This window comes from Bos indicus x Bos taurus, chromosome 1 (assembly GCF_003369695.1).
Source record: "Bos indicus x Bos taurus breed Angus x Brahman F1 hybrid chromosome 1, Bos_hybrid_MaternalHap_v2.0, whole genome shotgun sequence".
In the NCBI taxonomy this organism is placed as follows: Eukaryota; Metazoa; Chordata; class Mammalia; order Artiodactyla; family Bovidae; genus Bos; species Bos indicus x Bos taurus.
Window position 1 is genome coordinate 20082249 of NC_040076.1, and position 72089 is coordinate 20154337.

At 38.7% G+C, this 72089-nt stretch overlaps 2 long non-coding RNA genes across 3 annotated transcripts; both read right to left on the reverse strand.

The window, feature by feature from the left end:
* Positions 1 to 6797: 6797 nt before the first annotated feature.
* LOC113895518 lies at positions 6798 to 22683 on the reverse strand. 2 transcript variants are annotated; one of them, XR_003511871.1, is made up of 2 exons: positions 22543 to 22683; positions 6798 to 7280 (listed from the first exon to the last, which is right to left on the reverse strand). It is a non-coding gene; the product is annotated as an uncharacterized LOC113895518 (long non-coding RNA). The 2 variants fall into 2 exon arrangements; XR_003511868.1 differs by lacking the exon at positions 22543 to 22683 and adding an exon at positions 11399 to 11437.
* Positions 22684 to 25706: 3023 nt separating this feature from the next.
* LOC113895475 lies at positions 25707 to 53224 on the reverse strand. Its single transcript, XR_003511851.1, has 3 exons — positions 51107 to 53224; positions 50882 to 50951; positions 25707 to 26018 (listed from the first exon to the last, which is right to left on the reverse strand). It is a non-coding gene; the product is annotated as an uncharacterized LOC113895475 (long non-coding RNA).
* Positions 53225 to 72089: the final 18865 nt, after the last annotated feature.

A 72089-nucleotide genomic window follows, 5' to 3' on the forward strand; every position in this document is an offset into this window, starting at 1 on the left:
ACAACATGCCTGGGTAAAAACCAAAAAACTTTTTGTCCCATTATACATTCTTGCAGCCTGCACGTATATACCACAACAAGCTCCTTATTTTGATAGGTTAACCTGAGAGGAGAATTGCTCAGACTGGCATTGATTTCTTTTAATCTTCATCTTCACCATTCTTTGACTGCATCTCAAATGAAAATTTGAAAGAAATTATGTCTGCTCTCACTCATAAATTATAAAACTCCCTGAGGCACTAAAATAGCTTTTCTGCTCAGCCAAATATTTATTGCTCTTAGCCCTATGCTAGCACTGTGAGATAGACAGCAGGATACAAGACATGGGTTTGGGGCTTCCCTTGTATTTCAGTCGGTAAAGAATCTGCCTGCAGTGCAGGAGACCCGGGTTCGATCCCTGGGTTGGGAAGATCCCCTGGAGAAGCAAATGGCAACCCACTCCAGTATCCTTGCCTGGATCATGGACAGAGGATCCTGGTGGGCTGCAGTCCATGGGGTTGCAAGAGTCGGGCACGACTGAGCTACTAACACTAACTAAACTACCCAAGTATTTATAATCCATTCAAAGATAACATTTTAATAGTACATAAACAGCAATCATTAAGTAATGGTAATTTGCATCCTGCTGATTGTAAGTGTAGTAGATCAAAGACAGCTCAGTGGGCAGATTGAAAGGATAAAGCTTTGATATGAGCATTTAGATAAAAGAAAGCTAAGAAAAATTTCTAGAAGGAGTCAAGCAGTTGGTGAAAACTGGAGAAAGTGTAATATGTTTAGGAAACAGAGAAAAACATCTCACTGAATGGAAAGTAAGTTAAGTAGATAAGTAAAGGTGAGTGTGATTATCCTGAAATCCCAGCTGATGCCCTCAGTTCTAGCACAGATCCTTGCAGGGTGACAATCTCAGGAATCTAAATAGCCAATCTCACTAGGCAGATTGAGAGTAGGAGGATCAACTGATGGTACAGAAATGACAAGCTTAATTCCTTGATGAGGTGGTTGTGGACAGAATGGCTGAGAAGCTGTGATTCCAAAAGAGATTTCGGAAAATAAATAGGCAACTTTGGTGATTTAAAAAAAAAAAAATAGGAAAAAGGAAAAGGTTCTCCAGGATTTCTCACATTTAAGCAATGGAATGAAAGCAGTGTTGTTTATATATTTGTAACTTTTGAGAAATTTGTAAATGATGAGTTCTAGGTTGCATAAGTTATATTGGAGGTCATAAAGGGAAGGAAGTGAAGTCACTCAGTTGTGTCCGACTATGGGATATTCATATATTGAGTTTCCTGTGAATTTTAGATAAGGATTGCTCTGACTTTATTTAGAGTTAAAAAGAAATAATTTCTGTTATCAAAAACAGTAAAACTTTGTTGGAAACAAAAAGTCCTAGCAACAAATCTGGCTCCAGAAAATAACAGAATGGAAGGACACGGTACAGTCAAACTGCATTGCTTCTTTTTGGTGATACAGTATATCTTTTTTCCAAACATGTTTAGAGGTTTGGATTAATCTGGGAGTCCCTCAAATCTTCTAAATTATAGCTAAGTGTGAGCATTAGTGAGTAGTGTTTATGTTCATCACTATTTAATCAGGTAAGTGATGGAGGTCATTGAACTTTGTGTATTAAGTAATTTTTACTAACTTTTATTACAAAAGATCTACTTGTTTACTACTAAAAAACAAAACAAGAACATACACAGAGCAGAAGAAAAGATTAAAAACCCAGCTTATTTTGCTTACTTGTTTAATTGATTGAGTTTTCCTAGTAGCATCTGTTTAAGCACAGGATGCACAAATAATTCTAATAACTCAATTCTCAGAGATCACATAATGTAACATATTTCTTCAGAGAACTTTCTGCAAAGCATCGTAAAGATAAGTAAAATAACAGCAGCACACAATTTTAAGAGTTAAGAATACTGTGTAAGTTTTGTAATAGTTTTACTACCAAGGCTTGATTTTATTCCAGGTACTAGCTCTATTGGGTTTCCCAAGTGCTACTAGTGGTAAAGAACCTGCTTGCCAACGCAGGAGACATAAGAGATGCAGCTTTGATCCCTGGATGGAGGAGGTCATGGCAACTCACTCCAGGATTCTTTCCTGGAGAATTCCATGGACTGAGGAGTCTGGCGAACAACAGTCCATAGGGTTGCAAAGAATAGGACACGACTGAAGTGACTTAGCATGCATGTACTAGTGCTATTAATATTACTTGGATTTTAATAAAAAATATATCTTGACTCTCCTTACCTCACAAACCTGCTTAAGTTCACAGGTTCAAACATATTTCAGAAGCAGTTCTTACCCTCTATTTTCAACTCTAAATTCTTCATAGAAGACATTTCTAATTAATGTTTTTGCTCCAAATTTCTCCTAGATGGTGATTTGAGCTTTTGAGTTCTAGGATTTTATTTTTACTTTGCACTCAAGTTGGAAAAAAAATCATACTGGAGACAATTTATGTTGCACTGGCACTTTGCAACAGGCTCAACACATAATCTAAGGTGATTTCTACAGTAACTAAAAAAAAAATATGGTTCTTATGATGAATGGTTGTGTCATTACGAATATAACTATTATTATATTACATTTAATGAAAAGCAGTTTTCTTCTGAAAAGTGAAAGGTGCTTAATAAAGTCATATGTAATTTGCCACCATCATTCAAAAGAGAGCACGCTGAGAAGCAAACTCTGAAACCACCCACTGGCTGTGGCTGGAAAGACCTCCTGACTCTCCATCTGCTAACGTTTATGAAAATAGAAATGCCAATGCCCCCCTTGTCTCTTTCTATTCAATACTAATTTCAGATCATATTGTTGACTCGTGACCACAATAAGGGATGACAGGAGAGGTTTGGCACTCTCTATGTAGTGCCAGAAAAAGAAGCAGCTAAAGAGAAGAGCATATTGAGGTGTTTCCCATGTATTTTTATCTAAATGCAATCACATTTAACAAAAAGTATGGTCAAAAAGGACAGTTCATAAATTAATGAAACTATTTGTTAAGAATATTCAACATACTTTTATTTTTTAATGAACATTTATTCTGGAATAATTTTAGGTTTACACAAAATTTGCAAAGATCATGCAGAGTGTTTTCCTGTATATCCCCTCAACCAATATCCCCAGTGGCCCAGTGGTTAACATTTTGCGTTATTATTGTACATTTGTCAAAACTAAGACACTGACATTGGCACATGACTGTTTACTTCTTAACTAAACTCTAGAGTTTATTTGGATTTCACCAGCATTTAGTTGCCAAGTCTTCTTAATCTCTCTCTGGTCTATGACTGTTTCTCCATTTTTTTTTTTTTCCATGAACTTTTTGAGAAGTATTCACCAGGTATCCCACACAATGTCCTCTCAACTGAGGTGCTTTTATGTTTTTCTCATGATTAGACTAGTGTTCTGTTTCTTTTTAATTGAAATATGATTGCTTTATAATGTTGTGTTTGTTTCTGCTGTACAATGACCTGAATCAGTATACACAAACTCCCTCCCCCTTGAGCCTCCCTCCCACCCTTTCATTCCACCCCTCTAGGCCATGACAGAGTCAGTTACATAGCGGCTTCCTACTAGCTGTCTATTTCACACATGATCATGCCTATATGTGAATGCTACTCTCTCAATTCATCTTCCCCTCTTTGGTCCCCCATCCCATGTGTCCACAAGCCCACAACTTTGCCTCTATTACTGCCCTGAAAATAGGCTCTATTTTTTTTTTTTTCAATGCCAACTAGGTGAGGTGTAAGCACCCTTACATGATATCCACATGAAATCACTAACAATGTTAACTTTCATCACTTGGTTAAGGTACCATTTGCCAGGTTTCTGCACTGAAAAATAGTTATTCTTCCCATTCCCTACTCTATGTTTTGGAGGTAAGTGATTAAATCTAGCCTACCCTGAAGTGTAGGAAGTAGGATGGGAATACAGTTCAACCACATGTAAGAGAAAGAACCTACATAAATTCTTTGGATATATTCTTCAAGAAAGATTTGATTCTTCTCCCTGTTTACTTATCAGTCATTTATTTATATCAATATGGAGTCATGACTGTTTATTTTATACTTTGGTTTATAATCCAATACCTCATTACCTGGGCTTCCCCCCATGGCTCAGTGGTAAAGAATCCACAGGAGATGCAGGAGACTTGGGTTTGGTCCCTGGGCATGGCAACCCACTTCAGTATCCTTGCCTGGAGTATCCCATGGACAGAGAAGACTGGTGGGCTACAGTCCATAGGGTTGCAAAGAGTTGGATACAACTGAAGCAACTGAGCATACAGGCCCACACTACATTATCTATTTTATTGCTTACATTTTTTGTTGCTTTGACTACTGGGATTTTTCAAGTTGCTCCTTTGTCCTTTTGGCAATTATCCACCTCCCCCTTTTGGGGAGCTCTTTTTTTACTTTTTATAACCACAAGGCACTCCAGGCTCATCTTGTATTTCCCAGACTCAATCCAAGAATCAGCTTAAGAATTCTGATGTATTTAGCAGACAATAGTATGTAGAAACCAAGGTCTGGGTACTCAGTGAGCTTGTTGCCACTGGGATATCATTGCATAAAGCTTCTCTCAGCAAAGAATTAGGTAATATATTTATGTATGACCAATGAATACACAGGCAATTAAGTACCTTCTTAGATGACTGTCACAATCAATGTTCATCTCCCATTTTAAATTAACATATGGACATTTTACTTTGTTAATTTGATCTGCTTTTGGTTTATAAGTTCCCAGATGGCTTCCTATGAAGAGGAGGGTGCTACGATGGCCACTTGGTGGACACCGGGTAAGACATGCTCAAGCTGCTCAGCGATCCTATTGCCTTGCCATGCCTCTCAGTCTTTCTCTTTGGCTCCTGTGGTGCTGCTCTTTCCCACCCTAGCAGAGATACCCTGTGAAGAGACCAGCCCCCCAGCCTCCCAGACACCCAATCACTGCCCACCAGGTTCCCACTAGACTCCACATATCGTTTCTTCCATTGACCAGGCACTATTCCAGCCCTCCAATCTCTTCAGGGGTTCTGGCATGGGTCCTCCTTCCTAGCATACACTTTTACAAAGCCCTTAGGACTCTCTTAGACACTTAATGGGGCCTAGAGACTCTGTTACAGTCTCCTGTGAACTGACCCTATCACAGTTTCTCAGACCCACTTATGGCCACCCCCTAACCCATCGCGACCCCCAGTTCCAGGGCAGAATCATTATGTCTGCCATTCTCAGCAGAGCTCCTCACTGCCCCCTTCTCTCCTGCCCTCCAACCATGACTCACTCTCCACCTAGCCTACTAGCTCTTCCCTTAGCCAACTCGGTTTTCACAGAATCTATTTCATGATGTTCTTCTCAAGAGATCTAGGGCCAGCCCTTCCTTAGCCACCATCAACAGCGGACTCTCCTCCTACTCCCACAGTAGCCTCTTCCACGATGTCCTCTCCTTAGGCTGACCTTATTATCTTTCTCCTCACTCATGATCCTACTTTGTTTGGGCCAACTTTGCCATGAAATCCTAAAGGAATGTTTGCCTAATATGTTCCCTCTGGTGGGTCTTAAGGGAACCAACCATAGCCTTGTTTGGAGGGTTCACTTTGGTGGTTATAGAGGGTGAGGGAAGAGCATGGACGCCCAGGGCAGGAAATGTGTGCTATTGTTAGGTTACACAGCCTGCTTCTCATCTCCTCTCTTCTGGAGAAGGTGTGAGGTAGTCTCGATCATGAAACTTTAGGGACTTCCATAAGGATTAAATCACATAACAGCACTGAATATTTAAAAAAGAAAGAAAGAAAGAATCAGTTCTCAGACTTTATTATAGTCTGGACCATGGACTTGTATTTCAGTCCTCTTCTCCAAATTTCTCCTTCTAATGCTACATTAGATATTAGCAGACTTCTCTGGTGGCTCAGACAGTAAAGCGTCTGCCTACAATGCGAGAGACCCCAGTTCATTCCCTGGGTCAGGAAGATCTCCTGGAGAAGGAAATGGCAACCCACTCCAGTGTTCTTGCCTGGAAAATCCCATGGACGGAGAAGCCTGGTAGGCTACAATCCACGGGGTCGCAAAGAGTCGGACACGACTAAGCGACTTCACTTTTCACTTATCCAATATAGCCAGATGGATTCTTTTTTGAAATCACAAGCTAATGGAACATCTCCAAGGCCAATTTACTCAACTACATCTAAGAGGACATTGGTCTCAATGATCTCTGAGCAATCTCAGAGTTAATTTTCTATGACTAGTTCTATGTAAGCCATTTATCAAACTAAACAGCACTCATTAGCTATAATAACATCTTACCTTATTTCAGTCACTTCTGAATGTGAGCAATGAAATATTGCTCAGCTTAAGTTAAGAAAAAATGGAATTTTGTTATGAACATGGCAGGGAAGAATAATGAAATAGCTAAAAATAAAATCAAGAACTAAAAACTAGAGGTCAGAATTGGGCAACAAATAGCATAAGCTCCCTCTCAACCCTTTCAGAGAAACTATCTCCATAAATCAGAAACAAAACCTTGTATGGCTTGACTTCTACACATTAAAGACTTTCAATCCAAGACACATTAAAAGCTACCATCATTCATGTTTTGTCTAGAAAATTTCAGAAACTGTCTCTGGACTGACCATGCCTATCTTTTAAACTCAAAATGACTATGCTGTTTCTAATTTTGAATGAGCCAGTTTACATAAAATCTTGTGGCATTTGTTCAGGACCTTGCTGAAGGAAAGGATTTAAATATACTCTGAGAATTCTGATATTTCCCAGTAAGCCTCAGTAAGCACATGAAACTCAAAGATTTGACAGGTGACTTTTCAATCTGCTGCTTGTGGTGTAACAAAGGCTGCCAATTTCCATCCTGGGATGGTGGAATCATCCTTGTAACTCAGTCCACCTCAACTTCAGCCAGTTTTCCCTTTTAGGGTCTTCTTTTTCCCACATAACTTCCAGTATTAATTTTGATCTCAGCTTTCTTTTGGTTGTAGATAACAGAAATTCTTCTCAAATTTCTTTAAATACAAAGAGTTTTATTTGTATATGTAGCTGAGGGAGACAGTAGAATAGGTTAGAACTGAGAAAATAAATGTCTTTCTTTTCTCCTGTGTTTCTCTCTCACCATCTGTCTGTCTCCTTCTCTGTTCTTTGACTTCTTTATATGTGTCTGTAAATCTTCTCATCTGTACTGGTTTCCCTTGTTCTCACTGTTTCCTTCTGCCAAGTGGATTTTTCCATGTCGGTAAATATGGATGCAGATTACTCCAGAATTATACAATTTAAGCTCCTAAAAGAAAAGAAAAGAAAAGAAAAGAAGCTACACCTCTGTAAAGAATGAAGGCAATTCAAATAAGGAATTTCAATTACTTTAGTTTGAGTTGCTTAGTGACACTTGTACTAAACATGATGTTTATGGAAATAGATGATTATTTCAGGTTAGGTCATACCTGCTTTACTATTGACAGCCACCTGAGAACCACATGAAAACAAGTAAAAATTTCCCACAAACTAGTAAGATATAGTCAGAATAAAGTGATGGAAATGTTTCCAAATATGTTAAACAGAAAGCCTCTTTTCGTTTATAACACAACTTGTGTAAGTTTATTAATTCATTTATTACCTATATGAGGATCATATTTGTGAATGAAAAATCAGCCTTGGAATAATACATCTTGAAAACTTAAGACTTTATTTTTACTTCGTAATTTCTCTCATAATGAAATAATATATAAATTTTTAAACAAAGAAAATATTGCAATAGGTAAATATAATCCCTAATTCCATGATAAAATGTTTCTTTGGGTTTTGTGGATTTTTTGTTGTTTTGTTTTTGGTTGCTTTGTTTTTCTGAAATAATTACACAACTGTGAAAATGATTCACTTAAACCCTGATTAGATGCTGAGGACACATACATTAAAATATATTTTAAACAAGATTGCTTTCTGTTTTTAAATTTTAAAATATGCATGGAAAAGGAGTATGTAGATAATCAGAAAAATAATTTTTAAAAAGCCATTTGCTTACTTTCAAAATGTCTCTGGAAATATTTCTGTTTAAATATTAGCATGTTTTCTATACATCTGAAACTAGTATAATATTGTAAATTAACCATACATTAATTAAAAATAGCATATTTTTACACATTTTTCCAGTAGTCATGTACAAATGTGAGAGGTGGATCTTAAAAAAGGCTGGACACTGAAGAACTGATGCTTTTGAATTTGATGTTGGAGAAGACTCTTGTCCCTTGTACTGCAAAGAGATAAAACCAGCCAATCCTAAAAGAAATCAACCCTGAATATTAATTGGAAGGACTGATGCTGAAGCTGAAGCTCCAGTAATTTGTCTACCTGATGTGATGAGCCAAATAACTGAAAAAGCCCCTGATGTAGGGAAAGATTGAGGGCAGGAGGAGAGGGGGTGACAGAGGATGAGATAGTTGGGTGGCATCACTAACTCACTGAACATGAGTTTGAGCAGACTCTGGGAGAGAGTGAAGGATAGGGAAGCCTGGCATGCTGCAGTCCAGGGGGTTGCAGAGAGTCGAATACAACTGACTGAATGAACAACAACAAAAAATATTGATGTAAACCTGTGTAAACTCAAAGCCTTCAGTTATGTAGAGATTAGTTTCTAAATTTGGGCAGTGACCATATAATAGGAAGTTTTCTTATTCCTACATCTGTATAAGGTTATTCTCAGTTATACATATATGAAACATGATATGAATAGACAGATTGTCATCATATATGGATTATAAATTGATACTATTTTAGTATGTACAACAAGGGACAAAAAGAAGAAAAGTGGAGTATAGAATCTCACAGAATTATAGATCATGTCCTCTTTGCTCAAGATTGTCCGATGGCTTCTAGTTATAATCTAATACTTTCTAAGGACTGACGTCCCTGGCTCCCTATTAACTCTGTAATGTCTTCCTTGCTCTGCCTTCACACCCTTCACTCAGAACCTTTGCACTTGCTTCCCAGAATGCTCTTCTCTCAGACATACTAAAATTTTATGCCTGAACTTTCATATTCACACACACACACACACACATACACACACTTATTTTCCTACTTATTATCTGCTTCCCACTAGTATGCAAGCTTTCAGTTCAGTTCTGTCACTCAGTCATGTCCAATTCTTTGTGACCCCATGAACCACACCATGCCAGACTTCCCTGTCCATCACCAACTCATGTTTACCCAAACTCATGTTCATTGAGTCGGTGATGCTATCAAACCATCTCATCCTCTGTCATCCCCTTCTCCTTCTGCCATCAATCTTTCCCAGTATCAGAATCTTTTCAAATGAGTCAGCTCTTAGCATCAGGTGGCCAAAGTATTGGAGTTTCAGCTTCAATATCAGTCCTTCCAATGAATACTCAAGACTGATCTCCTTCAGAATGGACTGGTTGGATCTCCTTGCAGTCCAAGGGACTCTCAAGAGTCTTCCCCAACACCACAGGTCAAAAGCATCAATTATTCAGTGTTCAGCTTTCTATATAGTCCAACTCTGACATCCATACATGACTACTAGAAACACTTTATGAAATCTGAAACTTCTGTGAGTTCTGTTCTCTATCTACATTTGTCCTGCATACAGTAGGTGTTCAATAAACACTTTTTGGACTGAATTAATTAAAGAGAGATCTATCTTAAGCAGCATATGTACAAGAGTACTAGACTTTATGAGAAAAGGGCATGACAACCCACTCCAGTATTCTTGCCTAGAGAATCCCATAGAAGAGGAGCCTGGCAGGCTATAGTCCATAGAGTTGCAAAGAGCTGAACATGACTGAAGTGACTAAGCATGCACACACACAGACTCTATGGATTTTCTTGACACATAGGGATTCATTTAGACATGGCATCACATCATCTTGGTGTCATCAGAGAGGAAGATATGTGTCACAGAACAGGTGAAAAAGTATTCATTTTATTGTGTACATTGCTGAGGAAAAAATATTCAAGACATTGTAGACGATACAGCAGATATAAGAAACAAATTGTTGTTGCCCTCTAGTTAAATAAAAAAGACATAGACCAGGAAGATTGCTGTACTGAATACACTGTATGAGTGTGGCCAGCTACCCAGGAGTGGGGAGATGGGTCAGACTGGCTCTTTAATTGTGGATAAATTTAGGATAGCCAGAAAGGACCAAGTAAACATTTTAAAATTAGAACAATCATGTGGCATTTTTTTTTCAATTATAGGTTAAAATAATGACTATTGATTTTTCACTATTGTATTTTTAAAAGCTTATTTAAAGAACTGAGGCAAAACCTGATGCATTCTAAAGCAAACTCTGTTTCTTATTTCCTGTAATGTGTGGATTTCTCTTTTTTCTAGACCTGCTACTAAAATGAGAGAAGCAAGTAAATATTATGGCAAGGTTGACTCATAAATTAATTAAATTCTTAAGTAAGATAATATGGATACATATTATTTAACATATTGTGAGGTCTCCAGCGAGACATTTGCTTCTGAAAATAAGAAAACAAGAACAAATTAAAATGCTTCCAGGTAGTAATACATTTATCTGTCATCTTAGACCTCAGAAAACGTTATAATAATCACTAAAAAGTGTATAGATATAACCCTTACTTTTATTTTTTATTTTTTTTAATTTTATTTTATTTTTAAACTTTACAATATTGTTTTAGTTTTGCCAAATATCGAAATGAATCTGCCACAGGTATACCCGCGTTCCCCATCCTGAACGCTCCTCCCTCCTCCCTCCCCTACCCTCCCTCTGGGTCGTCCCATTGCACCAGCCCCAAGCATCCAGTACCGTGCATCGAACCTGGACTGGTGACTCGTTTCATACATGATATTATACATGTTTCAATGCTATTCTCCCAAATCTCCCCACCCTCTCCCTCTCCCACAGAGTCCATAAGACTGATCTATACATCGGTGTCTCTTGGGGCCAAAGAACTAAATAGACATTTCTCCAAAGAAGACATACAGATGGCTAACAAACACATGAAAAGATGCTCAACATCACTCATTATCAGAGAAATGCAAATCAAAACCACTATGAGGTACCATTTCACGCCAGTCAGAATGGCTGCGATCCAAAAGTCCACAAGCAATAAACGCTGGAGAGGGTGTGGAGAAAAGGGAACCCTCTTACACTGTTGGTGGGAATGCAAACTAGTACAGCCACTATGGAGAACCCTTACTTTTAAACTGCCAAATCATTCACATTCCTAAAAAGGAAGGCTCAAAGAAGGTCAGTAAGCTTTGATTTACCATAAAAAGCTCTCAACTGAGGCTAAAGAAGTTTTGATTCCCCAAAGAATCCCTGGTCACAGTAAGCCAAAAAACAACCCTCTAACAAAATATGACAACAATTTATTAATATGCATTTTAATATTTAAGGGAGTTTGTCTTACTTTATTGGAGAAGGAAATGGCAACCCACTCCAGTGTTCTTGCCTGGAGAATCCCAGGGACGGGGGAGCCTGGTGGGCTGCCGTCTATGGGGTCGCACAGAGTCTTACTTTAAATTTGCACAATGATAAATCTGTATCAGACAAAAGAGAGCTTAATTAGAAATTTAATTGGAAAAAATAATCTGAATTTGTAATGTTTGCCCAGAATTGTTGAGAAATATGAGATGCAGGAAAAGGCAAGGGAACCATCCTGGATCTTTTGATAGGTAATCTAAATCCATGATTCTAGAAAAGGTCCCATTAAGGTTTTATGTTTAGTTTTAAGTAATTTTTGAGCATGATGAGTTTGAAAATAAAAATATTTTTAAAACAGAATTTGGAAATTTCATAGAATAAAGAACACTGTAAATAGGGCTATGAACTAAGAAGGAGCAAAAAACTTTTATTTCCTTCTTTTGAAAGCTAGATAATTTACTGTTGGCTAGCCAGTGAGTTCTAGAGTTTCTAAGCAATTGATTTAGGATTTAAAATCTAGCCCTCTTATTTTGATGCATTTTAAGGAATATTTCTGTACTGCTTTCTTTGTAGTTGTATCCAAGATCCTGGGTACTGCTCACAAGCACATTTTATTGCCAGCTTCTTGACTTTGAAACAGAGATCATTATGCTGGTGAAAAATGTATCCAATCAAAAAATGCCAATAATAAAAATGGATATTTTACTGAATATTTTGTTTGAAGAGGTGATGGGGGTTTTTGTAGTAAAATTCCACGAGACATTTTAAAAACAGATCTCTCTGTCATCATTTCTTTCCCTACAAATCACTTTATATCTACCCTTTCTCTTCCATTTCTAAGTAATCTCTTTTTCGTGCTCTCTAGCATTTGAACAAACATTTGGCTTGTACTCTTGATGCAATAAAATGAAAGATCAGTGGCTTCTGCCATCCAGAGGCATTCCTCAGGCATGCCCTTGGAAGACTTTCTACCTCCTTGCACTTAACCTGTGCTCCTCTTCTCCCCATCACCATGAACAGAAGGAACAGCAGCAGCCATTTTTTCGGCATGTGTAACATGTGCCTTTAATGGTCTCACATGTGCATTAGTAGCTCAGTGAGACTCTTTGTGACCCCATGGACTGTAGCCCTCCAGGCTCCTCTGCCTATGGAGTTCTCCAGACAAGAATGCTCTAATGGGCTGCCATTCCCTTCTCCAGGGGTTTTTCCTCACTTGGGGATCAACCCCCACACTGCAGGCAGATTCTTTACCATCTGAGCCACCAGAGAAGCCCTAATGGCCTCATGTTATGTAGTTAAACAAACCTTGGCCATTTTTAATTCTGTGAAGTGAAATTAATCCTTTCAAATGAATGAGCTCAACACAAAGACATTTTAATATACAGGTTATATATAGGTTAACAGGAAACTATGACTAGAAACATAACTTTTATAGTCTATAGACAAAAATAGCAACACATTGAGATGGGTGAAGAAAGAAAGATCTTTAATGGTGCTATTTCAAGGAGTTTACAGAGGAAGGGAAAAAATACTCCCGGTGGAATTATGGCAAGAGGTTCTTACTAAGAATATGCAGGATAGGCAGAATATTTAAGATATTCAGACCCTGAATTACATTTCATGTGCACAAAGTTCTTTTGAAGAAAAATTGCTTTCTTAACTTTAAAAAATAAATATCAAAACTGAAAAAATGTTGATGTGTACAGCGAACTCATTTATCACAAAATGAAAAAACTCAAGGAACAATAGTTCAAGCCAAGAAATAGAACATCACAGACCTCCCAGAATTTTGTGCCCTTCCAATCACCTTCCAAAGAGAACTACTGTTAACTAATGTAATGTACTAATGTAATTAATTAATAATAGGGGAAAACAGATATGAGATATACTGGAACTCTCTGTACTGTTTCCATTTTTTTTTTTTTAATATAAAGCGATTCTAGGGTAAACTTTTTTTTCTTTTTTTCATGGAAAGACATTTTATATTTAGTACAGCAGTGGTAACATGTCATTTCCAGACCTGGACATTATTGTACTAAGTGAAATAAGTCAAACAGAGAAGGACAAATATCATAAAATATTATCAATATGTGGGCTCTAAAGAAACATAATACAAATGAGTTATTCAGTTGCTAAGTTGTGTCTGACTCTTTGCAATCCCATGGACTACAGCACGCCAAGCTTCCCTGTCCCTCACTGTTTCCCAGAGTTTGCCCAAGTCAGTGTCCATTGAATAGGTGATGTCTTCCAACCATCTCATCCTCTGTCGCCTTATTCTTTTGCCTTCAATCTGGGTCTTTTCCAATGTTCCTGTCAGGTGTTCACATCATCTATTAAGATCAGATGGCCAAAGTATTGGAGCTTCAGCTTCAGCATCAGTCCTTCCAATGAGTATTCAGTGTTGATTTCCTTTAGGACTGACAGCTATGATCTTCTTACTGTTCAAAGAACTCTCAAGAGTCTTTTCCAGCACCATAGTTCAGTTCAGTTCAGTTGCTCAGTCATGTCCGACTCTTTGTGACCCCATGAACTGCAGCACACCAGGCCTCCCTGTCCATCACCAACTCCCGGAGTTCACCCAAACCTATGTCCATTGAGCCTATGATGCCATCCAGCCATCTCATCCTCTGTCGTCCCCTTCTCCTCCTGCCCTCAATCCTTCCCAGCATCAGGGTCCTTTCCAATGAGTCAGCTCTTCCCATTAGGTGGCCAAAGTATTGGAGCTTCAGCTTCAGCATCAGTCCTTCCAATGAACATCCAGGACTGATCTCCTTTAGGATGGACTGGTTGGATCTCCTTGCAGTCCAAGGGACTCTCAAGAGTCTTCTCCAACACCACAGTTGAAAAGCATCAATTCTTTGGTGCTCAGCTTTCTTTTTGGTCCAACTCTCACATCCATACATGACCACTGGAAAAACCATAGCCTTGACTAGATGGACCTTTGTTGGCAAAGTAATGTCTCTGCTTTTGAATATGCTATCTAGGTTGGTCATAACTTTCCTTCTAAGTAATAAGCATCTTTTAATTTCATGGCTGCAATCACCATCTGCAGTGATTTTGGAGCCCAGAAAAAGTCAGCCACTGTTTCCCCATGAAGTGATGGGACCGGCACCATAGTCTCTGCCTTCCTTATGATACTGAAGGAGGGAATGGAAACCCACTTCAGTATTCTTACCATGAGAACCACACGAACAATATAAAAAGGCAAAAAGATACAAATGAAGTGATTTATAAAACAGAAACAGACTCACAGAGAAGAAACTTATGGTTACCAGTGGGAAATGTGGTTGGAGTGGGGAGGGGGTTAGATGTTTAGGAGTTTGGGATAAAGTAAACTTAAAAAAAAAAAAAAAGATTACCTAATAGCAAGAATTTTCTTTTAAATGCTGCAAATAACCAGCTTGTTCAATTTCATTTTTGTTCAAGGGATAATTTATTGATTAGTTCCTACTTCCTAAGTCAATGGTTATTGAGTAATTTGCATATTTTAGTAAATTTCAACAGCTTCTGGTCATTTTGAGCCAAGCTTGATTAATATACTAAGTTTAGTTATTGAGAAACTCCATGAGTCTGCTGGAATGTTTTTCTTTTCCTCAGACTGAGAGTTATATAGGTTTAGCTCCATCCGAGGAACTCCATATTAAGACAGATCAAAATGAAACAGAACATTTTGACCTGATTCTGTCAGCCCAGCCTCAACCATATCTTAGCTCCTGCTTTCCCGACAGAAAAGCATACAGTTTCTAGGCAGTTCTAAGACCCCACTAATCCTTTTACAACTCTACAAGAGTATTGCTCCTACTTTATCATGTCCTTTAAACCCTCTCTCTTCTAAAGTTCCAATCCTCAATATCAACCAGGTAAATTATCGTTTGAGTTTGATGCAATTCCAGACTATGTCACATACATACCACAAAACCTAAATATACCTAAATTTATAACCAATGCCAGGGTTAGAAAATTAAACTACAAAACACCCCAAATTCAAAGCAAAATTGTTTCAAATTATGTTCTGAAAGATATTGCATTCAAATCTAAAATTAAGAGATGTTCTTTTATTTCTTGCATTAATATGAAAGAGCCAAATATTTTCAGGAGGGTTCTGTCAGTAAATTATTTGGAAGTCTTTTGCTCTTACAACTTTTTGTGGTGACAGCTCCAACATTTCTCCAGAAAATGTATTCTGTGTTTTTTATAATTACATTTACTAAAGGAGGAATTCATTAAAGTAACGGCACAAAGTCTCTCCGCCTTGGTACTATTGATATTTTAGTAATGTGTGTGTTAGTCACTCAGTCATGTCTAACTCTTTGTGACCCTGTGGACTGTAGGACTGTAGTCTGCCAGGCTCCTCTGTCTGTGGGATTCTCCAGGGAAGAATACTGGAGTGGGTTGCCATGCCCTCCTCCAGAGGCTCTTCCCGGCCCAGGGATCAAACTCAAGTCTCTTGCATTGCAGGTAAATTCTTTACTGACTGAGCCACCAGGGAAGCAGGACTTCATATTGGATCTGTTTCTTTCACTTTAACCTTTCCATTTTATTGCTCTTGCTACAAGTTACAAATGTTGCTTATAGACTGAATTATACAGGACAGTCTATCTGCAAGGCTCTGATCTCTAGAGGTATTTCCATTCATACAGAGATAAAAATTTCAAACAGAGTAATATCCACCTTGTTGGAGGTTTATAGGAACATCCTGACCAAACCTGCTTGGGCAGCTGTAAGAAAAAAGGATTCTGGCACCAAGAAGTTTGAAGCAACCAACAGTTTATCCTCCCCTTTTAGTATAAAAGAAGCCTGACTGCTCACTTGGGGAAGACGGTTCAGTGGGACACTAGTCCACTATCTTCTCAGTCTGCTGGCTTTCCAAATAACCTGTATTCCTTGTCCTAACAACTCATCTCTCAACTTATTGGCCTGTCATGTTGCATGTGGTGCAAGTTTGGATTTGGTAACATTTGGGGCTGGATAATCCTTTGTTGGGGTTTTCCAGGTGGCACAGTTGGTAAAGACTCTGCCTGCTAATGCAGGAAATGCAACAGCTGGGGGTACGATCCCTGGGTCAGAAGACCCACGGGAGCAGGAAACAGCAGCCCCCTTCAATGTTTCTGCCTGGAGAATCCCATGGACACAGGAGCCTGGTGGCTATAGTCCATGGAGTCATGAAGAATCTGACACAACTGAGTGACTAAAGAACAACAACAGAACAATCCTTTCTTGGCTTCCCTGGTGACTCATATGGTAAAGAATCTGCCTACAATGCAGGAGACCCGGATTTGATCTCTTGGTTGGGAAGATCCCCTGGAGAAGGGAATGGCTACCCACTCCAGTATTCTTGCTTGGAGAATTCCATGGACAGAGGAGCCTGGCAGGCTACAGGCCATGGGATCATAAAGAGTTGGATACGACTGCATAACTGACATGCTGAACCCTTTGTTGTGGGGGGCTGACTACATGTGCATGTTGGATGTCCAGCAGCATCCCCGGCCTCAAGCTACAAGATGCCAGTAGTGACCATTCTCCAGTCATGACAACCCAAATTATCTGCATACATTGCCACATCACCTCCAGTTGAGAGCCACTGATCTAGTGTATGGATCAGAATCCAACTTTATTTAATTTGCTGAAATATTTCAACAGTGCTGTGAGAAGCAATGTATTCCATTCCCAATGTGGAGGAAGGATACCTAACTCATTCCCTTTGCTAGGTGAACACTCCCTGTATTTTTCCGTGCCATGAAAGTTGTAAAATCACTATGGATGGAGTGGAGGCTGAGTGCAGTAGTCTGGTTGGAAGGAGTCCTATGGAATTTGTATTGATGCTTCCTTTGCATTGCCAGCAAGCTTTTCTCCTGGAGAGATGTTTACTAACAAAAGCTAGATTTTAGCCTGTCCCTTTGACAATAATCCTCATCATCTACCACTTTCATTCTCACTCCCCAAGAGCCATGCTTGGCTTAGCTCAGGTAAACTGATGTTTATTTAGTAATTGGGGCAGGAGCTGTGAATAGTTAATGCGGCTGTGCAGCCACACCCATTATTCTACTTATGATCAGTTGCTGCTGTTCTACGGCAACAGCAGATTTCTGTAGTTGTGGCGACGTATGGCTCATAAAGTCTAAAATATTTACCATCTCTCCTCTTATAGAAACAAATTGCCAACTCCTATTTTAAATCCTAAAATGTGCAAATTATTTAAACTGTTCAACCTAAATCCTTTGTCCTGTATGTTGCATCAGTCTAGCTGTATCAGTAACAGTCACACTTGTAAAAGTATCTGATTCTCTACAGTTCATGCCAGGGGCAGGATTAATTTAGACACAATCCTCATCGTTATGGGAATAGGCAGCTTGCCACTTCACATTCAAAGACAAATTTTTACACTTTTGCATATTCTGTCTTTCCATAGGCTCAGCAAATCTAATGCATTTTACCTGCTGTTGTAGGTGTTCTTCCTCTGGCCCTTGGGAGACTGAGGCCAGCTAGGCACCAGTTTACTGTCACTGGGTGTATTCATTTGCCTTTAATTAGGATTGAGTGTTGGAGAAAAGCAGATGACCTTGGTGTAGGAATGAGTACCTGAAACATTCTTCTGCCTGTTCCAGAATCAGTGGTTATGTTTAAAGTTTTCTGCATTGTTTTCTTTTTGCTGTTTAAAAGGAGAGCAGACACTTCTGATAAAGTTTGTGTCATTAGTCTGCATAATTTTCATTTTGTTTGTTTTTGCTAATAATCATGATTCTGGGATGGTTTTCTTATCACAACCAGTTAGTGCTGTTATATATTTCGCCTGAGGCTTACGCGGTGTTCTACAATTTTGTTGTTCAGTCACTAAGTCATGTCTGACTCTTTGAGACCCCATGGGCAGCAGCATCCCAGGCTTCCCTGTCCTTCACTATCTCTCAGAGTTTGTTCAAACTCATGGTGATGTTATCTAACCATCTTATCCTCTGTTACCATCTTCTCCTTTTTCCTTCAACCTTTCTCAGCCTTCTTCACAGTCCAACTCTCACATCCATACATGACTACTGGGAAAACCATAGCTTTGACTATATAGACCCTTGTCAGCAAAGTGATGTCTCTACCCTTTAATATGCTAAATTAGTTTGTCATAGCTTTCCTTCCAAGGATCAATTCTGCAATATGGGACTTTTAATGTGTTCCTTTAAAATGTATAAAAGCTGAGAAACAATGCATGTATATGATGCTTTATTATTTGTGGTCCCTGATGTGTTTAGTAAAAGACTCTGGAAGGGAAATGGGATATACAACCTATCTACTATTGCTTGTTTCATAGATTATGCCTCAATGTTTTCAGTTATATTAGAAACAGCTACTGTAAAGGTATGTGACGAGCTTTTAATCCTCATTTTTGTTCATATCTAGAAAAGACTAAATTGGAAATATTCAGATTCAATACAGTATCAAAGGCACCTTTGCAAGTAAAGCTTATTTGCACATGTATTTGTATTTTTTGTGTGAAATAATACACTGATGACAGCAATAGTCCAGTACTGTGAATTAATACCCCGATGAAAGAAACAGTCCAGTGCTGGAGCTTAGAGAGTATTTCCAGGACAAAACAGTATGTTTAAACTGCTGCACAACTTTATCAACAATCCCTGCTCCACCTTAGCATGCATAAAGAAAATACTGAAACCAGAGCGGACCAGAGCATAATCAGTGAGTGCAATGTGGTTCCCACTTACTCAGACCAGTTTTCATTCACATTTTGAACAGATCTGTTAAATATAAACTTAAACCTGCTTTGCATTTTGCTACAGTAAGGTTGGATCTATAATATAACATAGAAATCCTACCTAGTAATCAAAGGAATATTCAAGTACAGTCAACATCTAAATGTTTGGGGTTGAAGTGAAAAAAACGTCTATTGGGTGGCACTGCTTCTGCATACTGCTTACTTTCAAACATTCGCATCTAAATGACAGTAGAGTCACTAGGATAAGCTTAATAAACTGATTGAGAGGAGAGAGGAGACAATGTGAGATTGGCGGAGGTACTAAAGAAATGCAAATACTGGGAAGGGGTTTTGAATGTGCAAAAGACTAGAGGAAAAATTATGTTAGAGCAACATTGAAGTCTTGAAGAGATGACCTTGGAAAAGCATTGAAGAAGGAAAAGGTGGAAATGAGAAAAAAGGGTATATGAGATAAAGGCTACAATTTTGTACTCAATTCTGATGTGTAGGGGTTGGGCTGTTCCCATGCTAACTTTCAGATGTGACTCCAGGGCCGGCTGACACTCTGCAGGCTTGTAAGCAACCATGAATCAGAGGATTATTCACATAAACCACGCCCAGATTGCTGACCCAAAGAAACTCTGAAATAATAAACATGTGTTGTTTTCAGACTCTAAATTGTTGATGGTTTATTATGCAGTAATAGTAACTTGTGGCTTCCCAGGTGGCACAGTGATGAAGAATCTGCTTATAATGCAGAAGACCTGGGTTTGATCCCTGGGTCTGTAAGATCTCCTGGATGAGGGAAGGGCAACCCACTCTAGTATTCTTGCCTGGAGAATCCTATGGACAGAGGAGACTGGCCAGTTACAATCCATAGGGTCATAAAGAGTCGGACACAAGTGACTCATCACAGCACACAGCTCACAATAATAACTCATACACTCACTGATAAGAAGAAACAATTCAATGACATATACATATACATCAGATCAGATCAGATCAGATCAGTCATTCAGTCGTGTCCGACTCTTCGAGACCCCATGAATCGCAGCACTCCAGGCCTCCCTGTCCATCACCAACTCCCAGAGTTCACTCACACTCATGTCCATCAAGTCAATGATGCCATCCAGCCATCTCATCCTCTCTCGTCCCCTTCTCCTCTTGCCCCCAATCCCTCCCAGCATCAGGGTCTTTTCCAATGAGTCGGCTCTTCTCATGAGGTGACCAAATTACTGGAATTTCAGCTTTAGCATCATTCCCTTCAAAGAAATCCCAGGGTTGATCTCCTTTAGGGTTGGATCTCCTTGAAGTTCAAGGGACTCTCAAGAGTCTTCTCCAACACCACAGTTCAAAAGCATCAATTCTTCGGCGCTCAGCCTTCTTCACAGTCCAACTCTCACATCCATACATGACCACTGGAAAAACAATAGCCTTGACTAGACGAACCTTTGTTGGCAAAGTAATGTCTCTGCTTTTGAATATGCTATCTAGGTTGGTCGTAACTTTCCTTCCAAGGAGTAAGCGTCTTTTAATTTCATGGCTGCAGTCACCATCTGCAGTGATTTTGGAGCCCAGAAAAATAAAGTCTGCCACTGTTTCCACTGTTTCCCCATCTATTTGCCATGAAGTGATGGGACCGGATGCCATGATCTTTGTTTTCTGAATGTTGAGTTTTAAGCCAACTTTTTCACTCTCCTCTTTCACCTTTATCAAGAGGCTTTTTAGTTCCTCTTCACTTTCTGCAATAAGGGTGGTGTCATCTGCATATCTGAGGTTACTGATATTTCTCCCGGCAATCTTGATTCCAACTTGTGTTTCTTCCAGCCCAGCATTTCTCATGATGTACTCTGCATATAAGTTAAATAAACAGGGTGACAGTATACAGCCTTGACATACTCCCTTTCCTGTTTGGAACCAGTCTGTTGTTCCATGTCCAGTTCTAACTGTTGCTTCCTGACCTGCATACAAATTTCTCAAATATACATATACATATCTCTTGAAGAGATGACCTTGAAGAAGCATTGAAGAAGGAAAAGGCGGAAATGAGAAAAAAGGGTAGAAGAGATAAATTCATTCAAAATCCAGAATAAGGGGATTTTCACTTATATGAGATAAAGGCTATAATTTTGTACTCAATTCTGATGTATAGGGGTTGGGCTATTCCCATGTTTATCATGTAGTGGTTTTCTGTTGGCACATAATGAATTACCACAAACCCCGCAGCTTCAAGCAACGCCCATGTATTAATTCACTTCTGTCCTACAGAAGTCTGGGCGTGGCAAAGCTGGGATCTCTGCTCAGATCCCATCCTGATCTGGCTAACTCAAGGTGTTGGCCACAGCTGTGATCTCCTGAGGCTCAGGGGCTGTCCCCAGTTTACTGTGGTTATTGACAGAATTCAGTTCTTTATGGTTATAAGACTGAGGTTGCAGTTTTCTTTAGAGCATCAGATTTTACATTCACCACCAGACACATCCACACCTGGGTACTGTTTCCACTTTATCTCAGCCACTTCATTCTTTCCATAGTTATTTCTGTGTTCTTTTTCAGAAGTGTATTGGACACCTACTGACCTGGGGCGGGGGGTAGGTGGTGGTTCATGTTTCAGTGTCATACGTTTTTGCCTTATCATAGTGTTCATGGGGTTATGAAGGCAAAAATGCTGAAGTGGTTTGCCATTCCCTTCTCCAGCTTTCTTGATGGCTGTCAATACAGGATTGTGCCTAGCTCCTAGAGACTGGTGTTCTCTGCCATGACTGCTCTACAACACAGAAGTTCTCTCTTTGACAGGCAACAACAGAGCTTCTCTCGGACTTCAAGTATCTCTAAGTTTTTCTAAAGGCTCATCTGCTTAGCTCAGGCTCACCACGGAAAATCTCTCTACTTAAACTTATTAGAGGTTTTAATTGCATCTGAAAAATACCTTCACAACAGCATCCAGACTAGAGTTTGACTGAATAACTAAGAGAAGCTGTTCGCACCAGGAGGCAGGAATCTTAAGGGCTAGTTTAGAATCCTGCTTACCATGTCTAGAGTATGGATAAGTTTCAGAAAGTTTGCTGAATGAAATAAGCCAGATTTAAAGAGGATACATATATGATTCCACTTATTTGAGTCTTTAGGAAAGATAACTACAATCCATGGCAACAAAAAGCAGATCAGTTGTTGCCAGAATCAGGGGTGGAAGATTAACTGGAAGAAAGTGGAAGAAACTTTTCTGGGGTGAGGGAATTATGATAAACCTTCATATTGATACTGGTTACATGGGTCTATAAATTTGTCAGAACTCATCAAACTGTACACTTAAAACGTATATTTTATATAAAGTGTGTCCCAATAAAGGTCATTTATATTCTATATAATGTTTATCCCAATAAAGGTCATTAAATATACCCAACCAGCCATGTGATTCTTGCCTCCCTTGTCACCTTCTAAGCGTTCTGTGAGGTCATCTGGTTGGTCAAACGTCATCTCACTCAGAAACCAAGCTGCAAAGCAGTCTGAAAGAAAGTGAAAGTGAAGTCTTTCAGTTGTGTCCAACTCTTTGCGACCCCATGGACTGTAGCCCACCAGGCTCCTACGTCCATGGGATTCTCTAGGCAAGAGTACTCGAGTAGGTTGCCATTTCCTTCTCCAGGGGATCTTCCCAACCCAGGGATTGAATTCGGGTCTCCCACATTGTAGTCGATGTGGCACCATCTGAGCCACCAAGGAAACAAAGCAGTCTAGCAAATACAATTTCAATTTTAGGTACCATTCTTCACAGTAAAGAATCAGACACTAGAAAGTATACTGTAGAGATGTTGAGCTATGCCAGTTCCTTCAAGTTTGAGTTCAGTCGCTCAGTTGTGTCCAACTCTTTGTGACCCCATGGACTGTAGCCTATCAGGCTCCTCTGTCCATGGGATTTTCCAGGCAAGAGCGCTGGAGTGGATTGCCATTTCCTTCTCCAGGGGATCTTCCCAACCCAGGAATCAAACCCGGGTCCCCCCATTGCAGGCAGACACTTTACGGTCTGAGCCACCAGGGAAGCCCCATAATCCCATGGACAAGCACTGTAATTCATAAAGAGAAGCAATGTACATAACAATAATGCTTATAATACACAGTTTGCTCTTTCAGTCCTTTTATTGTTCCACAAACTAAGAGGCAGAAACCTGGTTTCAGGTCATGAAATTCACTCACCAGAGATATTACCTCTGTGGATAAATACCACCATAGAGAAGATTAATTCTTGTTTTAAAACTGTGGTGCAGTTGTGATACTTAGGAATGGAACCTATTCTAGTATCATATGATTCTTAATGGGGAAAAAAAAAAAACAGTTATACACAGATCCTGCAGAAATATTCAAAATAAAGCAATTTTCCCTTTCATTTTTTTTTTGGATCAGCTAAATTTATAGGGCAGAGATTTCTTGAATAATCTCTACTTGAATAATAGGGGTGGAGTGGGCAGATATGAATCAATTATTTTCAAGGCCAAGTAATCCTCTGGGACTAAGAGAAGGGTGTTTTCTCTTCCAGTCACCAGCATGTGTGCTTATAAAAAATAAAACATACAAAGTAATTAAAATTTTTGAGCACATCTGGGAAGGATTTCCAGATGATGAGCTATAGGAGCATAGCACTTGAGAACCAATTACACAATAAATTATATAAATGATGTAGAGAGAAAGATTTAAGCAAATCACCAATGTTCATTGATTGTGCTTCTACAGTATATATCACATCCAGAGAGAAGTCAGCTTAATTAAAGCAACATTATAAGTAAGGGATTGTTGCTTATTTGATTTTTGTCAAACTAGAATATATATATAGCAATTGAATTTATCTATTACATACACAAAAATTAGATATTTATTAATACCTCTACGAAAACTCTCATGTGTTCTTTAAATGTTGTTTTATTCACTAAGCTGTGCCTTACTCTTTTGTGACCCCATGGACTGTAGCCTGCCAGGTTCCCTGGTCCCTGGGATTCACCAGGCAAGAATACCTGAGTGGGTTGCCATTTCCTTCTCCAGGGGATTTCTTGACCCAGGATCAAACCCGCATATCTCCTGCACTGGCAGGCAAATTTTTTATCCCTGAGTCACTGGGAAGCCCCTCTTGAAGCACAGTCTTCAGGAAAAACTAACCCCAAAAATATTCATTCAGTGTATGTCATTCAGGACAATTCCCCTGCACCACAGGCAGAGATGGAGTTGTTTCAGTAGAGAGCTTGGGGCCATAGAAAGTCTCACCAGACTTCAAAGTCATGTGCTTCCCTTTTCTTTTTGTTGTTATTCAGTCACTCAGTCGTGTCTGACTCTTTGCAACCCCATGGACTGCAGCATGCCAGTCTTCCATGCTCTTTACTATCTCCTGGAGCTTGCACAAACTCATGTCCTTTGAGTCAGTGATGCCATCCAACCATCTCATCCTCTCTCGTTCCCTTCCCCTCCTGCCTTCAATCATTCCCAGCATCAGGGTTTTCTAATGAGTTGGCTTTTTGCATCAGGTAGCCAAAAGTATTGGAGCTTCCCTTTTCTTTGGAAGGGCAAATAGACCAGAACTGTGTCTGGTTTCAAGAAATCCCAACACTGAGTAAAATAAGTAAGTGATTTACTAGTCTAGTCTAACATGATAAGCCATGGATACAAAGATCAGGATGAGTGCTGTGGCTCAGTGTCATCAAGGATCCAGATTTCTTCTATATTGGTATTGAGACCAGTCCTAAAATGTGGATTCAGTCCTCATGATTGAAAGAGGATTGCTTCTCCATTAATTCATCTGAGAGGAAGGCAACGGGACTAAATGACCATCCAGTGAGTTTACCTCTCTTGTAAAGCTTTCCTGGAAGCCCCAGTAAGAGGCTACCACTAATTGTATCACTGGCCACAATTGATCAAATGACTATGAGCTACATCTGAGGCTGCCAAGCAAGGTTTTTAACTGAGAACAATTTTCTAAAATTGGAATGGCTGTTGAGAAAGAAAGAAGGATACTGAGTAGGCACAGGCTTCCCAGGTGGCACTAGTGGTAAAGAGCCCGCCTGCCAATGCAGGTAGACATAAGAGACACAGGTTTGATCCCTGTATCAGGAAGATCCCCTGGAGGAGGGCATAGCAACTCACTCCAGTATTCTTGCCTGGAGAATCCCATGGGCAGAGGAGCATGGCAGGCTACAGTCCTTAGGGTGGCGAAGAGTTAACTCACCACGCACAGTGGTTGTCACTGCTAAGGACTAGAAAGATAAGCTCTGCCATCTTGACACAGCCTTCTCCCAACTAACCTTCAAATTACAGACACACACACACACACACACACACACATTTACTTGGGCCATTTCATTTTGCTCACTTGCCTTCAATCTCAATGAATTTCCTCAGTAGATTCTTTCAGGGAAAGGATAAGCATTTCCTTTGAGGAATATAAAAACATAAATGCTATTTGCCCCAGTTTCTATGTCTGTAAATCAAGTGTTGAGAAGTTCAGGGGTTCAATTATTATTAAATAAAAGCCAAAATAAAAAGAGTTCCTGAGGCTCTTAACTAATCTTGTAGCATGTTTCCATGAGTTAATCAAATATTAATATTAATTTCAATTGAATGCATTTGAGTCCAGAAATATTTATTGAGCATCAGCAATGTGGCAGGTCCTCTGCTAAAATAACCAAAAGAGACTAAGTGTCTCCCGTAAGGAAACTCACTCTCTGATACAGCAGATATGTATGTGAATACACAGTTACAGTAGAGGAAAAGAGGAACATGAATGAGGACAGCATGGCAGAAGGATGCATTGTATTATTGGGGGAGGGGTGCAGAGAGGACTTCTGCAAAGACTTGGTGTCCAACTGGGTGCATTGGTGTCAGGATCGGTTCTCATGTTAGCTGATTTTCAGTCTGAGGCATGTCTCACAACCTAAAAATGGAAATTAAAAAATGGAAAGGAGAAACACATCTTCAATAATATGTTTAAATTTATCGATGAATAAATATACAACCCAAAGTATTGGTCTGAATTTTCATGAAGTATTTGTGTTACTGCATTGGCTCACCCGAAATGCATTATGTTATCTTCAAAGTTTGTCATAAGTTTCACAAATATAGAACATCTCACAATATGCTTGCATCTACTGAAAAACAAATAGAAAACTAACTAATAATCCAAGACAGTATTGGCCACAAACTTTGCTAGACGTTTTCAAAATGCACTGGAAAATATTAAATTCCCATTAATTTACTGTATTAAATGTTTCAGAGTTAAGTTCAGTTCAGTCGCTCAGTCATGTTTGACTCTTCACGATCCCACGAATCGCAGCACACCAGGCCTCCCTGTCCATCACCAACTCCCGGAGTTCACTCAGACTCACGTCCATCAAGTCAGCAATGCCATCCAGCCATCTCATCCTGTGTCGTCCCCTTCTCCTCTTGCCCCCAATCCCTCCCAGCATCAGAGTCTTTTCCAATGAGTCAACTCTTCGCATGAGGTGGCCAAAGTACTGGAGTTTTAGCTTCAGCATCATTCCTTCCAAAGAAATCCCAGGGCTGATCTCCTTCAGAATGGACTGGTTGGATCTCCTTGCAGTCCAAGGGACTCTCAAGAGTCTTCTCCAACACCACAGTTCAAAAGCATCAATTCTTCAGCACTCAGCCGTCTTCACAGTCCAACTCTCACATCCATACACGACCACAGGAAAAACCATAGCCTTGACTAGATGGACATTTGTTGGCAAAGTAATGTCTCTGCTTTTCAATATGCTATCTAGGTTGGTCATAACTTTCCTTCCAAGGAGTAAGCGTCTTTTAATTTCATGGCTGCAGTCACCATCTGCTGTGATTTTGGAGCCCAGAAAAATGAAGTCTGATACTGTTTCCATTGTTTCCCCATCTATTTCCCATGAAGTGATGGGACCAGATGCCATGATCTTCGTTTTCTGAATGTTGAGCTTTAAGCCAACTTTTTCACTCTCCTCTTTCACTTTCATCAAGAGGCTTTTGAGTTCTTGTTCACTGTCATAAGGGTGGTGTCATCTGCGTATCTGAGGTTATTGATATTTCTCCCACCAATCTTGATTCCAGCTTGTGTTTCTTCCAGTCCAGCGTTTCTCATGATGTACTCTGCATATAAGTTAAATAAGCAGGGTGATAATATACAGCCTTGACGTAGTCCTTTTCCTATTTGGAACCAGTTTGTTGTTCCATGTCCAGTTCTAACTGTTGCTTCCTGACCTGCATACAGATTTCTCAAGAGGCAGGTCAGGTGGTCTGGTATTCCTATCTCTTTCAGAATTTTCCACTGTTTATTGTGATCCACACAGTCAAAGGCTTTGGCATAGTCAATAAAGCAGAAATAGATGCTTTTCTGGAACTTTCTTGCTTTTTCCATGATCCAGCGGATGTTGGCAATTTGATCTCTGTTTCCTCTGCCTTTTCGTTTTACCAGCTTGAACATCAGGAAGTTCACAGTTCATGTATTACTGAAGCCTGGCTTGGAGAATCTTGAGCATTACTTTACTAGCATGTGAGATGACTGCAATTGTGTGGTAGTTTGAGCATTCTTTGGCATCGCCTTTCTTTGGGATTGGAATGAAAACTGACCTTTTCCAGTCCTGTGGCCACTGCTGAGTTTTCCAAATTTACTGGCATATTGAGTGCAGCACTTTCACAGCATCATCTTTCAGGATTTGGAATAGCTCAACTGGAATTCCATCACCTCCACTAGCTTTGTTCATAGTGATGCTTTCTAAGGCCCACCTGAGTTCACATTCCAGGATGTCTGGCTCTAGGTCAGTGATCACACCATTGTGATTATCTGGGTCGTGAAGATCTTTTTTGTACAGTTCTTCTGTGTATTCTTGCCACCTCTTCTTAATATCTTTTGCTTCTGTTAGGTCCATACCATTTCTGTCCTTTTTCAAGCCCATAGAGTAAGAGAGATTAAATATTTTAAAATTAACTTTACTATACAATAATGGTCTAAACTGCAAGTTGCACTGTAGTTGAATCTCTTGCTGACAAAGTTACACATTCTGGAAGGTCTATATATCCATTATAGATTTGGGGTTGGGAGGGGAGAATTTCACCACAGTCCTACATAGTTGCGAATTACTGCTTTCTTCCCCTTCTCCTAGTAACTCCCTGTTTTCATTGCCATCCTTCCATTCAAGACACATTTCCCAAACCCAATTCTGTTTCACATTTATAAAAAGGTATCAGATTGTTCTCAAATATTCTATTCCTTTAATTCTTACCAACATTCCTGAAAGGATAAATGAACAATTCCATGTGGACTTTTTGAACTTAGGAGACTTTCCTAAAGTCAGATAATTATTAAGGGACAAACCCAACCCTGGTTTTCTCACCCTGATCTCAGTGCTTTTTCCAATACTTCCCATATCTCCCCACTAGGTCTGTTGAGGCTGAACTTTGTGCAACACAACTACAGTCAACTTTCAGTGACTGACACAGGTATTTGCTCTGTTATCTCACCTAATAACAAAGCATTTCACTGACATGTTCTTGTTGTTGTTCACTCCAACTCTTTCTGACTCCATGAACTATAGCACACCAGGCTCCTCCATCCTCCACTATCTCCCAGACATTTCTCAAATTCATGTCACCTATGCAAGTGAAGCCATTCAGCCATCTCATCCTCTGCCGCCCCCTCTTCTTTTACTTTCACTCTTTCCCAGTATCAGTGTCTTTTCCAAAGGGTCAACTCTTCACATCAGGTGACCAAGTAGAGCTTCAGTTTCAGCATCAGTTCTTCCAATGAATATTCAGGATTGATTTTCTTCAGAATTGACTGCTTTGATCTCCTTGCAGTCCAAGGGGCTGTTAAGAATCTTCTTTAGCACCACAGTGAAAGCATCAATTCTTGTGCACTGAGCCTTCTTATGATGCAACTCTCACATCTATATATGACTACTGGAAAAACCACAGGTTTGACTATACAGACCTTTGTTGGGAAAGTGATGTCTCTGTTTTTTAATATGCTCTCCAGGTCTGTCATAGTTGTTTTTCCAAGGAGTGAATGTCTTTTAATTTCATGGCTGCAGTCTCTGTTCTTAGTGATTTTGGAGCCCAAGAAAATAGAATCTGTCTTTATTTTTTCTCCACTTTTCCCCCTTCTATTTGCCATGAAGTGATGGGATAATCTTAGTTTATTGAATGTTGAGTTTAAAGCCAAAACCAGATGCCATAATCTTAGTTTTTTGAATGTTGAGTTTAAAGCCACTTTTTTCACTCTCCTCTTTCACTCTCATCAAGAGGCTCTTTAGTTGCTCTTCTCTTTCTGCCATTAGAGTGGTATCATCTGCATATCTGAAGTTGTTGAATATTTCTCCTGGCAACCTTGATTATAGCTTGTGATTCATCCAGCCTGGCATTTTGCATGATGTACTCTGCATAGAAGTTAAATAAGCAGGGTGACAATATACAACCTTGACATACTTCTTTCTCAAGTTTGAACCAGTCTGTCATTTCCTGCCTGTCCAGTTATAACTATTGCTTCCTGACCTGCATACATGTTTCTCAGGAGACAGTTAAGCTGGACTGGTATTCCCATCTTTTAAAGAATCTTCTACAGTTTGTTGTGATCAACACAATCAAAGGCTTTAACATAGTCAATGAAGCAGATGTATATAATTTTCTGGAATTCTCTTGCTTTCTACATGATCAACAAATGTTGGCAATTTAATTTCTGGTTCCTCTGCTTTTTCTAAATCCAACTTGTACATCTGAAGTTCTTGGTTCCTGTACTGCTGAAGGCTAGCCTGAAGGATCTTGAGCATTATCTTGCTAGCATATGAAACGAGTGCAATTGTATGATAGTTTGAACATTCTTTGACATTGCCTTTCTATGGGATTGGAATGAAAACTGAACTTTTTCAGTCCTGTGGTCACTACTGAGTTTTCCAAATTTGCTGGCATATCGAGTGTAACACTTTAACAGTATTATCTTTTAGGATTTTAAACAGATCAGTTGGAGTTCCATCACCTCCACTTGCTTTGTTGATAGTAATGCTTCCTAAGGCCCACTTGACTTCATACTGCAGGATGTTTGGGTCTAGGTGAGTGACCACACAACTGTGGTTATTCCGGTCATTCAGACCTTTTTTTGTATAGTTCTTCCATGTATTCTTGCCACCTCTTCTTAATCTCTTCCACTTCTGTTACTTTGTTATTATTTCTGTCTTTTATCATGCCCATCTTTACATGAAATGTTCCCTTAGCATCTCCAATTTTCTTAAAGATATTTTTCATCTTTCCCATTCTATTTTCCTCTATTTCTTTGAATTCTTCATTGAATAAGGCCTTTTTTTATCTCTCCTTCCTATTCTCTGGAACCCCGCATTCAGTCGGATATAACTTTCCCTTTCTCCCTTGCCTTTCACTTCTCTTCCTTCCTCAGCTACTTGTAAAGCCTCAGCCCTTGTCGTGGTGAAAGGGCTTATATAACTCAATGAAGCTATGAGCCATGCTATGCAGGGCCACCCAGAAGGGACAGGTCATATTGAAGAATTCTGACAAAATGTGGTCCACTGGAGGAAGAATTGGCAACTCATTTCAATATTCTTGCTATGAGAACCCCATGAACAGTATGAAAGGCAAAAAGATATGGCACCAAAAGATAAGCACCCCCCAGGTCAGAAGGTGATCAATATCCTCTGAGGAAGTGCAGAGGGCAATTACTAATAGCTCCAGAAAGAAAGAAGTGGCAGGGCCAAAGTGGAAATGATGCTCAGTTGCGGATGTGTCTGGCAGTGAAAGTAAAGTCCAGTGCTATAAAGAATAGTATTGTAAAGAAACCTGGAATGTTATGTCCGTGAGTCAAGGTAAACTGGATGTGGTTAAGCAAGAGATGGGAAGATTGAATGTCAACATCTTAGGAATCAGTGAACTAACATGGAGGGGAATGGGAGAATTTAATTCAGATGACCATTATATCTACTACAATGTGGCAAGAATCCCTGAGAAGAAAGGGAGTCAGCAAAAGAGCACAAAATGCAGTGCACTTGGGTGCAACCTCAAAAACAACAGAATGATCTCGGCTCAGTTCCAAGCAAACCATTCAACATCACGTAATCCAAGTCTATGGCCCAACCTCTGATGCCAAAGAAGCTGAAATCGACAGGTTCAATGAAGACCCACAAGACCTTCTAGAACTAACACTAAAAAGAGGTGTCCTTTTCATCATAGAGGATAGCATTGTAAAAGTAAGAATTCAAAAGATACCAGGAGTAACAGGCAAGTCTGGCTTTAGAGTACGAAATGAAGCAGGGCAAAGGCTAACAATATTTTGTCAAGAGAACACACTGGTCATAGCAAACAGCCTTCCCAATAACCCAAAGATGACTCTACACATGGACATCATCAGATGGTCAATATTGAAATCAGGTTGATTATGTTCTTTGCAACCAAAAATGGAGGAGCTCTATAGAGTTAGCAAAAACATGATCTGGAGCTAACTGTGGCTCAGATCATGAGCTCCTTATTGCAAAATTCAGGCTTAACTTGAAGAAAGTAGGGAAAAGCACTAGACCATTCAGGTATGGCCTAAATCAAATCCCTTATGATTATACAGTGGAAGTTATGAATAGATTCAAGGAATTAAATCTAGTAGACAGTGTCTGAAGAACTATGGGCAGAGGTTCACATAATATTATATAGGATGCAGTGACCAAAACCATTTCACTGATATCTTTTTTTTTTTTTCTTTCCTCTGATATCCTTTTAAGTATCTCGCAGCTCAAATACTTTGCCATTCTGTAAGTCACATTTACAAGGCTTTGTTCAACCTTATTCCTTAGAAGTCTCTAATATTTTAAATATAGTAGTAGTAGTTTAGTCGCTAAGTCATGTCTGACTATTATGACCCCATGGACAGTAGCCTGCCAGGCTCCTCTGTCTATGGGATTTTCCAGGCAAGAATACTGGAGTGGATTGCCATTTCCTTCTCCATTTTAAATATAACATTTGCTAATAACCCAGGAGGTTTTATTGAATATCTATCTATGTTTCCTGCATTCTGTTCTGTGCTGTGTTTAGTTGCTCACTTGTATCCGATTCTTTGTGACCCCATGGACTATAGCCTGCCAGGCTCCTCTGTCCATGGGGATTCTCCAGGCAACAATACTGGAGTGGGTTACCATGCCCTCCTCCAGGGGATCTTTCCAACCCAGGGATTGAACCCAGGTCTCCTTCATTGCAGGCAGATTCTTTACAATTTGAGCCACCAGGGAAGCCCTTCCTGCACTCTAGTAAGAGCAAAATAGATATAATAAGCTTCAGTTTCTAAGAAATACAGTTTATCTTTACTAAGTTAATATAGGCATTATGATGACTAGAGCTTTGATCTAAATGCCTAGAACAGTGTCTGGCACTTAATATATTTTTAATAAGCACATGCAATAACACATGTAAAATTAAAATGAGTTTTGAAGACTAGAAAGCATATTATGAATGTAACTGTGAAGGGAAAAAAAAATGTGGCCAATAAGATGCAGAATGTAAAATGGAAAAAACAGTAAAATTCTAAGCCCAGACACTCAAAGAGCATACAAACATTCTGAAATAATTAGGAGTTCCTGGCAGGCTTAGCCTAAGTGTAGAAAAGCCAAACTTCTTTTGGATTTGTGTCTATCAAGAATCTTTATCTTAACGTAGACTCTTAAAATTAGCAAATTTTAGAACATTTTCCAAAAGCAATAATATGTGCTCACAAGCATCAAAGTGACAACATACCAGCCCAATCCATTTATAAACATGAAGGTAATATCTTCTGAAGCAAAGGGACTAAAAGAGAATGAAGCTCTGGAAAAAGGAAGAATTTTCACAGTCAAATGAAAAGAGGGCAGAATAGAAGCAACAAAACTATTATTTTATTTAAAATTTGTATGAGTTTCTGGGCTTGAGAAAATTGGAAATCATACTTAATCTCACTGTATACCAATTAAAGTTTCATTAGGTTTGAGTATATACTGGAAGTTGTGTTTGTTTTTTTTTTAATCTACCCATGTTTTCATTTCCCAGAAATTAAAGTACCATAGGATAAGAAATATGACGTGCATTTTGTATTTTCCAATTATTCCTATCATGATACCAGTGGGGGAAAAAAATAACTTCCAGATGAATTAAAGTCAAAATGAGGGGTATAAAACCAGTATCCCTAACTGTTCTGCTGTCACCTAAATTAGGTAGATAAAATCCCTTCTAAAAGTGGCTTCTACACTCTCAGAAGATAGAGATGGGAGAGCAGGTAGAGATGACTGATCAAGGACACTTGGGCCAGTGTTCCACTCTCTTGTCCCTACTCCAACCTGAGTGATTTGGGGGTCTGTTTCTATTTTCTAGATAGTCTTTGATTTAGGTCAGGAATCAGTAGATAAAAAATGTTTGCAAGTATATTTTTGAATTATGGTTTTCTCTGAATATATGCCCAGTATTAGGATTGCTGGGTCATATGGTAGCTCTATTTTTAGTTTCTTAAGGACTCTCCATACTGTTCTCCGTAGTGGCTATACCAATTTGCATTCCTGCCAATAATACACGAGAATTTCATTTTCTCTACTCCTTCTCCAGTATTTAGTTGTAGATTTTATTGTTTTTTTCTTTTTTTAAATTTATTTATTTTTTTATTGGAGGATAATTGCTTTATAGAATTTTGTTCTCTGTCAAACCTCAGCATGAATAAGTATAGGTATACATAGGTATACATATATCTTCTCCCTTTTGAACCTCCCTCCCACCTTCCTCCCCATCCCACCCCTCTAGGTTGATGCAGAGTCCCTGTTTGACTTTCCTGAGACATACAGCACGTTCCTGTTGGCTATCTATTTTACATATGGTAATGTAAGTTTCCATGTTACTCTTTCCATATATCTCCCCCTCTCCTCCCCTCTCCCCATGTCCATAAGTCTGTTCTCTATGTCTGTTTCTTCATTGTTGCCCTGTAAATAAATGCTTCAGTACCGTTTTTCTAGATTCTGTATATATGCATTAGAATATGATATTTATCTTTCTCTTTCTGACTTACTTCACTCTGTATAATAGGCTCTAGGCTCATCCACCTTTTTAGAACAGATTCAAATGTGTTCCTTTTTGTGGCTAAGTAATATTCCATTGTGTATATGCACCACAACTTCTTTATCTATTCATCTGTCGATGGACATCTAGGTTGCTTCCATGTTCTAGCTATTGTAAATAGTGCTGCAATGAATGATGGGATACATGTGTCTTTTTCAGTATTGGTTTCCTCAGGGTATATGCCTAAGAGTGGGATTTCTGGGTCATATGGTGGTTTTATTCCTAGTTTTTTAAGGAATCTCCATACAGCTTCCATAGTGGCTGTATCAATTTACATTCCCACCAACAGTGCAAGACTGTTCCCTTTTCTCCACACCCTCTCTGGCATTTATTGTTTGTAGACTTTTTGATGAGGGCCATTCTGACCTGTGTGAGGTGATATCTCACTGTACTTTTGATTTGCATTTCTCTAATAATGAGCAATATTGAGCATATTCTCACGTTTGTTAGCCATCTGTATGTCTTCTTTGGAGAAATGTCTGTTTAGGTCTTTTCCCCACTTTTTGATTGGGTTGTTTGTTTTTCTGGTATTGAGTTGTATGAGCTGCTTGTATATTTTGAAAATTAATTCTTTGTCAGTTTCATTTGCTATTGTTTTCTCCCATTCTGAGGGTTGTCTTTTAACCTTGCTTATAGTTTCCTTTGCTGTGCAAAAGTTTTTAAGTTTAATCAGGTCCCACTTCTTTACTTTTGTTTTTCATTTCCATTACTCTAGGAGAAGGCAATGGCACCCCACTCCAGTACTCTTGCCTGGAGAGTTCCATGGACGGAAGAGCCTGGTGGGCCGTAGTCCATGGAGTCACTAAGAGTCAGACACGACTGAGCGACTTCACTTTCACTTTTCACTTTCACGCACTAGAGAAGGAAATGGCAACCCACTCCAGTGTTCTTGCCTGGAGAATCCCAGGGACAGAGGAGCCTGGTGGGCTGCTGTCTATGGGGTTGCACAGAGTCGGACACAACTGAAGTGACTTAGCAGCAGCAGGAGGTGGGTCATAGAGGATCTTGCTTTAATTTATGTCATCAAGTGTTCTGCCTATGTTTTCCTCTAAGAGTTTTATAGTTTCTGGTCTTACATTTAGGTCTTTAAGCCATTTTGAGTTTATCTTTGTGTATGGTATTAGGAAGTGTTCTAATTTCATTCTTTTACATGTAGCTGTCCAATTTTCCCAGGATCATTTATTGAATAGGCTGTCTTTGCCCCATTGTATATTCTAGCATCCTTTGTCAAAAATAAGATACCCATTGGTGGATGGGTTTAGTTCTGGGCTTACTATCTTGTTCCATTGGTCTGTATTTCTGTTTTTATGCCAATACCATATTGTCTTGATGACTGTAGCTTTGTAGTATAATCTTAATTCAAGAAGGTTGATTCCTCCAGCTCCATTCTTCTTTCTCCAGACTGCTTTGGCTATTGGTGGTCTTTTGTTTCCATATGAATTGTGAAATTTTTTGTTCTAGTTCTGGGGAAAATGCCATTGGTAATTTGATAGGGATCATATTGAATCTGTAGATTGCATTTGGTAGTATAGTCATTTTCACAATATTGATTTTTCCTACCCAGGAACATAGAATATTTCTCCATCTCTTTATGTTGGTTTTGATTGCTTTCAGTAGTGTCTGATAATTTTCTGTGTACAGTTCTTTTGTCTCCTTAAGTAAGTTTATTCCTAGATATTTAATTCTTTTTGTTGCAATGGTGAATGGGATTGATTCCTAACTTTCTCTTTGATTTTTTTTATTGTTAGTATATAGAAATGCAATTGATTTCTGTGTATTGATTTTATATCCTGCAACTTTGCTAAATTAACTGATTAGCTCTAATAATTTTCTGATGCTATCTTTAGGGTTTTCTATGTACAGTATGTATATTGTTACCCTGCTTATTTAACTCATATGCAGAATACATCATGAGAAATGCTGGGCTGGATGAAGCACAAGCTGGAATCAAGACTGCCAGGAGAAATATCAATAACCTCAGATATGCAGATGACACCACCCTTATGGCAGAAAGTGAAGAAGAACTAAAGAGCGTCTTCATGAGAGTGAAAGAGGAGAGTGAAAAAGTTGACTTAAAGCTCAACATTCAGAAAACAAAGACCATGGCATCTGGTCCCATCACTTCATGGGAAATAGATGGAGAAACAGTAGAAACAGTGTCAGACTTTATTTTTATGGGCTCCAAAATCATTGCAGATGGTGATTGCAGCCATGAAATTAAAAGATGCTTACTCCTTGGAAGGGATTTTATGATCAACCTAGATAGCATATTAAAAAACAGAGACATTACTTTGTCAACAAAGGTCCATCTAGTCAAGGCTATGGTTTTTCCAGTGGTCATGTATGGATATGAGAGTTGGACTATAAAGAGGGCTTAGCACTGAAGAATTGATGCTTTTGAACTGTGGTGTTGGAGAAGACTCTTGAGAGTCCGTTGGACTGCAAGGAGACCCAATCGGTCCCTCCTAAGGGAAATCGGTCCTGGGTGTTCATTGGAAGGACTGATGTTAAAGCTGAAACTCCAGTATTTTGGCCAACTGATGAGAAGAGCTGACTCATTTGAAAAGACCCTGATGTTGGGAAAGATTGAAGACAGGAGGAGAAGGGGATGACAGAAGATGAGATGGTTAGATGGCATCACCGAATCAATGGACGTGTTTGGGTAAACTCTGGGAGTTGGTGATGGACAGGGAGGCCTGGAATTCTGCAGTTCATGGGGTTACAAAGAGTCAGACATGACTGAGTGACTGAAGTGAACTGAACTGATGTATAGTATCATGTCATCTTCAAACAGTGTGAGCTTTACTTCTTCTTTTCCAATATGGGTGCTGAATTTTGTCAAAGGCTTTCTCTGCATCTATAGATATTATCATATATTTTTTTTATCTTTCAGTTTGTTAATATGGTATATCACATTGATTGATTTTCATATATTGAAAAATCCTTGCATCTCTGGATAAACCCAACTTGATCATGCCGTATGAGATTTTTGATGTGTTGCTGAATTCTGTTTCCTAAAATTTTGTTGAGGATTTTTGCATCTATGTTCATCAGTGATATTGGTCTGTAGTTTTCTTTTTTGTGTGTTGTCGAGTCTGGTTTTGGTATCAGGGTGATGCTGGCCTCATAGAATGAGTTTGGAGGTGTTTCTTCCTCTGAAATTTTTTGAAAGAGTTAGAAGTTTAGCCATTAGCTCTTCTCTAAATGTTTAATAGAATTCTCTTGTGAAGTCATCTGGTCCCAGGCTTTTGTGTTTTGGGGAGATTTTTGATCCCAGCTTCAATTTCAGTTCTTGTAATTGGGTTGTTCATAATTTCTATATCTTCCTGGTTCAGCCTCAGAAGATTGAACTTTTCTAAGAATCTGTCCATTTCTTCCAGGTTATCCATTTTATTGCCATATAGTTGTTCATAATAGTCTTATAATCCTTTGTATTTCTGCATTGTCTCTTGTAACCTCTCCTTTTTCATTTCTAATTTTGTTGATTTTATTCTTCTCTCTTTTTTTCTTGATGAGTTTGGCTAAAGATTTGTCAATTTTGTTTATTTTCTCAAAGAACCAGCTTTTAGTTTTATTAATCTTTAGTATTGTTTCTTTCATTTAATTTTCATTTATTTCTGCTTGGAAATTTATTCTGTCTACTAATTTTGGTGTGTGTGTGTTTTTTGTTGTTGTTGTTCTTTTTCCAGTTGTTTTAGATGTAGAGTTAGGTTGTCTATTCAATGTTTTTCTTGTTTCTTGAGGTAGGATTGTATTGCTATAAACTTTTCTCTTAGAACTGCTTTTGCTGTATCCCATAGGTTTTTAATTATCATGATTTCATTGTCATTTGCTTCTGTAAATTTTTGATTTCCCTTTTAATTTCTTCAGTGACCTGTTGCTTATTTAGAAGCATGTTGTTTAATCCCCATGTACTTGTGTTTCTTACAATTTTTTTCCTTGTAATTGATATCTAGTCTCATAGCATTGTGGTTGGAGAAGATGCTTTATATGATTTCAATTTTCTTAAATTTACTGAGGTTTGATTTGTGACCCAAGATGTGACCTATCCTGGAGAATGTTTCATGTGCACTCAGGAAGAAGGTGTATTCTTCTACATTTGAATGGAATGTCCTGAAGATATGAATGAGATCTATCTCATTTAATGTATCATTTAAGACTTGTGTTGCCTTATTAATTTTCTGTTTTCATGATCTGTCCATTGGTGTGAATAGGGTGCTAAAGTCTCCTACTATTATTGTATTACTGTCAATTTCTCCTTTTATGTCAGTGTTTGTCTTATGTATTGAGAGAAACACCTCCTATGTTGGGTGCATAGATATTCACAATTTTTATGTCTTCTTCTTGGATTGATCCCTTGATCATTATGTAGTATCTTTCCTTATCTCTTATAATATTCTTTATTTTAAGGTCTATTTTGTCCGATATGAGGATTGTTACTCCAGCTTTCTTTTGCTTCCCATTTGTATGGAATATATTTTTCCATCCTCTTTCAGTCTATACGTGTCTTTAGGTCTGAAGTGGGTTTCACAGACAGCATGTATATGGGTCTTGTTTTTGAATCCATTCAGCCAGTCTGTGTCTTTTGGTTGGAGCATTTAATCCATTTTCATTTAAAGTAATTATTGATATATGTTCCTATTGTCATTTTCTTAATTGTTTGGGGTTGATTTTGTAGATCTTTTTTCTTCTCTTGTATTTCTTTAACATTTGTTGTAAAGCTGGTTTGGTCGTACTGAATTCTCTAAACTTTTGCTTGTCTAAAAAGCATTTTATTTCTCCATAAGTTTTGAATGAGATCCTTGCCAGGAAGAGTAATCTTGGTTGTAGAATTTTCCCTTTCAGTACTTTAAATATATCCTGCCATTCCCTTCTGGCCTGTGGAGTTTCTGCTGAAAGGTCAGATGTTAAGCATATGGGATTTCCCTTGTATGTTACTTGTTGCTTCTCCCTTGCTGTTTTTAATATTCTTTCTTTGTGTTTAGTCTTTGTTAGTTTGACTAGTATGTGTCTTGGCATGTTTCTCCATGGGTTTATCCTGTATGGGACTCTTTGTTCCTCTTGAACTTGATTTATTATTTCCTTTTCCATGTTGGGGAAATTTTCAACTATAATCTCTTCAAAAATGTTCTACCCTTTCCTTCTCCCTCTGTGTCCACAAGTCCACTCTCTGTGTCTCTGTCTCCACTGCTGCCATGAAGATAGCTATTATTTGTAGATTTTTTTTGATGATAGCCATTCTGATCAGTGTGAGGTGATATCTCATTGTAGAGACTAATACAACTTTGTACATCAACTATATTCCAATAAAAACTAATTTAAAAAATCAAAGATTGTGGGGGAAAAAAAAAAAAAAAGCTTGCAAAGCATCTCCTTCAGAATAAGCCTAAACAGAGGCTCATCCATTGTAGCTAAGGTAGCCTTCACTATAGGAACTCAGAGATATTCTTTATTTGAAAAACCTAAGCTAAAGATAATATGAACCTGTATCTTTCAGTTCCATATTAAGGATAGTATGACCTGTATGCAGGTTAAGAAGAAACAATTAGAACCAGATATGGGACAATGGACTGGTTCAAAATTGGGAAAGGAGTATGTCATGGCTGTATATTGACACCCTGCTAATTTAAGTTATATACAGAGTACATCATGCAAAATGCTGGGCTGGGCTGAGCTGGACAATTCACAAGCTGAATTCAAAAGTTTCTGGGAGAAATATCAATAACCTCAGATATGCTGAGGATACCACTCTAATGGCAAAAAGAGAAGAGGAACTATAGAGTCTCTTAATGAGGGTGAAAGAGGGGAGTGAAAAAGCTGGCTGGAAATTCAACATTCATAAAACTAAGGTCATGGCACCCACTGCCATCATTTCATGGCAAATAGATGGGGAAATGGAAACAGTGACAGATTCTCTTTTTTGAGCTTCAAAATCACTGAGGACAGTGACTGCACCCATGAAATTAAAAGGCACTTGTTCTTTGGAAGAAAATCTATGACCAATCTAAACAGCATATTAAAAAGCAGACACATCACTTTGCCAACCAAGGTCCATATAGTCAAAGCTATGGTTTTTCCAGTAGTCATGTATTGATACGCGATTTGGACCATAAAGAAGGCTGAGTGCCCAAGAACTGATGCTTTCAAATTGTGGTGCTGGAAAAGACTTTTGAGAGTCCCTGGAACTGCAAGGAGAACAAACTAGTCAATCCTAAATGAAATCAATCCAGAATACTCATTGCAAGGACTGATGCTAAAGCTGAAGCTCCAATCCTTGGGCCACCTGATGCGGAGAACTGATTAACTAGAAAAGCCCTAGATTCTGGGAAAGATTGAGAGCAGAAGGAGAAGGGGGAGACAGAGAATGAGATGATTGGATGGCATCCTTGACTCAATGGACATGAGTTTGAGCTAACTCTGTGAGATACTGAAGGACAGGAAAGCCTGCCGTGCTGCAGTTCACGGGGTAGCAAGAGCTGGATATGACTTAGTGACTGAAAACAATTGAAAATAATGCAGGGAATACGGGCTTCCCTGGTGGTGCTAGTGGTATAGAGCCTGCCTGCCAATGCAGGTAGACTTAAGAGACACAGGTTCAGTCCCTGGGTTGGGAAGATCCCCTGGAGGAAGGCATGGCAAACCACTCCAATATTCTTGCCTGGAGAATCCAATGGATGGAGGATCCTGGTGGGATACAGTCCATAGGTTCACAAAGAGTGGGACATGACTTAAGGGACTTAGCTTGCACTCAGGGAACAAACTGGGATTGAATTTTCGATGTTGTTATAGTACAATAGCTTCCTTTGTTTTAAGGACATGGATTTAACTAAAACTCAGAAAGCAGCTTGTTGCCCTCACTAGACTTCCAGGCAAGGTAGGTCATACACTCATTTGGGACAACTGCGGCAACAATTCAGCATGAAAATATTGCATCCCAGGTTTACATTACAGTTTGAAAAAAACAATTAAAAAAATATGGATTAAAAAAATGAGGAGGAAAGAAAATCATAAAAATGATAACCAACACAGACCTCATAGGATGAGGAGAAGTTTTAGTTTTTAAGTACCTCCTTGCTGAATCACACAAAGATGATTTTCAAAGCCAAGTTTTGGAGTGAGATGTATAGTTCTGGGTCCTCAACAAATTCTGACAAGATTTCACACACTATCAGAGAGGCTCTTTGCTCTTGCCCAGCTTCCCTGCAGTGGGAGAGGGGACAAAGCCAATACCCAACATCTTTGCTCTCAGGGAGCCACTTTGACCCAATTCCAGAAGCCCAAGGGCTGTCCTTAATTAGCATTGTAATTTATATTGCACAATTATGCAAATTGGGTACATAAACAAAATTATCCTTTCAGTTTGGCTTTGTTACTGGAGAAATGCAAAGCCAGTTAAAGATAAGAATAAAGAAAATGGAATACATTTCCTTTAATGTGATGCACCATTTCTTAATTTATCCATTCTTTTTTTCTACTCTTTCACCTTGCACTTGGAGTTCTCATTTTTCTTTTCCCCTACTTTGTTTTTTCTTCCTTTTATGCTGCTTTTTTTTTTTTCTTCCTTTATCTATCCTTGGCTCTTTTCCTTGAGAACTGTTCCATCTCATTAATTCTACTGCAGCGATTTATAACTCTTCAGGCCATTTCTTTGTTTCTGGATATGACTATGATCTTGACTGTCTATAGTTTCTCTCTCTCTCTCTCTTTTTTTTTTTCCTTTGCTTGCAGATTCTCTCCTTTCTCCTGGCATCTCTTTCCATTTTACTCCATTTCCCATTAGTTTGATTTGCTTTTCTGGCTGTGTGTGGCTCTTTGTCTGATACCTAGCAAACACCCTCAGGATCCAAATCAGTTTTACTAAGAAAACTGAAAATAAGCATGACAAGCAACAGAACTTGGAAGATGGGAAACTGACAATATAAAACTCAATGAAATCGAACTGGAAGCCAATGCCTAGAGGCAATAGACAGTATTTAAGTAGAAAGTAGGCATGGGATAATCAATCAATAAATTAACATAAAAAAAGATAATTTTCCAATATTGCTTAATATTTCAATTGAACTGGCTCCATTAAAAAGAATTAAAATTCCATGGAGGAATCAGAAAATCTAAAATATTTAAAACCAGTAGAAAATATAACTTTTAAAGATAAAGCTAGCTTTGAAAGAACTGTGGCTACTGGTGCTTGCCAATATATGGGAATTAACTGTTAAAGGAATTTATAAGAGGCTCTTCAACAGAATTGTGAAGAGGACAGAACTGTTCATTACTATCTGCACAGAACCACAGCTCCCATGAGGAAATATCCTTCCTCCGTTTACAGCCCTCTGGCTGCAGCAACAGCAGCCAAATTAAAATATAACCCAGGGGATCAAAGCCAACTTGGGTAAATCAGAGCATCCTCCTTCTGGCTATAACTTTTTCCACTTTGAATAACTTTCAATGTCTCCTACATAGATTTTTAGTCCCTATCTCTCTGTCTGTGACTCCTGACTCATGCCCTATCTTTCTCCCATTCACTTACTAATTTCTAGACATCTTGACTGACTAATATTCTCAGCTCATTCTTTTCATATCTTTCATCTTCTTCTTCCGGAATGATCTTCATTGATTGTTCCATGTCTGGCTTCTTTTTTGTCATTTGAGCCTCTACTCAAAAGCAATCTCAGAGAAAAATTCTCTAATGTTGACCTCCATCCCATCACCTGCCATATTGCCTGTCTCTCCCCTCTAGAATGTCAGATCTTGTCTGTCTAGTTCAGCACTGTATTTCCAGCACTCAGATCAGGGTCAGAGGTGTAGAGCATCCCCCAAATAATTTTGACTTAAATGAATGAATTCCTGATTGTTATAGAATGGACAATGACCTGCGGCTGCTGCTAAGTCACTTCAGTCGTGTGCGACTCTGTGAGACCCCAGAGACGGCAGCCCACCAGGCTCCCCTGTCCCTGGGATTCTCCAGGCAAGAACACTGGAGTGGGTTGCCATTTCCTTCTCCAATGCATGAAAGTGAAAAGGGAAAGTGAAGTCACTCAGTTGTGTCCGACTCTTAGCGACCCCATGGACTGCAGCCCACCAGGCTCCTCCGTCCGTGGGATTTTCTAGGCAAGAGTACTGGATTGGGGTGCCATTGCCTTCTTTGGGACAATGACCTAAAGGTGACCAAAGTCCATTTCCATGATTCACAGGCTTTATGATCAAAAGTGAATAAAGTTCATGTTTGGGGCATTAAGTGCTTGAACTAGGAGATACAAAGCTCACAGTATCAATTTTCCACCATGTGAACCAAACTAAGGGAGTCAGTGAGGATGGGGCAGATGGTGCAAGGAGAGTAGGGAGGAAATAAGTAGGAGGTGCTAGCAAGGTGAGACAGACTGGGACCTGGGACCCTTTGCTGAAGTGCTGCAGTGTTTGCACCTGGACACACTTCTCCAGAAGCAAAATACAAATAAATGATGTGGGATTAAAAATAACTGTGTGCATGAGCAGTTGGAGCAAGTTCTGGACAAAAATATAAAGAGACCAAAATTCCCAACTGCCATTTTTGAAGAGTCTGGAGCAAACACAGGGTATTATGCATGCCCCCTGCACACAACACCACCTAAGCCACACTTTTGGCCAACCCGTGGACACCCCTACCTTCACCCCATATGAGGAACAAGCTCAGGTCCCCTCAGGGAAGGAGCTGGCAAGGGAATCTGTTATTTGTTCTCGATCCCCACTGCTGCAGCAGGGCCCCAGTAAATTGCCTAAATTTCTTGTCTGGACTCTGATTAATTCCCATTGATTAAGGAGGCCAAGAAACTTAGTCAGTAACAAAGGGATGAGGCAGTGAGAGTAGAGGCAGGTAGAAACAGTTTGGACAGCATTCATGGCTTGGTCTCTGATGATCCTGGGGCCAGATCCATTCCTGTCTTTCTCTCTATGAAACCCCTCAGGCTTCTTTCCATGACTTCTACTTTTTTCTTAAACTACAAATTGGATTTTAATCCTTGGCAATCAGCTTCCCAGGAGGCACTAGTAGTAAAGAACCTGCCTGCCACTGCAGGAGATACAGAAGATGCAGGTTCAATTCCTGGGTTGGGAAGATCCCCTGGAGGAAGGCATGGCAAACCACTCCAGAATTCTTGCCTGGGGAATCCCATGGGCAGAGGAGCCTGGTTGGCTATAGTCCATAGCATCGCACAGATTCAGACATGACTGAGTGACTTAGCAGGCATGAAGGCCTTTGCAGTCAATGGAAGTAGCTCATAAAATCTTTATAGTGTCCTGCTCAAGAATTTAAAATTGGGGGTAAAATTAGAGTCTGAATCAAGATTCTGCTGTTTATGGAGGACCAATTTCTTAATCACTCCAAATTTTAGCTCCCTTATCTAAAAATTGAAGGACAATAATAGATCCCACCTGACAGGGGCACTGGAAAGATGGAATGTGATTTACATATTGAAATTTCTTAGGCACAATGCCTGATATATAGTAAGTTCCCAATTAAACAAGAAATTACAGGTTGGCTTAAGGGTGAACGTCTACTTTGGACTGGTATTTCACACCTACCTCATTGGTGTATCTTACTTCCTATGGAACAGCTTACATTCCCATTTATTTTAGACTATTTTCTAAATTCTTTTTATAATTAGATATATTTAGTTTCCTCTCTGATGCTCATTTCATCTTTGACATATCAGTTTCTCTTAGATGAACTGGGTTGGGCATTTGTGATTGGAAAAAGAAAAAAACAGAAGCAACTTGGTGCTAAGAAATCGGGAAAATGAAGAGACAGATTGATTCTCCTCAAGCTACCCTGCTGACTCAGACTTTGATCCCTGGATTGGGAAGATCCCCAGGAGAATGGAATGGCTACCCACTCCAGTATTCTTTCCTGGAGAATCTCATGGACAGAGGAGCCTGGAGGGCTATAGTCCATGGAGTTGCAAAGAGTGGGACCTGACTGAGTGACTGATAAGTTCACTTTCTCTTTTCCTCAAGCCTAAGTTAGAAAGTGCAGTTGCAAAGAGTTGGACCTGACTGATAATTGGACTGATAATTTCACTTTCTCATTTCCTCAAGCCTAAGTTAGAAAGTGCTAGGTGTCCTACTCTATGAAGAGCAAAATTTACAGGATGAGATCCTGGAAGACAAACAGTGGGAGCTATCTCTCCTAATGCTTGGTAATGGCCTTCATTGCCTGTTATAGAACAAGAAGAGCTGTTAACGATAAGAAAAGTGAGTTGTAAATGAGCATGAAATCAGGAGAGAGTTGGACTGGATCCACCTTTATGAATGAGGCTTGAGATACCACGTTGTTGGTCTCATGGTACACGCCTGTACCCTAATGTCCGGTCTACAAAGATCCTGTAATTCAGCTCTGCCCCCACCACACTGATAAACAGGATGAATCACAACTGAGAGTGGAGGCAGGGGACTGTGTTTGTGGGGAACAGGCTGTCCCAAGACCAGAAATACTAAAAATCGAGGGAATCATGATGTGATAAACAAATGCAGCAGAGAATAAAATGCAGGTATCTAGTATGTAAAGACATATTTCTCAAAAATGTATCCTATCTACCAAATATAAAAAATAAAAAAAGAGGCAATTTATAAAAATTGTACAAAATGTAATAAAATGTATATAAATAAGTCTCAAAACCCTACACAAAATTTAATGATACTGATAAAAAATGTTGACTTTTTTGAATATGTCCCTTAAAAAAACTGAAAGTTGCTCAGTCATATCTCACTGCGAGCTCATGGACAATACAGTCCATGAATTCTCCAGGTCAGAAAACTGGAGTGGGTACCCTTTCGCTTCTCCAGGGGATCTTCCCAACCCAGGGATTGAACCCAGGTCTCCTACATTGCAGGCAGATTCTGTACCAGCTGAGCCACAAGGGAAGCCCAAGATACTAGAGTGTGGGTAGCCTATCCCTTCTCCAGGGGATCTTCCTGACCCAGGAATCCAACCAGGGTCTCCTGCATTACAGGTGGATTCTTTACCAACTGAGCTATGAGGGAACGCCTGTGACTCAGGTGGTAAAGAATCCGCCTGCAATGCGGGAGACCTGGGTTCAATCCTTGGGTTGGGAAGGTTCCATGGAGAAGGGAAAGGCTACCCACTCCAATATTCTGGCCTGGAGAATTCCGTGAACTCTATAGTCTATGGGGTCACAAACAGTGAGACACGACTGTGTGACTTTCACTTTAAAAAAATCATTTATTTATTTTGGCTATGCTGGATCTTATGTGTTGTGTAGGATTTTCTCTAATTGTGGTTCTCAGGCTTCTCATTGAGGAGGCTTCACTTGCTGTGGAGTAAGGGTTCTAGTCATTCTTGCTGTGGAGTAAAGGTTCTAGCAGTTCTAGTTGGGCTTCAGTAGTTCAGCAGGTGGGCTCAATAGTTGCAGCTCCCAGGCTGTAAAGCGCTGTGGCTCAATAGTTGAGGTGCATGGGCTTAGTTGCTCTGCAGCATGTGTGATCTTCCCAAACCAGGGATCAACCCCATGTCTCCTGCATTGGCAGGTGGATTTTTTACCCCTGAGCCATCAGGGAAGCCTCAAATATGTCCCTTTATCTGAGTCAAAACTGGAATTTGTATTCTAAGTGGCAGAATTAGGTCTCTAACAGGATTGCAATCCCCAAAAAGCATTTAGGAGGAGATCATGGGGAGGTGGAAATACATTACAGAGAGACTGAGCATTTTCTAAGAGAGCATATCAAAGTACGGTTAAAGAGATTGAACACTTGGTTTACTGACAAATTCTGGATGTGGATTTTAGAGAAAGACTAGATTACAGGTACTATATTTTCTCTTTACATCTAAATTATACTGTGTATGGAATTTTGTGACCCTTTTGATCCATGGATAACCAAGCAAAAAGTATAATGGAATAAAATTCTGATTCTAATTTGCACAAAAAAATACAATTCTAAGAAATATATTTAGAACATATTTATGGGCCCTAAAAGAAAAGTTAACTATATGGAGAGACATAGTGTTATTGTAAAAACAAAACAAAACAAAAACCTGCTATTGTAAGATAAGGTCAAATATTATAAACTGGCCATTTGAGTCATCTATATATGGCTAAGATAGATGAAAATATTGATGGATTATTGAGCATTATTTTAATATTCTTTGTAAATTGTATTTGCTAGTATTTCATCAAGAAAACTGCAATTACTATCTGAACAGAGTTACCTCCACATTGTTTTTTCATTTCTTAATTATTGAATTCTTTTTCATTTCTAACTTATTATTTTTACTTTTTCAGTTCAGTTCAGTCACTCAGTCATGTCCAACTCTTTGCAACCCCATGAATCACAGCAAACCAGGCCCCCTTGTCCATCACCAACTCCCGGAGTTCACTCAAACTCATGTCAATTGAGTCGGTGATGCCTTCCAGCCATCTCATCCTCTGTCGTCCCCTTCTCCTCCTGCCCCCAATCCCTCCCAGCATCAGGGTCTTTTCCAATGAGTCAACTCTTCGCATGAGGTGGCAGAAGTACTGGAGTTTCAGCTTCAGCATCAGTCCTTCCAATGAACACCCAGGACTGATCTCCTTTAGAATGGACTGGTTGGATCTCCTTGCAGTCCAAGGGACTCTCAAGAGTCTTCTCCAACACCACAGTTCAAAAGCATCAATTCTTTGGTGCTTAGCTTTCTTCACAGTCCAACTCTCACATCCATACATGACCACTGGAAAAACCATAGCTTTGACTAGATGGACCTTTGTGGACAAAGTAATGTCTCTGCTTTTTAATGTGCTGTCTAGTTTGGTCATAACTTTCTTTCCAAGGAGTAAGCATCTTTTAATTTCATGGCTGCAGTCACCATCTGCAGTGATTTTGGAGCCCCCCAAAAATTAAGTCTGACACTGTTTCCACTGTTTCCCCATCTATTTCCCATGAAGTGATGGGACCAGATGCCATGATCTTCATTTTCTGAATGTTCAGCTCTAAGCCAACTTTTTCACTCTACTCTTTCACTTTCATCAAGAAGCTTTTTAGTTCATCTTCACTTTCTGCAATAAGGGTGGTGTCATCTGCATATCTGAGGTTATTGGTATATCTCCTGGCAATCTTGATTCCAGCTTGTGCTTCTTCCAGCCCAGCGTTTCTCATGATGTATTCTGCATAGAAGTTAAACGAGCAGGATGGCAACATACAGCCTAGATGTACTTCTTTTCCTATTTGGAACCAGTCTGTTGTTCCATGTCCAGTTCTAACTGTTGCTTCCTGACCTGCATATAGGTTTCTCAAGAGGCAGGTCAGGTGGTCTGGTATTCCCATGTCTTTCAGAATTTTCCACACTCTATTATGATCCACACAGTCAAAGGCTTTTGCATAGTCAATAAAGCAGAAATAGATGTTTTTCTGCAACTCTCTTGCTTTTTCCAAGATCCAGTGAATGTTGGCAATTTGATCTCTGGTTCCTCTGCCTTTTCTGAAACCAGCTTAAACATCTGGAAGTTCACAGTTCATGGTTCACGTACTGCTGAAGCCTGGCTTGAAGAATTTTGAGCATTACTTTACTAGTATGAGATGAGTACAATTGTGCGGTAGTTTGAGCATTCTTTGGCATTTCCTTTCTTTGGGATTGGAATGAAAACTGACCTTTTCCAGTCCTGTGGCCATTGCTGAGTTTTCCAAATTTGCTAGCATATTGAGTGCAGCACTTTCACAGCATCATCTTTCAGGATTTGAAATAGTTCAACTGGAATTCCATCACCTCCACTAGCTTTGTTCATAGTGATGCTTTCTAAGGCCCACTTGACTTCACATTCCAGGATGTCTGGCTCTAGGTGAGGGATCACACCATTGTGATTATCTGGGTCATGAAGATCTTTTTTGAACACTTTTTCTGTGTATCCTTGCTACCTTTTCTTAATATCTTCTGATTCTGTTAGGTACATACCATTTCTGTCCTTTATCAAGCCCATCTTTGCATGAAATGTTCCCTTGGTATCTCTAATTTTCTTGAAGAGATCTCTAGTCTTTTCCATTCTGTTGTTTTCCTCTACTTCTTTGCATTGATCGCTGAGGAATGCTTTCTTATCTCTCCTTACTATTCTTTGGAACTTCGCATTCAGATGCTTATATCTGTCCTTTTCTACTTTGCTTTTTGCTTCTCTTCTTTTCACAGCTATTTTAAGGCCAGCTCAGACAGCCATTTTGCTTTTTTGCATTTCTTTTCCATGGGGATGGTCTTGATCCCTGTCTCCTATACAGTGTCACTAACCTCCATCCATAGTTCATCAGGCACTCTATCTATCAGATCTAGTCCCTTAAATCTATTTCTCACTTCCACTGTATAATCATAAGGGATTTTAGGTCGTACGTGAATGGTCTAGTGGTTTTCCCTACTTTCTTCAATTTCAGTCTGAATTTGGCAATAAGGAATTCATGATCTGAGCCACAGTCAGCTCCCAGTCTGGTTTTTCTGACTGTATAGAGCTTCTCCATCTTTGGCTGCAAAGAATATAATCAATCTGATTTCGGTGTTGACCATCTGGTGATGTCCATGTGTAGAATCTTCTCTTGTTTGTTGGAAGAGGATGTTTGCTATGACCAGTGCATTCTCTTGGCAAAACTCTATTAGCCTTTGCCCTGCTTCATTCCATATTCCAAAGCCAAATTTGCCTGTTACCCCAGGTGTTTCTTGACTTCCTCTTTTCCATTCCAGTCCCCTATAATGAAAAGGACATCTTTTTTTCTTTTTACTCTTTGCTTAAAATTAAATAGAATTTTCCTTAAAGTAAGATTTAGTTCTGACTCACTTGTCAATTTTACATTTCTCTAGTGCAATTAAATTTGTGTTGCTTTTGTCCCTAACCACTGTCTCTTTGGTATGTTGTAGTCTACTTAAGATTTTTTGATAAATATTTTATTCACTTACATTTATTTTTATTGTAGAAAAGGCTAAAGCCAATGAATCTGTCGCTTAGAACATCTTTGGTAATACATCACTGTTGAGATGTTGTACTGTAATATAGCAGATCTCTATATCTACAGTATAACTTTATTTTCCGATTTGTCCCATTTGTTCCATTAGGCACATGGTTTGTTTAATATTTTTGATTCATTGTTTGTTTTTAGTATTTTGGGTGGTAGTTTCATTTTTTAGTACTGTACAACTGTGACCATATGTGATTTCCACAGTTTCTGTTATTTATCATTTATTTGTTCTTGAATGATACCAATTTATTTTGGTAAATAAAGCACAGATGCTTGAAGAAAATGTGTAGTTTCTGTTTCTAGAGTAGAAATATTTATAGGTATCAGTTATTAAATTTCCTTTTATTTCCTTGATTTTAGTTATTTAAATGATACAATTCTTCTGTAATGACTTGATAGTTATATATCATGTTTATATTTTACATTTATTTTATATGTCTCTTAAACTGTCTACATACATTCTTTACATCTTACACTTGCATCATTACCAATGCCAAAAATGAAGCAAAATAGTTGGTTCCTTCCAGTTAAGATGAAAATCTTGGTACCTTTTTCTTTTTATAATCTTCCCACTGTTCCTTTCACTTACACATCCACATTCTCTTTCTAAGTTTTGTGACTATATTCTACATTATAATACCAACTACAGTTGTTGTTTAAGTTAAAACATTTTAAGTAGTTTATTCTGTTAATTATTTGCACTGTTTCCTGAAAAACATATTACCAACAGTTGTATACTCTTACCTTGATGTTCCTTCACTGCTGTATTCTCACCCCTGCACAATGACGGGTGCATCACATCCTCTCATCAGTTCTGGTTAAGGAACCAACACAGCAGAACAGGAGAAAGAAGAAAAGAACCTGACTTGTACAACTTACAACCCCATAATAAACTTTGCTTCTGTTAGCCCATGTTACCAGAAACATGTTACCACCAAGATTATGGTAAATCTGTAGAGTAAATTTCACCTTGATAGCCCCCTCTCTGGGCTTCCCTGGTGACTCAGTGGTAAACATTCCGTTTGCCAATGCAGGAAGTGCAGATTCAATCCCAAGGTCAGGAAAATCCCTTGGAGAAGAAAACGGCAGCCCACTGCAGTTATTCTTGCTTGGGAAATCCCATGGACAGAGAAGCCTGATGGGCTATAGTCCATGAGGCCTCAAAAGAGTCAGACACACCTTAGAGACTAAAATGATAACAACAATTCCCTCTCTGCCATAGTCAAAAGCACAGGCAACACACAAAGCCATACGAATGGGAACGAACACTGTACCGTTTCCATGTGATCAGACTCTTGGAATGTGAGGTGCTTAGACTAACTTCATTGTTATTAGCCCTTTTAATGGGCTCAACTGTAAACACTGGTCTCAAACTTGGCTACACATTGTAGTAACAAGGGGAAATTCTTAACAGAGTCTAATGACCTAGCTACTCACCAGATAAATTAAATCCAAATCATTCTTGTTGAGACCTAGGCATCTGTATTTTCTAAATCTCCTCATGTGACTACAGAATGCAGCCAAGAATAAGAGCATAGGAGAGTCAGTGGAATCTGAACCTTCAGTCTAGGTTTTCGTGTGAACCTAACACAACACAAGCTATTTTGGAAACTTAAAAGTGACCCTGGGAAGCAATTTTGTTCTGAAGTAAGATAGTCGCATCAAAATGATCAAAAGGGACTTGTATCATTGCCATAACTGTTTCATTAGTTTTTAATTTTTTTAAAAAATTATTTTTTCTAAATTGAAGGATAATTCCTTTCCAATATTGTGTTGGTTTCTACCATGCATCAACATGAATCAGCCATAGGTATACAGATGTCCTCTCCCTTTTATTTCATCACTTTTAATGTGCAGATGAATGGAGTGTCCAGCTGCATTTTGGGGTAAAAGGGAAAACAACAATAGGGTTCCTCAGAGTTGATCAGATAGCTCAGTTAAAACCAACATGGAAAAACAGACTAAAATCCACTTTTCAACAATTGAGTTTTGTTTAATCAATTTGGTTTGGGCTATCTTCCACACACACACAAATTTGAAGTTATTGCCCTGATATTGAGGTCCTACACTCTTTTCCTTTTTTTAAAAGGTAGGTTACATATAGATGTTTCCTAATAAAATAAATTAGGCTCAGATATCTGAGTTTAGAATAGGGTCCTTCATTTTGAAGGCTACTTGGGTAGAGTCAAGGAAATAGTGTCTCTGGAAATGTTCTTTGCATATTAACTGTTACCATAATAAATATGATGCTTGACTTGAGATAAGAAACAGATAAAGAATAAACAAACAAACACAGGCAAACTTTTGGTGGTATTTTATTATCTACATCTTCCTAAACACATTGTTAGGTAACATGTTAGCAAAACTATTCAAGCTATAGTTAGCATTATTTTATAAAGTAAAGACCAATTAGCTGTTTTATATATCATGGAAATCCTTATTTGATTGCTACTTTTTACATTTCAAATGTGTTTGACAGCATCAATCAGTTTATTATTTTTTCTTCCAGCTTTATTGGGATAAATTGACAAATAAAACTGCATATATTTAAAGTATACAATGTGATGATTTGATACACATATATTTTGAGAAATTATAATCACTATCAGGTTAATCATTAATAACACATTCATCACCTCATATATTTACCAGTTTCATGTGTGTAATAAGAACACTTAAAATCTACAGTCTTAGAAAATCAAGTTAAATGACTTATTAACTATAGTCACCAAGCTGTATATTAGAATCAATCAGTTTAATAGCTAACATATTCAGATATCTTAGGAAAATGATAATGTCTACAGATAAGCGTGAATTAAATTTGCTTCACAGAGCTATTTGTTTTGTTGTTAAGTCACTCAGTCATGTCTGACTCTGGTGACCCCATGGACTGTAGCCTGCCAGGTTCCCCTGTCCATGGGGTTTCACAGACAATTACAAATTACACTGGAGTGGGTTGCCATTTCTCACTCCAGGGGGTCTTCATGACTAGGGCTTGAACCCAAGTCTACTGCATTAAGCAGGCAGATTCTTTACTGCTGAGCCACCTGGGCGGTCCGATGGAGCTATAACTTCTCTTTTTTTTTGGCCTATTCACTGCTAGGTAGTGGGCTTCCCTGATGGCTCAGATGGTAAAGAATCCGCCTACAATGCAGGAGACCTGGGTTCAATCCCTTTGTTGGGAAGATCCCCTGGTGGAGGGCATGGCAACCCATTCTTGCCTGGAGAATCCCCATGGACAGAGGAGCCTAGCAGGCTATAGTCCAAGGGATGGCAAAGAGTCGGACATGGCTGAGCGACTAAGCTCAGCAGTGCTAGGTAATATCTATTCATTTTATTATTTGTGTTGTTGTTTAGAAACATGTTGTTAAAATATGCCCAGTGCACTCGTCAGATAGAAGCCTTAATTGTATTTTAAGGATGCTTTCTTTGTAATATTGGATTAGATAGATCCAATAGCATCTTGATTTCCCAAGGTATATAGCTTGATTGAAAACTATTGAGCAGAATATATGATCCTTGGACTCCCATCTTACTGAAAAATAATCAAGAAGATAACATGACATAAATGTGTGCTATAGTGATTTTCACATGGTCCAGTAGTTCTCAAATAGGACCTGGCCCAGCAGCAGCAGCAGCACTTGGGAAGTTCAGAAATGCAGATTCTCAGACTGCACCCAACCCTACTGAATCAGAAACTCTGAGGCACGGGCCAGCAATCTGTTTTAACAAGCCTTCTCTGTGGTTCTGTTATAGAATACACACAACATAATAGAAGCTTTGTCTCTTCAGGGGCTTCCCGGGTGACTCAGTGGTAAAGAATCCACCTACCAATACAGGAGATGCAGGAGTTTCCAATTCAATCCCTGGGTCGGGAAGATCTTAGAGGAGGAAATGGCAACCCACTCCAGTATCCTTGCCTGGAGAATTCCATGGACAGAAGAGCCTGTTGGGCTATGATCCATGGGGTCGCAAAGAGTCAGACACGACTGAGCATGCACTCACCCATATCTCTTCTGCCATCTTTTGTTTTGTCTTCTTTAGAAAATAATTTGTATTCAAAGATAATATTTGCCCAGGAAATTTTTTTTTTCTTCTTTTTTTTATCTTCAGCAGACTTAATCAGGGTACCTATCATTCTATTATTTTTCCATTACATGTTAAAAATTTGTGACTGGTTTTCAACATCTTTTAATGTACACTTAAGTGATCATTAATTCCTTACATTTGCTTTTAAAACTTCTTTCAAGCAGCAGAGTGTTAGATTTCACATGTGCTTACTTACCTCATTGAGATAATGTTACTATAATGACCTCACTTACATATTGAATAATTAGGACTAATATCTCTCTAATGAGATACACCATGTTATTTGCAACCAGATGCTCTAGCATGGATTGCAAAGGACACTCTACACTAAAATTTCTAATACATTCAAGAGTAATATAAGCAGTCATTTCATATAAATTGTTTTTCTTCCTTTCTTTGAGAATGTAGTTGTTTCTGGATGGATATTAACCTTCAGAATAACTCAAAAGACTTAGGGAGTCAGCTGACTTTGGCACAAAACACAGTGTATAAAAAGTATTTACTGGATGAAGAAAGACTAGCTTTCAGTCATTTTTTGTTTATTTGTTTGTTTACTGAGAACATAGACCACATTGCTGTATCATCCTTGCAATTGTGCCTTTAAAATATAGATTTAATTCTTGTAATATTAACGCTTAAGATGGAATCTTTTCATATGAAGAAAATATTTTTCTATTAAGAAAGAGCTCCATGTAGGCCTAAGAATGTGGCATTTTTTCAGTAACTATTTATGTGTGTTAAATAAATATGAGATGGAAATAAGTACATATATATCTATGGGGCTTGCTTCATTGATTATTCACTCATATTAAAATATCTATGTGCATTGTTAACACAGAAAAATGAATTCACAGTAGACATACGTGCATATACAAAGTGAACTGCATGGAGACATAGCCTCTAGTTTATGTTCAATGGTATTCTCCTCTCTGCTGAAGGTAAATATGTAACTATTTATTTAAACTCTATTTGCTTGTTAATGAAACCAAAGCATGTAGCATCTTAGGAAAGTGTGAATTAATGTCTATGATGACCTCACCTCCCCACAGCCTTCTGAGCCTTCACAGAAAGGGAAATTAAGGGAGACAAACTGAACTGTGAGGCTCAGGGACTCTGTTGGTTCTGCCTGTCACTGTTTTAAGCCGGCTCAAAGCCTCCGGGGAGTCTGGCTGTTCCAGCCTTCCTCAGCCAGCCAGACGGTAACGGCCCACTGCTTTTATTCATTACCCTGCGTGTAATGCACTAAATTTAACAAGTAACACACTCAGTGGGAATTTATTGGCCTTTTGCAGTATGATTGCAAGGTAGGATATGGATATGGATTCCAATTACTGTTGACACCCAGATAAGAAGAACAAAGCCTGTATATGATTATTAATCAAAGTTAATATTTTAGGAAAAGGACAATAAATAAATAATTTCTATACTATTTGAAGCAGATGTTCCCAGGTTGAAAGAACTCTTCTCAGTTACACAATTACATAAAAGGAGCATTCCAGTGAAAGAGAATGGCAATAATACAATAGCAACATCGAGGCAAAGTGATCCTAGACAGCAACAATTTTCATATAAAAATAGCTAGGTGGAGCAGATGTACAGGTGAGAGAAGACTAACGAATTCCAAATATAGACTCCTGTGTGTTATAGAAAGCAATGGCCAAATAAACGGTCATCTTTAAATAAGGATTTAGTATTTTAAGGAGAAAAAATAACAAAAAAATTGTTATTTCAGATGGTAACTATGATCTATTAAAATGTGGCAGGAGGAGTGATGGTAAAAAACATACTGTATCACATTTTCACATCAACAACCCTGGAGTTACCTGATGATGAAAATTCAATATTGTTCACATATAGATATTTATTATGTCAAAGTCTTTGGGCTGCAATATAAAATGGAAGAAGCTAGAAGTTTTACTAACTTTGGGCAAGGGCTTATTGTTATTTTTTTATATTATTTATAGAGGCAATGGGAACACAATAAATACAAAGGCATAGAAGAGAGAGAACCTGCTTTTATTTTACCAGACTATATGTGAATGAAATATGTTGAAACATATAAGGCAAATGAAAACAAAGGGAGCATCACCTTTTCCATGATTTACTCAAATGACTAACTTAAATTATTGAAATAAGAAGCAGCATGCATCACTGGTGAAGGCTTGAACCTTCACATTACACAGAATCATATCCTAGCTTTCATAATAACACTCTGACTTTGAACCACGAATTTAATCTCTCTTAGACTGTGTCCCCAAGTGTAAAATAGAATGATTATAGTAACTACCTCTGTATTTATACTGCAATACTGTATTATATGCTTCAAAGCTGCTAAGAAGCTAGATCTTCAATGTTCTTACCACAAAACATTGAAATGGTGATTATGGGACACATTGGCAAGTGTTAACCAATGATATGGTGGAAAGCACACTGCAATGTATAAATGTATGAAATGAAAGTGTTGCACACCTTAACCTTTAACACCATAGGGGAAAAGTGAATAAAGGGAACACAAGATTCCTCTGTATTGCTTCTTACAACTGCAGACTTATTTCAAAATAAAAATGTTAATTAAAAGAAAAGAGACATATGATTTTATTTTATTTAACCGAAAATGTTTTATTTATCCAACATACTTTCATCTTAGTCTATTAAATGAGATAAAAATTAGTGAGATACATTACTTTTTTTTCATACTGTCCATTTGAACTGGCCGCATTCCAAGTTCTCAGTAGTGATGTGATAGATGCTACTGTACTGGACAACACAGATGTAGGGAGTACAAAGACAAGAAGTCAAGACAAGGCTTAAGAGGTAGTCATGGGCCAAATTGGGCTTCCCAGGTAGAGCTAGTGGTGAAGAATCCACCTGCCAATGCAGGAGATGCAGAGATGCAAGTTTGATCCCTGGATTGGGAAGATCCCCTGGAGGGAGAAATGGCAACCCACTCTAGTACTCTTGCCTGGAGAATTCCATGGACCAAGGAGTCTGATGGACTAGAGTCCATGCGGTTGCAAAAAGTTGGATATGACTGAGGGACTAAACAGCAACAAGTCAGATCATGAATGTAATGCTTGTAATAAAATCCAGACTCTGCAATGGCTGACAGAGCCCAATGTCATAGCCACCTCTGCTTCTTTCTGTCGTTCTCATGCTCAGTCACACTGGATTCCTTGCTATTCCTGGGAAATTCCACATGTGCTCCAGACTTGGAAACCTCACTCTTGCTGTTTTCTCTGTCTGGAATCCTCTCCCTAGGACATTGCTCTGACTTGCTTCCACATTAAGAATTGTCTCTGATCAGATCTGTCCCAAGTTTTTCCCTGATTTATTTATATAAAGAAGCAAATTCCATTCTTCTCCAACACTATCAACCAATCCACTGCTTTAATTTGCCTGATGGTACTTACATAATCTGACATTCTATGTACTTACCTGTTTATTATCAGTTTCCCAAAGAACCTGGAACAGTGCCATGAACACATAATACCTCCAGTAAATATTTGCTGAGTGAATTGTTTAATGATGCTTAACTCTCTCACAAAGCTAGTGGAGGTGATGGAATTCCAGTTGAGCTATTTCAAATCCTAAAAGACGATGCTGTGAAAGTGCTGCACTCAATATGCCAGCAAATCTGGAAAAGTCAGCAGTGACCACAGGAATGGAAAAGGTCAGTTTTCATTCCAATCCCAAAAAAGGGCAATGCCAAAGAATGTTCAATCTGCTGCATGATTGCCCTCATCTCTTATGCCACGAAAGTAATGCTCAAAATTCCTCAAGCTAGGCTTCAGCACTATGTGAACCATGAACTTTCAGATGTTCAAGCTGGATTTAGAAAAGGCAAAGGAACCAGAGATCAAATTGCCAACAACTGTTGGATCATAGAAAAAGCAAGAGTTCCAGAGAAACATCTACTTCTGCTTTATTGATTCTGCCAAAGTATTTGACTGTCTCAATCACAACAAACTGTGGGAAATTCTTAAAGAGATGGGAAAACCAGACCATCATACCTGCCTCCTGAGAAATCTGTATGCAGGCCAAGAAGCAACAGTTAGAACTGGACATGGAACGACAGATGGGTTCCAAATTGGGAAAGGAGTATGTCAAGGCTGTATATTGTTATCCATCTTACTTAACTTATATGCAGAGTACATTATGTGAAATGCTGGGCTGGATGAAGCACAACCTTGAATCAAAATTGCCGGGAGAAATATCAATAACCTCAGATATGCAGATGACACCACCCTTATGGCCGAAAATGAAGAGGAACTAAAGAGCCTCTTGATGAAAGTGAAAGAGGAGAGTGAAAAAGCTGGCTTAAAGCTCAACATTAAAAAAACAAATATCATGGCATCCGGTCCCAGCACTCCATTGCAAATAGATGGAGAAACAATGCAAACAATGACAGGCTTTATTTTCTTGGGCTCCAAAATCACTTCAGATGGTGACTGCAGCCATGTAATTAAAAGAGGCTTGCTCCTTGGAAGAAAAGCTATGACCAACCTAGACAGCATATTAAAAAGCAAAGACATTACTGTGTTGACAAAGGTCCATCTATTGAAAACTATGGTTTTTCCAGTAGTCAGGTATGAGAGTCAGAATGTGAGAGTTGACTATAAAGAAAGCTGAGTGCCAGAGAAATGATGCTTTTGAACTGTGGTGTTGGAGAATACTATTGCAAGTCCCTTGAACTGCAAGGAGATCCAACCACTTCATCCTAAAGGAAATCAGTCCTGAATATTCGCTGGAAGGACTGATGCTGAAGCTCCAATACTTTGGCGACCTGATGCAAAGAACTGACTCATTTGAAAAGACCCTGATGCTGGGAAAGATTGAGGGCAGGAGAAGGGGATGACAGAAGATGAGATGGTTGGATGGCATCACTGTCTCAATGGAGATGGGTTTGAGCAAGGTCCAGAAGTTGGTGATGGATAGGGAGGCCTGGCGTGCTGCAGTCCATGGGGGTGCAAAGAGTCAGACACGACTGAGTGATTGAACTGAACTGAACTCTCTCACAGTTCTCAAATGAACTGCCTGCCTCAAGGAAAATCTGCATTTTCCTTGACTTCAAACCTTACAATAAATTTAGAAACTGGGTAAAGTTTTAAAAATACAAAGCACAGAAGAAATCCGTTGACATTCCAGTAAGACCAACACCATATTTTTAATTCAAAGAGTAAGTTTCCAGCTCAAATTCTTCTAACATTGTCACTAGTGTAGAGAACTCATTTCTGATACAAGTACGTTTTATTTGTATTTTCTTCCTTTATTCATGGAAAATTTATTTACATCTTGCTGCAATATTCACTTATTTTCTGTATATGTGATGTGGAAGTGAGCACACAATTCACTTTTCTACCAAGTAAATTCATTCACAGATTCTGAAAATGACAATAATTACTCCTGAAACTGCTGTCAAAGCCCACCTAAGGTTCTGAGCCTTCCGTGACACATCGCCTTCTTAACGCATTTGCCAATAACTTCAATCAGAATGTCTTTCTCTCTCGCTCTTCCATTATTGCATGAGATATGTCCCTTAATTCAACACCTATTCTAGTCTACTTATATCAAAGATATTTATGAAAATGTTCTCTCTCCAGGAAGGCAAGAATTATCTTTGCTTCTCTGTGTCACTAGAATAAAGCTTTACACTTCTCAGTTGGACTTAGATAAATATTTGATGAATTGAATGAATTCTGTTTTGTTTCAATAATGTATGCATACATCTAGTGAAGACTACTTGGTAGGCAAACATTGTCTGTGATACCTCTCAACCACAAATTCACACTACACAGTGTTTTGCTTTGTTTTGTTTTTCCATAAAAGAACTAATAGTTGTTAAGCTCCTGTGATGCATTAAAAATTTTACATATGATCTTATTTAATCCCTATTATATTTGGACCATTATTATTAACTCTGTACCTAAGAGGAAATGGAAGCTCAAAAAGAAAATGTAGCTTTTACAAGGTCTGTGAGTGCGTGCATGCTAAGTTGCTTCAGTCATGTCTGACTCTTTGTGACCCTATGCACTGTAGCTCTCCAGGCTCCTCTGTTCAAGAGATTCTTCAGGGAAGAATACTGGAGTGGGTTGCCATGCTCTCCTCCAGGGGATCTTCTCAACCCAGGGATCAAACCCGCGTCTCTCATGTCTCCTGCATTGGCAGGCGGATTCTTTACCACTAGCACCACCTGGAAAGTCCTACAAGGTCTAGTGGCTGTTAAATGTCAGGATTCTCCTTGTCTAACCAATCCCCAAGTCCAAACTATTATTCCACACTTTATAGTTGGGATTAAATACTTCAACATAGAGATTACTTTTGGAGACAAGTGATATAAGTTAGATATTTTATTACCAAAGTTATCCAAAGCTTATGGGACTCCAAAGAAGACATTAATAAATTAGGGATTATCTAGAGAAATAAAAGCAAGTAATTGTGATGCATAGGCATACTTGGTCCACAGTATGTGGAATCCTCCCCAACCAGGTATTGAACCCATGTCCCCTGCATTGGCACTTAACCACTAGGCCACCAGGAAAGCACCTACAAATATTTTCCCCAGGAGCCTAGTAGATCAGGCACTGACCTCCTAAGCCAGGGTTCAGGTCTTACCTGGAGTAGTGTGAGAAGCACTCTATCTTTGAGGGCTTCCCAGGTGGCACAGTGGTAAAGTGCCCACCAATGCAAGAGCCACAGGTCGATCCCTGAGTTGAGAAGATACCCTGGTTTAGGAAATGGCAACCCACTCTAGCATTCTTGACTAGAAAATTCCATTAACAGAGGAGCCTGGCAGGCTATAGTCTACGGGGTTGCAAAGAGCCAGACACAACTGAGCACATACACCTATAACCAAGAAATTATATGTTATGTAAGATTAAGCAATTGAAGTCTTTTCTCCAAGAAAATAGTAAGTTGATACTGCCTGGTATGGATTTGGCCTCAGCTAAAGAGAGGTCCAGCCTTTGTACTGGTCCCACTGAAACCTTGGAATTCTCTAAGTGAGAGGAGTGCCTATTACTGGTGGTGGACCTTTTGAGAATCCTAGCAAATCAATGAAGCATACCTGTGTAATAAAACTCTGATAAATCTCTATATGGTGAAGTTCACATGAACTTCCCTTGTTAGCAAAATACAATGTGTTGTCACACATCAACACTTAGAAGAGAAACACATTCTGAGGGCAATGGAAGTTTCTATCTGGAGCCCTCCCAGACTCAGCATGTGTCTCTTCTTCTGGTTGATTTCTGGTACCATGTCCCTGTAGTAACTGAAACTGTTAAGTATAATAGAATAATAGGTTTCAGTTAGTTCTGTGAGCTTCTCGAGTGAATTATCAAACCTGAAGGTACATTTGAGAAACCTTGACTTTTCAGAGTAAGGGTGGTCTTGTATAGATTCTTCCTTTTAACTTTGCAGTTTGTCCCTAACTCCTTGTAGTTAAGCTATAAAATCTTGGGTACACTTGACGGTCTAGAAGACTACACATTTAACTCTGTGTAGTAGACGTGTATGTGAGTGCTAAGCTGACTCAGTCATGTCTGACTCTTTGTAAACCCATGGACTGTAGCCTGCCAGCCTTCTCTGTTCATGAGATTCTCCAGGCAAGAGTACTAGAGTGGGTTGCCAAGCTCTCCTTCAGTGGATCTTCCCAACCTAGGGATAGAACCCACATTTCCTGCACTGCAAGTGGATTCTTTACCTACTGACCACCTGGGAAGGCCATAGATGTTTAATAATAAACAATAAATTTAGATATTTTTGAAGATGTATTCAGTTCAGTTCAGTTCATTTCAGTCGCTCAGTTGTGTCCGATTCTTTGCGACCCCATGAATCGCAGCACGCCAGGCCTCCCTGTCCATCACCAACTCCTGGAGTTCACTCAGACTCATGTCCATCGAGTCAGTGATGCCATCCAGCCATCTCATCCTCTGTCGTCCCCTTCTCCTCCTGCCCCCAATCCCTCCCAGCATCAGAGTCTTTTCCAGTGAGTCAACTCGTCGCATGAGGTGGCCAAAGTACTGGAGTTTCAGCTTTACCGTCATTCCTTCCAAAGAAATCCCAGGGCTGATCTCCTTCAGAATGGACTGGTTGGATCTCCTTGCAGTCCAAGGGACTCTTAAGCGTCTTCTCCAATACCACAGTTCAAAAGCATCAATTCTTCGGCGCTCAGCTTTCTTCACAGTCCAGCTCTCACATCCATACATGACTACTAGAAAAACCATAGCCTTGACTAGACAGACCTTTGTTGGCAAAGTAATGTCTCTGCTTTTCAATATGCTGTCTAGGTTGATCATAACTTTCCTTCCAAGGAGTAAGCGTCTTTTAATTTCATGGCTGCAGTCACCATCTGCAGTGATTTTGGAGCCCAAAATAATAGTCTGACACTGTTTCCCCATCTATTTCCCATGAAGTGATGGGACCAGATGCCATGATCTTAGTTTTCTGAATGTTGAGTTTTAAGCCAACTTTTTCACTCTCCTCTTTCACCTTCATCAAGAGGCCTTTTAGTTCCTCTTCACTTTATGCCATAAGGGTGGTGTCATCTGCATATCTGAGTTTATTGATATTTCTCCTGGCAATCTTGATTCCAGCTTGTGCTTCTTCCAGCCCAGCATTTCTCATGATGTACTCTGCATGTAAGTTAAATAAGCAGAAGATGTATTACAGCATATTAAAAATTTATGAAGAGGATGGGCATGAAAAATGACTTTACGTATTCAAAGTATTGTCATGTAGACATATTTGATATTGTTAGAGAGAAAAATATTGAGTTCAGTGTAGAAAAGAACCTCCTAAAAATTAGAGCTACCCAGCTGAAGCTCCAATACTCTTCACCTGATGTGGAGAGCCGACTCATTGGAAAAGACTGATGCTGGGAAAGATTAAAGGCATGAGGAGAAGGGGGTGACAGAAGATGAGATGGTTGGATGACAACACTGACAAATTCCAGGAGATATTGAAGGCCAGGGAAGCCTGGCATGTAGCAGTCCATGAGATCATAAAGAATCAGACATTCTTTATGTCTGTTCACATAACAGCAAGAACTGAACAACAGCAAGAGATATCATTAACTACCTATGAAAGCAGTAAACCATCTACCCTCAAATATGTAAACTCCTAGTGTAGAGTGCTATGCATCCCTTGGATCATTAGGGATTCTGGCCTTAGAGAACAAGATAATTTTTTAAGATATCTTCAAACTCTAAGATTCTGCTACTTTTTGGTCTATATGTCTTCAAAACAGTAACTAATAGAACCAAGATTACATATTCAATAGGACAAGTTCTTCAATGTGGCTCTTAAAAAAAATCTTTCTGTTTTGTTTTGCTTAAAAATACCAGAACCTAGAGACGATCAAACAGAGTGAGGTAAGTCAGAAAGAAAAAAATATCATATATGAATGCATACATATGGAATCTAGAAAAATGGTACAGATGAACCTATTTGCAAGGCAGAAATAGAGACACAGACACAGAGAATGGACTTGTGGGCATGGGTCCTGGGGAAGGAGAGTGGGGGGACGAACTGAGAGAGTAGTACTGACGTATATACACTGCCCTGTGTTAAAGAGACAGCTAGTGGGAAGCTGCATAGCCTAGGAGGTTCAGTGCTCTGTGATGACCTAGAGGGGTGGGATGGAGTTGGGGTGGGAGGGAGGTGAAAGAAGGAGGGGATATGTGTAAAGGTGCCTGATTTGCATTGTTGTGCAGTGGAAACTGACACAGCATTGTATATCAATTGTATTTCAATAAAAAATACCAGAAAAAAAAAGGAACACTCAAGGAGAGAACACTTAAATTTATAATGGCTCAATCTTCCCATATAAGTTTTTGTCATTATCAGGACAAAGTTAGGGATAGTTACTTTTAAATGTTAATGGAAAGTATCTCTACCCTGAAAAATTTTTCTATAACAAATACAGAATTTTAATGATGTATCATAAGAATTGATATTTCATTATAAATCAGTCAAACTCCAGAACAGATTTTTCAGATGAATCATAAGTGGATATAAACAAAATGTAAAATTATCACACAAGGACATAAACTACACATTAAACAACAATTTAACTTAATGCAAAACTTATTTTCTTGCATTTCATGAAACTTTTTTTTTCACATTATGATACACCAATAAATGTCACATCAATAGCTCATGAAAAATACCTTCTGAGGTTTCCTGAGTAACTGTCATTTCTTTATACCTAAATGAATTTTAGGTTCTTGAGTAAAATTCTGACTATGGGTTTTATTGAACAAATATTAAGAGAAACTAACCTGTTCTTTGGCATAAGGAATATTACATTTCATTAGTATTCTAATCAGCAAAAAGCCGTGTCAGAACAAGCAACACAAAAGCACTTCACTTAAGGGAGTTAATTTCATGGACCTGATAATGTTATGAAATATGAAATAAAATAATAAGAATCCTACATATAAAAAGTGTACTAATCCCTGGTCTAACACTGCATAGACTTATTGCTGTAGCTCTGTAGACACTATGTTTGTGGTTGCCTAGGGTATCCTTGACAGTTTTCACAGTAACATCATCATTTAGCTCAAAAGGCTCAACCTACTCTAGGTTCCTAACTGTGACAAGTAAGATGCAATATCAAATAACAATTTTAAAAGTACATATTAGATTAATTATCTTAATCAGAACAGAAAATTATTTTTAAAATTGGTAATAATGATATAACAAAGCAATATATCTCTTACTTTAGCAATAAAAGCAATAGGAAGAATGGGCATTTAAGCTGTGGGTCACAGACCCAACACTTCATTTTGTAGATTTATGTAACTTCTTCGAAAAACCTCTTCAGTTATTGATATGAATTAAAACAGATTCAGGGAACCTTGGACCTGGAAGAAAGTTCATTAATATAATACAGTTCACAGAGCCTAAGATTTTATCTCAGTTTCAAAATAGAATATGGGTATAATTTTAGTGATGGTTTATTGAATAATTGTAATATTTTATATATGATACCATAGCTTTGAACTCCAAGCATCCATAAAAATGGAAAACTAGCTATAATATATTTATTCCTAATAAATATATAAAGGAAAGATATATCCTCTTAATATCTGGCAAGGGATATTACGTTAAGGTGTTGCTGATAATGAACTAAATATAAATTAATTCCCTCTAATTTTACAGTTATTTTTGTAAAAGGAATTAAAAAGATGATCACAGAGGAAGCTATTTAAAAAGTCATACACTTCTAAAAGTTCATAACCAATCACATGCGTTTTGTTTCTCTTCCCAAGAATATACACATACTTCTGTTTTCAAATGCCAACTGATATTTCATATAAAGTCTTCACATTTTTATCTCACCTGTGCATTCCAGGCTAGTGACAGAGTTGTACCATATTACTGGGAGCAGGTTGGAATGGTTCACATGCTCCACCACAAGACTATTCTGATGCTTGGAATTGTCCCCATAATTTAGTCCATAATGGTCTTCTCTAAAGTTCTTATAAAGTTAAAGATTACCACAAAAGTCTAGTTCTAATTCACTATTCCTCATTCTTTTCTGAGAATGTTCTAGATTATTTTAGATTGGATGCCTACATATGTACACTGCAATTTTTCAAGGCTACTTCACTTGGAATTTCTTAATAACTTAATCCAATTATAGACATACAAGTGAAATAATTCATAGTTTGATATTCACTAGAGTGAAAGTGGAAGTGTTAGTCATTCAGTTGTGTCTGACTTTTTGGACCCCGTGTAGCTTCCTGGGCTCCTCTGTCCATGGGATTTTCCAGGCAAGAATATTGGAATGGGTAGCCATTCACATCTCCAAGGGATTTTTCCAACTGAGGGATCAAACCCAGGTCTCCTACATTGCAGGCAAATTCTTTACATCTGAGCCACTATGGTGATGGTGCTCAAACTTGCTCAGTTGATGGAATCTCTGGAGCTCAAGGTGATCTTTTTGAAATATCATGAAATAATGATATATTAAATATAACATATGAGTTTGAAATATTTGACTCCTGGATGATACAATCATAATTAAATACTTAGAAAATCACAAACTTCCTCCCATTTAGTCACAATAAAGACAGGATGTTTATGTGCTTCCTGGTGGGATATATACAATACCATGTATGAATCTTGCTAAAACCAAAAAAGGAAAAGGATCTGAATGTAGTATTTCAGTGAAGCACTCAGTTTACCGGAAACACCAGTAGATAAGACAATGACTGATGACACTGCGAGGATGAAATCAGCAAAATCTAGAATAAGAAAGACACTAAAGGGTAACTGTTTCATCAACAAGTTGCAAAGAACTAAATGGAGAGGAAACTATGTACTGAAGGGATTGTGGACATATGTCCACCAAATGCTATGTGTGGCCTGTGTTTGCATCCTCATTCAAAAAAATTGACATTTAAAAAATAAAGAGACAATCAGGAAAATTTGTACACTTATGGGATATTTGATGATATTAGGGAACTATTGTAAGTATTTGTAGGGTAATAGTGATATTGTGCTTTAAAAAACAGTGCACTACTTTTAGAGACACAAACTGACATATTTATAGATGCATGCATAATATATGATGCATGAGCTTGTTTAAAAATAATCCAGCAAGCTAGAAATGAGTGAACAGTGGGTACAGATGAAACCAGATTGGTCATACATTGATGAAAGTCGAATAGCTGGGTATATATCCAAAGATAATGAAATCATTGTTTCAAAGAGATATCTGCAGCCCCACGCTCATTGCAGCATTATTTACAAATAGCCAAGGCATGAAACAACCTAAGTATCCATTGATGGATGAATGAATGGATAAAGGAGATGTGGTGTGCATGTATACACATGTGTGTATCTACATAATAAAAGTATGCATAATATAGTGAAATATTATTCAGTCATAAAAATAAGGAAATCCTGTCATTTATGACAACATAGGTGAAACTTGAGGGCATAATGTCAAGTGAAATAAGTCAGATAGAGAAAGACAAATGCCACGTGATCTCACTATATGTAGAATCTAAATTAAAAAAAAAAAATGAACTGAAAGAAACAATTTGTAGGTTGGTGACTGCCAGGAGCTGAGGAATAGGGGAAATGAATGATGATGAGCAAAGGGTGCAAGTTGCCAGTTATAAGATGAATAAGTTCTGGAGATCTAACATACAGCCTGATGACTACAGTTGATAATACTATATCAAACACCTGCAATTTGCTGAGAGTAGATCTTAAGTGTTCTTGCCACACAAAAAAATAACTATGCAACTATGTGAGATGATGGATATCTTACCTATCCTTATCATAGTAATCATTTCACAATATAATATACAATGTTACATATATCTCAGTGTGGCTTGGAAAAATAAGATGTCAATTTTCCCCTCCTCTCTAATAAATCATTGAATAGCTGATCCTCTATGGGTGATGAGCATTTAGAGGTTCATTAAGCTATTCTCTCTAATTTGTGTATCTTCAGGATTTTTCACAATAGAGTTTTAAGTTGATTACCTAAAATATTTTTCATTAATATTGGAATGAGCAGAAAACCAAAAGAAAATGTAGCAAAAAATGCATAAAGAAGAGTTTATGGAAACAGAAAATATAACTCATTCAGTAATATTTGGGGATTGAGGGGGATTCTGACCAGAGTTTGGTTTGTGATATTCCATTGTTAAAAGGAGTCCTCTAGAACAAAGGACTGTCAAGAAGAAGATAGCCAATATATTTGAATTATGTGCTAATAGAAGCATAGACAAAAAGATTAAGATTCTCTAGAAGGTCCAATGTAATACTCTCCTTCTTACTTTATTTCACAGACCAAACATTAAGTACAGAAAACTTTATAGTTTGAAAAGAATGAGAAAAGAATGTGTGTGTGTGTGTGTGTGTGTGTGTATATGTTAGTCACCCAGTTGTGTCCAACTCTTTGTGAAGCCATGGACTGTAGCCCACCAGGGTCTGTCCACAGAATTCTCCAGGCAAGAATACTGTAGTGAGTAGCCATTTCCCTTCTCCAGGGGATCTTCCTGACCCAGGGATTGAACCAGAGTCTCCTGCATTGTTTGAGTTACCAGGGAAGCCCAAGAAAAGGATACTGGAGGATAAATAATTGACAAAAAGAACTTTTATGCTATTTAAAACAGTATATATTAGCCTTTTCTCCTAAATACTGAGTAATTAAACCTAAGCTGTGTATTAATCTGTTCCAGGGTCTATATTTTTCACCAACTTATTTTATATTGATGTCCATTTTAGTATCTGGTCATTAAAACCACCGTCAACATTTTGCCTGTTATTCTACTAGTATTGCCTAACTGGTACTGAGCAGTGTTTTTAGTAGCCAAACAGTATAAGGCATCTATGTTACTAATTCAGTCTGAGCATTTGCGTTGAAGCCTGAATGAAACCTTCACCTTTTGTTGGCTCAGCCCTGGTCTTGAACTCATTGGAGTGTATTTGTTAGAATCACAGTCAGATTGAACCCACTATTCAATCAATAATTGAACTATGCTTCTAAGATGCTTTCTGTTTAACACGGAAGGAAAATAACACAGCTTGACCCCTGTGAAGTGTTATGAAGAGCTGCAGTCAAGTGGAGATGTCTTTTATTTTGGTTGGAGTATATTGCTGCTATCTTAACCTTGAGCTGGGCAGAATCATGAATAGCTACATAAAGTTCCTTTATATTTGTTGCTTCCATGTTAAGAGGCCTTATTAACACAAAGGCATTATAAAATTAGATTGAGTCTATAGCTAAACATTTAATTTTAATGTGTATAATAACTTAAACTAAGAGGATAATAGCTATCATTGACTGAGTGGGTATTTTAACCAAGCACCAATCTAAGAGCTTTACCCACAGCATTAGATTTATATATTTTTTCATTATTTATTGGCATTCCAGAAGATCATCTGGCCAGTTGCTCTCAAGTCCACCACTGACCTACATATGCACTGGCAGTGAGCAAAGTGATTGCAGCTTTTATTAAATATAACTAGAGTTGAAATGGGTTTGGTACATGAATGATGCTCTGAGTTTAATGTATGTAAGGATGACTTAGAAATCAGCTTCCTGTCCTTGTTTTACCTCAGTCTAAAGAAGGGAATTGTAGAAATATAAACTATGTCCCTAAGTGTTATATCTACTCATGCAATTTCATCATGTAGGACGAGGTTTCATTCATTCATTGTTTTGGGAGCACTTGTTATTTTGTCTTACATAGGCTGGGATACCCATACATTCTAAATGGATTTCTTTATTCAATCGTTTATTCACTTATTAAATCAACAAATATTTATTAAAGTAGACTAGGGTCCAGCCTGGGCTTCCTGGGTGGCTCAGTGAGTAAAGAATCTACCTGTGATACAGGAGAGATAGGAGACACAGGTTTAATCCCTGGGTTGGGAAGGTCCCCTGGAGGAGGGCATGGCAACCCACTCTAGTATTCTTGCCTGGAGAATCCCATGGACAAAGAAGCTTGGTGGGCTGCAGTCCATAGGGTTGCAAAGAGTCAGACATGATTGAAGTGATTGAGCATACAGGCATGCAGTGTCCAGCCTACTGGGTTCAAGGCATTACAGGTATACTCATGAATAATCAAAGCTCCTGCTGATAGGGAGTTTATATTTTAGTGGGAAAGGCATATGTTTGTTTGCTTGTCTAAGATTCTATCAAGAAGTAATAAACACTACAAAGATACCTTGAAGCAGAAGAAGCAATGGAAAATACAGGAGGTGTTTTTTAGGATGTTTAGGAAAAGCACCTTTAAGAAGGTGACATTTTTGCAGAGAGACAAGAATACAGTAAAGGAATGAGTCAAGTGCTCTCAGAGAGGGCTCCCCAGTGTGTGTATGCTCAACGGGCTGAGGAAAGGCAAGGTAGAGAGTGAAAAGAGGGGATGATGGCATCAGCGAGGTAGGTAGGGGCAAGGTCAGTAAGCACAGTAAGGGCTGTGTATGCTGTTCTGATCATATGGAAAATCCCTGGGAAGTTGTGAGGAGGAGGATGACTTTAATTGATGTGCATTTTAAATGCATGCTCTATCATGCAGGCATAGTAGAGACTACAGTAGGGAATAAGAGGGAAACAGATCAGTTACAAGGCAATACCATGCAGGCAAGAGATGACATGTATGTATAGGATTTAAGTGTTACAGGAAACCATGAGAAGATGGTAGGAAGGACTCTGGATGGAAAATGCTTGTAGAATTCCCAAGTGCTCTTTATAAATGAGTGCTAATTCACTGAATTGGCCAAAAAGTTAGTTTGCGATATTCCATAGCATCTTTGGGAAAACTGGAATGAACTTTCTGGCCAACCCAAAAATAAGCTAGAGTTAAAGCTATGGTTTTTCCAGTAGTCATGTACATATGTGAGAGTTGGACCATAAAGAAGGCTGAATGCTGAAGAATTGATGCTGTTGAACTGTGGTGTTGGAGAAGACTCTTGAGAGTCTCTTGGACTGCAAAGAGATCAAATAAGTCAATCCTAAAGGATATCAACCTCGAATGTTCATTGGAAGGACTGATGCTGAAGCTGAAGCTCCAAAAATTTGGCCACATGATGTGATGAGCCAATTCATTGGAAAAGACCCTGATGTTGAGAAAGACAGAAGGCAGTAGGAGAAGTGGGCAACAGAAGATGAGATGGTTGGATGGCATCACTGAATCAACGAACATGGTTTTAGCAAATTCTAGGAGACAGTGAAGGACAGAAGAGGCTGGTGTGCTTCAGTCCACAGGGTAACAAAGAATCAGACATGACCTAGAGACTAAACAACAACAACAAATAATTCTTACTATATGGTTTATGGAGTGAAGAATTTGTACATTTATTCAATACTTATTGATCATTAGTAAGAAAGCAAGGGCTACGTACTTGAGCTTAAAAGTTAAAAGAAGATCAGTTCAGTGGAAAATAACTGCCAACAGCTGAATTTGTCACATATAACTCTCTAGCTTCCCTCCTCTCCCCTTCCCAACCACAACTCCCTCCACTAAGTTCTCTGCATTCATAGCATCCGGCCTGACCCATGGCTGCTCTAACTCAGGACACCCGAGGCTGTTGCCATTCAAGATGCTCTTTTCATCCAGAGTTTGAGAATGGAAGGAATGGATTAAATGACATAACCTATGTGGTACACTTGCATGTGCTCACACACACATATACATTCATAGGAACTCACACACCTCCTAGTTTCAACATCCAACTTTTGAGTATCCCAAGTCCAACCTAGACAGCATATTAAAAAGCAGAGACATTACTTTGCCAACAAAGGTCAATCTAGTCAAAGCTATGATTTTTCCAGTAGTCATGTATGGATGTGAGAGTTGGACTATAAAGAAAGCTGTGTCAAATAATTGATGCTTTTGAACTGTGGTATTGGAGAAGATTCTTGAGAGTCCCTTGGAATGCAAGGAGATCAAACCAGTCAATCCTAAAGGAAATCAGTCCTGAATATTCATTGGAAGGACTGATGCTGAAGCTGAAACTCCAATATTTCGGCCACCTGATGTGAAGAACTGATTCATTAGAAAAGACCCTGATACTGGGAAAGATTGAAGGCAGGAAGAGAAGGGGACAACAGAGGATAAGATGGTTGGATAGCATCACTGACTCAACGGACATGAGTTTGAGTAAATTCCGGGAGTCGGCAATAGACAGGGAGGCCTGGCGTGCTGCAGTCCATGCAATTGCAAAGAGTCAGACATGACTGAGTGACTGAACTGAACTGAAGTCTTTCCTATCTCTGTTGACACAGTTATGCAACTTTCAGCCAGTTAAGCTATAAAATTTATTTAATTCGTCTTTTAATCACTGTGGTCTCAACTCTCCCTTCCTTGTTCCTTTCTTCCTTTTTCACAGAAAGGTT